This window comes from Hemitrygon akajei, unplaced genomic scaffold, assembly GCF_048418815.1.
Source record: "Hemitrygon akajei unplaced genomic scaffold, sHemAka1.3 Scf000036, whole genome shotgun sequence".
NCBI classification, from domain to species: Eukaryota; Metazoa; Chordata; class Chondrichthyes; order Myliobatiformes; family Dasyatidae; genus Hemitrygon; species Hemitrygon akajei.
Window position 1 is genome coordinate 7764663 of NW_027331922.1, and position 72089 is coordinate 7836751.

A 72089-nucleotide genomic window follows, 5' to 3' on the forward strand; every position below is an offset into this window, starting at 1 on the left:
CTATTTAAAGTTAATAGTTATTTGTTGCTGCTTATGTGCGATTCCCTGATTTGTTAGCATATGTTTAGTGTTTCTGTTTTTGTTTGTGTAAAATAAAAAAAAAAATTAAAAAGTTAATAAAAAACATGTGTCTGACCCCGGGAGTGTGTGATGGCACGGTGTGGAGGGAGCTTCCCTCTGTGTCTGACCCCGGGAGTGTGTGATGGGACGGTGCGGAGGGAGATTCACTCAGTGTCTGACACCGGGAGTGTGTGATGGCACGGTGTGGAGGGAGCTTCCCTCTGTGTCTGACCCCGGGAGTGTGTGATGGGACGGTGCGGAGGGAGATTCACTCAGTGTCTGACACCGGGAGTGTGTGATGGGACGGTGTGGAGGGAGATTCACTCTGTGTCTGACCCCGGGAGTGTGTGATGGCACGGTGTGGAGGGAGATTAACTCTGTGTCTGACCCCGGGAGTGTGTGATGGGGCGGCGTGGAGGGAAATTAACTCTGTGTCTGACCCCGGGAGGTGTGATGGCACGGTGTGGAGGGAGCTTCACTCTGTGTCTGACCCCTGGAGTGTGTGATGGGGCGGCGTGGAGGGAGATTAACTCTGTGTCTGACGCCGGGAGGTGTGATGGCACGGTGTGGAGGGAGCTTCACTCTGTGTCTGACCCCGGGAGTGTGTGATGGGGCGGCGTGGAGGGAAATTAACTCTGTGTCTGACCCCGGGAGGTGTGATGGGACGGTGTGGAGGGAGATTCACTCTGTGTCTGACCCCGGTTGTGTGTGCTGGACAGTGTGGCGGGAGCTTCTGTGTGTGTCTGACCCCCGAACTTTGTGATGCGATGGAGTGGAGGGAGCTTCACGCTGGTATGGATATATCACTCATACCTCTTCCTGTTTTGAATTTAATACAAGACCCTCCGAAACAGAGTTAGAACAATGTTGCTTCGCCGCATGGACTGCTTTGGAGAATTGGACCAATGAACACTGAATCACTCTCCACACCGTCCATTACATCCGCCCGTAGTCAAACACGGAAAGGGGATCCTTTCATAACGGCCCATCACACATTGACGGCGTCACTTGATCACACAGACCTGCCGGGTTAGAGACAGAGTTAAGCTCCCCCTGCACTATCCCATCAGATAATCCCGTTGTCAGACATACAGAGAAGTTCCAACAAAGCACATTCTCAGTCTCAGAAAACGCATTCCTGGGATCAGACTCAGAGTCAAGAACTGAACACACAGCCCCAACTCATACAAACTGCGTTAGAAACCGAGTAAGGTTGCTTCCACACCGTCGCATCTCACACTCCCGGGGTCAGACTCGAGCGAGTAATGTAAAGGAAAACCCCAAGGCACTCTTCAATTATGTGAAGAACAAAAGGATGACAGGAGTGAAGGTAGGACAGATTAGAGATAAAGTGGGAAGATGTGCCTGGAGGATTTGGAAGTGAGCGAGGTCCTCAATGGTTACTTCTCTTCGGTATTCGCCAATGAAAGGGAACTTGATGACGGTGAGGACAATATTACTGAGATTGATGTTCTGCAGGATGTTGATATTAAGAGAGAGGTGGTGCTGGAGTTGTTAAATTACATCAGGACGGATAGGTCCACGGGGCCTGACGGAATATTCCCCAGGCAACTCTTGGAGGCGAGGGAAGAGATAGCAGAGCCTCTGCATAGGATCTTTTTGTCCTCGTTGTCAACGGTAATGGTACCGGATGACTGGAGAAGACGACTGTTGTCTACTTGTTCAAAAAAGGTAGCAGGGATAGTCAAAGGAAAGTGACATTTAGGCATTGAATTTCACAGGGAACCAACGCATGCTGTGCGGTGACTGGGTTTTCACTCTCTTTTCCCATGACCGAAAACCCTCTGAAACGTGATCCGTCCCCGACAAATGAGACGCTCAATGGACAGTAGGGATAAGTTACATTCTCCACAGTACGTAAGGGTGGAGGTGAAAGGAGATGGGGGCTTTGGAATTATGGGGGAGGGTAGTGGCTATGTTGGTGATTGTGCGGAAGGAAATGTGCCTTAGCGGTGTGTGTGTGTGTGTGTGTGTGTGTGTGTGTGTGTGTGTGTGTGTGTGTGTGTGTGTGTGTGTGTGTGTGTGTGTGTGTGTGTGTGTGTGTGTGTGTGTGTGTGTGTGTGTGTGTGTGTGTGTGTGTGTGTGTGTGTGGACAAACACTCCCGGGGTCAGACACTTTGAGTGCAGCACCCACCACACCGTCCCATCACACACTCCCGTGGTCAGACACAGAGTGAATCTCCCTCCACACCGTCCCATCACAAACTCCCGGGGTCAGACACAGAGTGAAACTCCCTGCACACCGTCCCATCACACACTTCCGGGGTCAGACACAGAGTGGATCTCCCTCCACACCGTTCCATCACACACTCCCGGGGTCAGATACAGAGTGAATCTCCGTCTACACCGTCCCATCACACACTCCCGGGGTCAGACACTGAGTGAAACTCCCTCCACCCCCTCCCATCACACACTACCGGGGTCAGACACATTGTGAATCTCAATCCACACCGTCCCATCACACACTCCCGGGTTCAGACACAGAGTGAATCTCCCTCCACACCGTCCCATCACACACTCCCGGGGTCAGACACAGAGTGAATCTCCCTCCACACCGTCCCATCACACACTCCCGGGGTCAGACACATAGTGAAGCTCTCTCCACACCGCCCCATTACACAATCCCGGGGTCAGACACAGAGTGAAGCTCTCTCCACACCGTCCCATCACACACTCCCGGGGTCAGACACAGAGTGAAGCTCTCTCCACACAGCCCCATCACACACTCCCTGGGTCAGACACTGAGTGGATCTCCCTCCACACCGTCCCATCACACATTCCCGGGGTCAGACACAGGGAGAAGCTCCCTCCACGCCGCCCCATCACACACTCCCGGGGTCAGACACGGAATGAAACTACATCCACACCGTACCATCACACACTCCCGGGGTCAGACACTTTGAGTGCAGCACCCTCCACACCGTCCCATCACACACTCCCGTGGTCAGCCACAGAGTGAATCTCCCTCCACACCGTCCCATCACACACTCCCGGGGTCAGACACAGAGTGAATCTCCCTCCACACCGTCCCATCACACACTCCCGTGGTCAGCCACAGAGTGAATCTCCCTCCACACCGTCCCATCACAAACTCCCGGGGTCAGACACAGAGTGAAACTCCCTGCACACCGTCCCATCACACACTTCCGGGGTCAGACACAGAGTGGATCTCCCTCCACACCGTCCCATCACACACTCCCGGGGTCAGATACAGAGTGAATCTCCGTCTACACCGTCCCATCACACACTCCCGGGGTCAGACACTGAGTGAAACTCCCTCCACCCCCTCCCATCACACACTACCGGGGTCAGACACATTGTGAATCTCAATCGACACCGTCCCATCACACACTCCCGGGTTCAGACACAGAGTGAATCTCCCTCCACACCATCCCATCACACACTCCCGGGGTCAGACACAGAGTGAATCTCCCTCCACACCGTCCCATCACACACTCCCGGGGTCAGACACATAGTGAAGCTCTCTCCACACCGCCCCATTACACAATCCCGGGGTCAGACACAGAGTGAAGCTCTCTCCACACCGTCCCATCACACACTCCCGGGGTCAGACACAGAGTGAAGCTCTCTCCACACAGCCCCATCACACACTCCCTGGGTCAGACACTGAGTGGATCTCCCTCCACACCGTCCCATCACACATTCCCGGGGTCAGACACAGGGAGAAGCTCCCTCCACGCCGCCCCATCACACACTCCCGGGGTCAGACACGGAATGAAACTACATCCACACCGTACCATCACACACTCCCGGGGTCAGACACAGAGTGAATCTCCCTCTACACCGTCCCATCACCCACTCCCGGGGTCAGACACAGAGTGAATCACCCTCCACTTCGTCCCATCACACACTCCAGGGGTCAGACACAGAGAGTAGCTCCCTCCACGCCGCCCCATCACACACTCCCGGGGTCAGACACAGAGTGAAGCTCTCTCCTCACAGCCCCATCACACACTCCCTGGGTCAGACACTGAGTGGATCTCCCTCCACACCGTCCCATCACACACTCCCGGCGTCAGACACAGGGAGAAGCTCCCTCCACGCCGCCCCATCACACACTCCCGGGGTCAGACACGGAATGAAACTACCTCCACACCGTACCATCACACACTCCCGGGGTCAGACACAGAGTGAATCTCCCTCTACACCGTCCCATCACCCACTCCCGGGGTCAGACACAGAGTGAATCACCCTCCACATCTTCCCATCACACACTCCAGGGGTCAGACACAGAGAGTAGCTCCCTCCACGCCGCCCCATCTCACACTCCCGGGGTCAAACACAGAGTGAAGCTCTCTCCACACAGCCCCATCACACACTCCCGGGGTCAGACACAGAGTGAATCTCCCTCCACACCGTCCCATCACATACTCCCGGGGTCAGACACAGAGAGAAGCTCCCTCCACGCCGCTCCATCACACACTCCCGGGTTCAGACACGGAATGAAACTACCTCCGCACCGTCCCATCACACACTCCCGGGGTCAGACACAGAGTGAATCTCCCTCCCCACCGCCCCATTACATACTCCAGGGGTCAGAAGCAGTGTGAAGCTCCATCCACACCGCCCCACCACACACTCGCAGGCCCAGATGCAGAGTGTTCCACTCACCTCTGGAAACAGACAGTGATTCCGTTTTTGCGAAATTCAGATTCATGTAAGTCTCGCTCTCTTCCATCCTAACTCTGCGTTTCTGAACTGAGCAATTGAAAGCAACCGTTGTCAGAGGAAGCCGATGTTGACAAGGGTGTTAAACCGACATCGGCGCAAACCAGTGAAGAGCTGGTAAAGAAAGCGGCCGAGAGCAGGGGGCGGAAGTGCGTGATGGAAAAAAAAAATATTATGAATATGTGAAATGGTGGTAACGGGTGATGATAGATTCGTGAGCGTGGAGTAGAAAGGGGGAGGGGAGTGTGGTAATTTGGTGTTTGGATCAGAGAGAGAGGTGGATGAAATTGTGGCGTGGGGGTAGAGTGGTTGGAGATGAAGGTGTAAATAGAGAGTTAGCGAAATAAAGGCAGAGATATTTGGACAGAAATTTGGGGAGAGTGTGAGAAAAGAGAGGGCGAGCTGACGGGGTAAAGAAAACCGAGAGAGAGCAGGACGGAAGGGACGGTCATAAGGTGTGTGGAGAGAGAGAGTGCTGCAGGGAGAGAAGAGGAATCCAAAGAAGGGAGGAATGTACGTCTCTCTCTCTCTCGCTATACCTGCCGCTCCTCATTATTAGAGGTGGACATCAGGGGATGTGAGAGGAGCCGAGTTGTATAACGATTGGGGGCAGACTGCCTTAGCAGACGCTGCCTCCACTCCTGCCCTCTCTGACTGCAGGTCTCGGAGAACAGGGACCAGAATAGGCCGGCGGGATCGGCAAAGGTTATCGCCTCCTTCTGCAATTTTACTATCCGCCCACCTCCATGAACATTCCCTGCCTACCTTTCCTGTCGCTTCCCTCTGTCGCTCCGACCCCACTCCATCCTCAGATTCCCTTCCTTCCTGTCCCTCTCTCTCAGTTCCTCTTTCACCACTCGGCTCGCCCTCTAGCTATCTCCCATCGTCTGTCCCCATCTCACCAACTCCCTCGACACTGTTTCATCACACGATCCTGGTGTCAGGCCTGGAGTGCATCTCCCTCCACACAGTCCCATCACACTATCCCGGGGTCAGACACAGAGTGAATCTCCCTCCACACCGTCCCATCACATACTCCCGGAGTCAGACACAGAGTGAATCTCCCTCCACACCGTCCCATCACACACACCCCGGGGTCAGACACAGAGTGAATCTCCCTCCACACCTTCCCATCACACACTCCCAGGGTCAGACACAGAGTGAATCTCCCTCCACACCGTCCCATCACACACTCCCGGGGTCAGACACAGAGTGAATCTCCCTCCACACCGTCCCATCACACACTCCCGGGGTCAGACACAGAGTGAATCTCCCTCCACACCTTCCCATCACACACTCCGCGGTCAGACACAGAGTGAATCTCCCTCCACACCGTCCAATCACACACTCCCGGGGTCAGACACGGAGTGTATCTCCCTCCACACCGTCCCATCACACACTCCCGTGGTCAGACACAGAGTGAAGATCCCCCCACACAGTCCCATCACTCACTTTCGGGGTCAGCCACACAGTGAAGTTCCCTTCAGTCTGTTCTAGAACACCCTAACAGATTCACAAACTGAGCAAAACTTTAGCTCTGCATATACTCCCCTCCCGCCAGTCCTCAGCACTTCAGCATTCCTGTAATGTCTAATTGTGTGTCTGTCTCAGAGGTAGTATGCGTGGGTGACCGAGTGTAGTTTAGAGGTAAGAAGAGGATAGGGGTGGACAGAGAGGGCTGGTGAGTTTGCAACCACTGCGAGGATGTGGTGAGCAGCCAAATGATCGGCTGCCTGCACAGAGATGTAGAGAGGCTGAGAACTGAGAGCTCGATATCCGTTGGAAAGGAGGAGATGTAACACCATACGTCAGCGCTCCCCAATTCTCCGGACTTCTGCGTGTGCACACAGTTGGGGAGGGGTTTGGGGGAGGTGTCGAAGACGGAATAGACTTCTTACGGGAAACGAGCAATGGAAACGGACGGCATGAAGGAGAAGAGGAGGAGTGCAGGTGATGAGGTGGCTGACGGGGACGGGGAGGTGTGCCGATGATGCATAAGGTGAATTAGGTGGGAAGGACTGTAGCGGTGTGGAGGGAGATTCACTCTGTGACTGACCCCGGGATGGTGTGATGGGACGGTGTGGAGGGAGATACACTCTGTGTCTGACCCCGGGATTGTGTGATCGGACTGTGTGGAGAGAGATTCACTCTGTGTCTGACCCCGGGATTGTGTGATGGGACGGTTTGGAGGGAGATTCACTCTGTGCCTGACTCCGGGGGTGTGTGATGGGATGGTGTGGAGGGAGATTCACTCTGAGTCTGACCCTGGGATATTGTGATGGGACGGTGTGGAGGGAGATTCACTCTGTGCCTGACCACGGGATTGTGTGATGGGACGGGCTGGAAGGAGATTCACGCTCTGTCAGTCCCCGGTAGTCTGTGATGGGACGGTGTGCAGGGAGATTCACTCTTTGTCTGACCCAGAAAGTGTGTGATGGGCCGAAGATTCACTCTGTGTCTGACAATGGGTGTGTGTGATGGGAAGGTGTGGAGGGAGATGCATTCTGTGCCTGACCACGGTACCGTGTGATTGGACGGTGTGGAAGGAGATTCACTCTGTGTCTGATCCCGGGATTATGTGATGGGACGGTATGGAGGGAGATTCACTCTGTGTCTGACCCCGGGAGTGTGAGATTGGACGGTGTGGAGGGAGATTCACTCTGTTTGACCCCGGGAGTGTGTGATGGGATGGTGTGGAGGGAGATTCACTCTGTGTCTGACCCAGAAAGTTTGTGATGGGACGGAGATTCACTGTGTCTGAATATGGGTGTGTGTGATGGGACGGTGTGTAGGGAGGTTCACTTTGTGCCTGACCACGGGATCGTGTGATGGGACGGTGTGGAGTGAGATTCACTCTGTGTCTGACCCCGCGAATGTGTGAGGGGACCGTGTTTAGGGAGATTCACTCTGTGTCTGACCCAGAAAGTTTGTGATGGGACGGAGATTCACTCTGTGTTTGAACTTGGGTGTGTGTGATGGGATGGTGCGTAGGGAGATTCACTTTGTGCCTGACCACGGGATCGTGTGATGGGACGGTGTGGAGGGAGATTCACTCTGTGCCTGACCCCGGGATCTTGTGATGGGGCGGTGTGGAGGGAGATTCACTCTGTGCCTGACCACGGGATCGTGTGAAGGGACGGTATGGAGGGAGATTCACTCTGCCTGACCACGGGATTGTGTGATGGGACAGTGTACACGGAGATTCACTCTGTGCCTGACCACGGGATAGTTTGATGGGACGTGCTGGAATGAGATTCACGCTCTGTCAGTCCCCGGGAGTCTGTGATGGGACGTTGTGTAGGGAGATTCACTCTTTGTCTGACCCAGAAAGTGTGTGATGGGCCGGAGATTCACTCTGTGTCTGACCATGGGTGTGTGTGATGGGACGGTGTGGAGGGAGATTCATTCTGTGCCTGACCACGGGATCGTGTGATGGGACAGTATGGAGGGAGATTCACTCTGTGCCTGACCCCGGGAGTATGAGATTGGACGGTGTGGAGGGATATTCACTCTGTTTGACCCCGGGAGTGTGTGATGGGACGGTGTGGAGGGAGATTCACTGTGCCTGACCACGGGATTCTGTGATGGGACAGTGTGCACCGAGATTCACTCTGTGCCTGACCGCGGGATCGTTTGATGGGACGGTGTGGAAGGAGATTCACGCTCTGTCTGTCCCCGGGAGTCTGTGATGGGACGGTGTGTCGGGAGATTCACTCTTTGTCTGACCCAGAAAGTGTGTGATGGGCCGGAGATTCACTGAGTCTGACCCCGGAATTGTGTGATCGGACGGTGTGGAGGGAGAATCAGTCTGTGACTGACACCGGGATTGTGTGATCGGACGGTGTGGCGGGAGATTCACTCTGCGGCTGACCCCGGGATTGTGTGATCTCGACTTTGTGGAGGGAGATTCATTCTGTGCCTGACCACGTGGTCGTGTGAAGGGACGATGTGGAAGGAGATTCACGCTCTGTCTGTCCCCGGGAGTCTGTGATGGGACGGTGTGTAGGGAGAATCACTCTTTGTCTGACCCAAAAATGTGTGATGGGCCGGAGATTCACTCTGTGCCTGACCACGGGATCGTGTGATGGGACGGTGTGGAGGGAGATTCATTCTGTGCCTGACCACGGGATCGTGTGAAGGGACGGTGTGGAGGGAGATTCACTCTGTGCCTGACCACGGGATCGTGAGATGGGACGGTGTGTAGGGAGATTCACTCTGTGTCTGACCCCGGGATTGTGTGATCGGACGGTGTGGAGAGAGGTTCACTCTGTGTCTGACCCCGGGAGTGTGTGATGGGATGGTGTGGAGGGAGATTCACTCTGTGTCTGACCCCGGGATCTTGTGATGGGACGGTGTGGACGGAGATTCATTCTGTGCCTGACCACGGGATCTTGTGAAGGGACGGTATGGAGGGAGATTCACTCTGTGCCTGATCACGGGATTGTGTGATGGGACAGTGTGCACGGAGATTCACTCTGTGCCTGACCACGGGATTGTGTAATGGGACAGTGTGCACCGAGATTCACTCTGTGCCTGACCGCGGGATCGTTTGATGGGACGGTGTGGAAGGAGATTCACGCTCTGTCTGTCCCCGGGACACAGAGAGTGGTAGCTGTGTGGAACGAGCTCCAGTAGAAGTGGTTGAGGCAGGCTCGTTATTGACATTTAATGTAAAATTGGATAGGTACATGGACAGGAGTGGAATGGAGGGTTATGGGCAGAGTGCGGCACAGTGGGAATAAATGAGAGTAAGCGTTCGGCACGGACTGGAAGGGCCGCCGTGGCCTATTTCTCGTGCTGTAAATATTATATTATATGGTTATATGATAGACAGGATGTGATGGAGTGTTTTTTGAGAGAGCTCCTGAACGCCGTTTGCTGGGCTGAAGTCACTGCTATTTTTATTTTTGGTTGTCTGCATGCTGGCCCGGTCAGTGTAGCCACACGCTTTCAACCCTTCTCTCAAATACTGACAACCCCTAGCTTATGTTGCAATGGGTGAAGGGAGTCAAACCTCAAACCCCGCGCAGCGTGTGTTGGTTTCCTGTCGACTTCAATATCTAAATGTCACGTTTCTTTGACAAATGCTCCACAGTCTAAAATGGCAATCTGTTACTCTGCCGGCCTCTCGGTGGGAGGGGGCTCGGCTATTTCCGTGGATGTTGTGGGTTTGTCCCGGGGACGTGGTTTCCAGAGCACAGAGTTTCTGAATCAACTGCAGGTTGCGATAGGGGATGGGGTGTTGGTTCCAAATCTCTCGGACTGTAAAAGCAACATGTCCGCCCGTTTCCCCCTTCCTGTTCACTTTTCACCCCTCACTCCTCCCATTCTTCCATTCCTTTCTCTCTCCTTTCTTCTCTTCCTATGTCCCCTTCAACTTCCATATCTTTTCTCCCTCAATCGTCCCTTCCCTGCATCTCTCCTCCCTCTCTGTAGCTCTTTCTCTCCGCCCTCTATTCCTTCGCCCCTCCCTGTCCGGTTCTCTCTCTCTCTCCTCTCTCTTACTTTTGCTTTCCCCCGTTAGCTCGTTCTCTCTTTCCTCACTCTGTCCCGATGTTTCTGTCCAGTAATCCACCCACTCTCTGTTACCCATCTCTTTCTCTATTCTGTCCCACTTCTCGCCCTCCCCTTCTTTCATTCCGCTTCCCCTTTCTGTCACCCAGTATCCCATGCCTCTCTTTCCGCCAATCCCGAACCTTCCCCTCACTTTCCCTGTAACTCTCCAGTCACATTGCTCTCCACAGCCACCTTCCCCCGCTCCTCTGATCGCTTCAGAACACCCCCACTCACACCCTCAAAATCCCTCCTGCCCGGCGCTTACGCACCCTGCTCCTCGGCTCCTTCCTTTGTCAGCTTCACATCCGGTGTTTGTTTGTGTCGGTCTGATCCGCTTGTCAACTCGGGCTTCCTCTGACAACGGTTACTTCCTCCCCACACTGAGCTCAGAGATGCAGAGGATCCTCGACAGGATGGACGGCAGCGAGACTTACATGAATGTGCAGCTCGTAAAAACGGACTCCCGTTTTCCATCTGGAGGTGAGTGGGGCACAGAGAGAGGGAGGGAGCTTCAATCTCTGTCTCATTCGGGGAGTGTGTGATGGGACGATGTGGAGAGAGATTCACTCTGTGTCTGACCCCGGGAGTCTGGGATGGGACGGTGTGGAGGGAGATTCACTCTCTGTCTGACCCCGGGAGTGTGTGATGGGACGGTGTGGGAGGGAGATTCACTCTGTGTCTGACCCCGGGAGTGTGTGATGGGACGGTGTGGAGGGAGATTCACCTCTGTGTCTGACCCCGGGAGTCTGGGATGAGACGGTGTGGAGGGAGATTCACTCTGTGTCTGACCCCGGGAGTGTGTGATGGGACGGTGTGGAGGGAGATATACTCTGTGTCTGACCCCGGGAGTGTGTGATGGGACGGTGTGGAGGTAGATTTAATCTGTGTCTGACCCGCTCAAAAACCCTCCATCACCTGTCTATCATTTTCTCTCTCTAAGTCACTCATCTCCCCTCACTATCTCCCCTTTTCTCTCCCATGAACGCCTCTTATCCGCTTCAATTTCGCTTCTCTTTAGCTCTCTCCTTTCTTCTCCGCTCCGTCTCTCTCTCCTCTGCCTTTCTACCTCACTGCCCTCCTCACTAAGCCTTCTCTTTTTGTCTCCCCACACTCTCTACCTCACTTTCTCTCTCCCCAATCTCACCCGCTCAGTGAACCAGGCCTTCTGTACCGTTCCCGGGAAAGCCTCTGCCCACTGGACAGTGGGGATAAGTTACATCCTCCACAGTCAGTAACGGGGGGGTGACAGGAAATGGGGGGCTTTGCAAATGTGGACAAAGGTACTGGTTAACGGGGTAGTTGTGCTGGAGTGTGTGTGTGTGTGTGTGTGTGTGTGTGTGTGTGTGTGTGTGTGTGTGTGTGTGTGTGTGTGTGTGTGTGTGTGTGTGTGTGTGTGTGTGTGTGTGTGTGTGTGTGTGTGTGTGTGGAGAGAGAGAGAGAGCCTCATCACACACTCCTGGGGTCAGAGACATGGTCAAGCTCCCTCCACATCGTTCGTGTTATTTCTGCTCACTTATACCGGATATCGATCCATCGGTTCTCAGCTTCTCTACGTCTCTGTGTGTACAGGCCGGTCGTGTGATTTCACAACACTTCCTCCCAGTGACTGGAAAACTCACCACCCCTTCTCAGACCTCCATCTCCTCCCCCTCCCTCCTCAGTTCTATCTCGGGTCTCACAAACACTTACTGTCTCTGAGACAGACACACTTTTTGAGACTACAGGAACACTGAAGTGCTAGTGATTGGCGAGAGTGTAGAGAGGGAGTGAAGAGGAAGATTCGGTCTCTTTCTGAATCCGTTACCTGTGTTACCGGACTGTGTGTCGGCAGATTCACTCCGTGCCTGACGCCGGGAGTACGTGATCGGAGGATGCGAGGGAGCTTCTCTCTGTCCCTGGTCGAGTGTGTGATGGTATGGTGTGGAGGGTGCTGCACCTAAGATTGACCGGACAGTGCCGATGCGCTCTCCTCCCTCTCTCCTCTCTCTCTCTCCTCTCTCTCTCTCTCTCTCTCCTCTCTCTCTCTCTCTCTCTCTCTCTCTCTCTCTCCCTCTCTCTCTCTCTCTCTCTCTCATCTCTCCTCTCTCATCTCTCTCTCTCTCTCTCTCTCTCTCTCTCTCTCTCTCTCCACACACACACACACATACACTCTGCGAGAGGAGACAACTAGGACGCAGAAGGACCTCCCGCACCTCTACACATTTAGCCACTATACCCCTCCACCATTCCCAAAGCCCACATATCCTTTCACCTACCCCCTTACTTATAGTGGAGAATGCATCTAGCACCCACTGTCCAGTGGGCGGCACCTTTCGCATTTCAGTCGGAAGTGGGTAGAGAGACTGGGGAAACAAAAAGAGAAGGCTTAGTGAGGAGGAAACTGAGATAGAAAGGCAGAGGAGGGAGAGGGTGTGGAGGAAAAAAGGAGGAGAGCTGGAGAGAGTAGCGAAATTAATGCGGGCTAGAGGCATTCATGGGAGAGAAATAGGGAGATACTGAGGGGATATGGGGGACAAAGAGAGAAAATGAGAATCATGTGATGGAGGGTTTTTGAGAGGAACGCAGACAGAGAAATTGTAAATTTTAGAGCAAAAGTTTAAGGGTAACACGAGGGGAAATTTCTTTATTCAGACACTCGTAGCTGTGTGGAACGAGCTTCCAGTAGAAGTGGTAGAGGCAGGCTCTGTATTTTCATTTAAAGTAAAATTGGATAGATGTATGGACAGGAAAGGAAAGGAGGGTTATGGGCTGAGTGCGGGTCAGTGGGTCTAGGTGAGAGTAAGCGTTGGGCACGGACTAGAAGGGACAAGATGGCCCCTTTCCCTGCTGTAATTGTTACATTATATGGTTATATGACAGACAGGAGGTTATGGACGGTTTTTGCGAGAGCTCCTGAACTGCATGTACTGGGCTGACGTCACTGCTATTTTTATTTTTGGTGTCTGTATGACGGCCCAGTCAGTGTAGCCGCACGCTTTCAGTACTTCTCTCAAATACTAACAACCCTAGCTTATGTTCCAACGGGTGAAGGAAGTCAAACTTCAAACACCGCCCAGCGTGTGTTGGTTTCCTGTAAACTTCAATATCTAAATATCAGGTTTCTTTGATAAGTGCTACACGGTCTGAAAGGTCACTTGCTGCTCTGACGTCTGCTCGATGGGAGGGGGCTCGGTTACATCGGTGGGTGTTGGGGGTTTGTCCGAGGGCCATGGTTTCTAGAGAGAGGGTCTGAATCTACTAGAGGTTGGGGTCGGGAATGGGGGATTGGTTGCAAATCTCACGGAAAGTAAAGGCTCTGCATGAATAACAACATATCCGGCCGTCTTCCCTGTTCACTTGTCATCCGTCACTCTTCCCCTTTTTCCATTCCTTTCTCTCACTCTTCTTCACATCCTGGGTCCTTCCAACTTCCTTATACCTTTTCCCTCAATCGTCCCTTCCCTGCTGCTTTCCTCCCTCTCTGTGGCGCTTTCTCTCCTCCTCTCTTCCTTCGCCCCTCCCTGTCTCTCTCTCTCTCTCTCTCTCTCTCTCTCTTCTCTCTCTCTCTCTCTCTCTCTCTCTCTCTCTCTCTCTCTCTCGTACGTTTCCCAGTTACCTCGACCTCTCTTTCCTCACTCTGACCCCTAGTTTCTCTCCAAGTATCCACCCTCTCTGTGCTTACCCCTCTCTTTTCCATTATCTCCCACTTCTCGCCTCCCCTTCTTTCATTCCGCTTCCCCTTTCTGACCCCAGTATCCAACGCCTCTCTTTCCGCCAAGCCCGAACATTCCCCTCACTTTCCCTGTAACTCTCCACTCGCACTGCTCTCCACAGCCACCACCCACCCACCCCCCGCCGCTCACATCGCTCCAGACCACCCCTTCTCACACCCTCTATCTCCCTTCTGCCCGGCGCTTACGCACCCTGCTCTCGGCTCCTCCCTTTATCAGCTTTTCCATCCGGTGTTTGTTTGTGCGGTCTGAACCCCTTGTCAACACGGGCTTCCTCTGATAACGGTTACTTCCCCTCGCTGAGCTCAGAGACGCACAGGATCATCGACAGGATGGACGAGAGACAGGCTTACATGAATGTGCAGCTGGTAAAACCGGATTCACCGCCTCATCGGATGTGAGTGGGGCAGAGTGGGAGCGAGGGAGTTTCAATCTCTTTCTAACCCGGAGAGTCGTTAATGGGACTGTGTGGAGGGAGCTTCACTGTATGTCTGTGTGCCTACCCAGATAATTATATATGCCATCTCTAAGAATACTTTCCATTAATTTACCCACCACTGACTTCAAACTAACAGGCTTTTTTGACCAAACTCCTGATTCGGTCCTCGAAGCCCCCACCTTCCTGTGGGTGCACTACACTCGGTCCAGTGTCCACTGGTGTGTCTGAGACTGTCTGACGGGGTATCAGCCACCCATCAACTCAAAATGACCATGTCCATCAAATCAGGCAACTCATGCTGTCTCCTTAGGAATGTTAAGGAAAAAAGTGACGTCCTCGTAGCGAAAGGTAAACAGTCCAGGAGAAACCATAATACATAAATCAAATGTGCGTCTCTCTCTCTTAACTGTAGCAGATGTCCCTGACTGTGCTTCATCTCTCTCTCTCTCTCTCTCTCTCTCTCTCTCTCTCTCTCTCTCTCTCTCTCTCTCTCTCTCTCTCTCTCTCTCTCTCTCTCTCTCTCTCCTCTCTCTCTCTCTCTCTCTCTCTCTCTCATTAGCAGCATAGCGATAGCAATAGTTCATAGTTCTCAAAGGGCGGGGGGGGGGGGGGAGGGTGGTTAACTCTACACCCCATTTTCATCAGGTCTGTTCAGCACTCACAATAAGTCAAACCTCAAACACCGCGCAGCGTGTGTTGATTTCCTGGAAACTTCAACATCTAAATGTCAGGTTTCTTTGAAATGTACTACACAGTCTAATAATGGCAATATGTTGTTTTGACGTCTTCCCGGAGGGTGGGGGCTCGCTTACTTCGGTGGGTGTTGCGTGTTATCCCGGGGCCGTGGTTTCCAGAGCACAGAGGTCTGAATCCCCGGCGATAAGCAGAGCAACGGGAGCGCTGACGCTCAAACCAGGAATCAGCTGGAGGTTTGGGTGGGGGAGGGGTATTCGGTGCAAATCTGTCTGACAATAAAGGCTCTGAATCAGTGACAATATATCCCTCCGTCTTTCTCTCTCTGTTCACTCATCATCCCTCACTCTTTCCCCACTTCCATTCCTTTCTCATTCCCTTCTTCTCTTCCAATGTCCCTCCAACTTCATGTTCCATCTCTCTCAGTCTCCCCTTCTCTGCATCTCCCCTCCCTCTCTTCCTTCGCCCCTCCCTGTCCGGTTTTCGCTCTCTCTTTCTCCTGTTTCTTCTGTTAGCTTGCCCTATCTTTTCTCACTCTCTCTCCTAATTTCTCAGCAGGCATCCACCCCCCCCCCATATTTCGAACTCTCTCTCTCTCCCCACATCCCCCCTTTCTGACCTAAGTACACCACGTTTCTCTTTCGCCAAGCCCTCTCCTTCCCCTCAATCTCACATCCCCCTTTCTCTCCACTCTCACTACCCTTCCTCCAGCCTCTGTCATCGGTCCAGACCAATCCTCTCACACCCTCAATCTCCCTCTTCCCCTGCACTTCCTCCCCCGGCTCTCGGCTCCTCTCTTTATCAGCTGCTCATCTGGTGTTTGTTGTCTCACTGAGCTCAGAGACGCAGAGGATCCTCGACAGGATGGACGACAGCGAGACTAACATGAATGTGCAGATCGTAAAACCCGGACTCACAGTTTCCATCGGATGGTGAGTGGGGCACAGACAGAGGGAGGGAGTTTCAATCTCTTTCTAACTCTGGGAGTGGGTAATGGGATTGTGTAGAGGGAGCTTCACCCTGTGTCTGATCTCGGGAGTGGGTAATGGGACGTTGGTGTGGAGCTCCACTCTGTGTCTGACCCCGGGAATGTGTGATGGAACAGTGTGGAGGGCGATTCATTCTGTGTCTGACCCCCGGGAGTGTGTGATGGGACAGTGTTAAGGGCGATTCCACTCTGTGTCTGACCCCCGGGAGTGTGTGATGGGACGGTGTGGAGGGAAAGCTGTTGGAAAACATTGTTAGAGATAGGACTTATGGGTATTTAGAGAATCATGGTCTGATCCGGGACAGTCAGCATGGCTTTGTGAAGGGCACATCGTGTCTTACAAGCCCGATCGCGTTCTTTGAGAGGTTAGTGCAGTGGATGAGATCTACATGGATTTTAGTAAGGTTTTTGATAAGGTTCCACACGGTCGGCTTATTCAGAAAGTCAGAAAGCATGAGATCCAGGGAAGATTGGGCTGGTTTGCAGAAAGTATTGTGTTCTGGTGGAGGGATCAGACTAGTGGTGCTCGTACCGCTGATTTTCGTTATTTTATTAACGACATGGATGTGGGGGGTAGAGGGTAGTTTGGCAAGTTTGCAGACGACACAACGGTTGGTGCTGTTGTGCCTAGTGTGGAGGATTTCGAAGATTGCAGAGAGACATTGATAAGATGCAGAAGTGGCAGATGGAGTTCAACCCCGAGCAGTGTGAGGTGGACTCTACTTTGAAAGGACAAATTCTAAGGTGGAGTACAAAGTAAATAGCAGGATATTTGGAAGTGTGGAGGAGCAGACGGAACTGGGGTACATGTCCACAGATCACTGAAATTTTCCTCACAGGTAGGCAGGGTAGTTAAGAAAGGTTATGAAGTGCTAGTTTTCATAAGTCTCAGGACAGAATTTAAGAATTGCGGATAAATGATGCAGCTCTGTAAAACTCTGATTAGGCCACACTTGGAGTATTGTGTCCATTTCCGGTCGCCTCACTATAGGAAGTATGTGAAAGCATTGGAAAGAGTAGAGTGGAGATTTACCAGGATGCTGCCTGGTTAGAGAGTATGAATTATGAGCAGAGATTAAGGAAACTAGGGCTTAACTCTTCGGGGCGAAGAGGATCAAGGAGACATGATAGAGGTGTACAAGATATTAAGAGGAGTAGACAGAGTGGACAGCCAGCGCCTCTTCCCCAGGGCACCACTGCCCAGTACAAGATTAAATGACTTTAGGCAAAGGGGTGGGAAGTCCAAGGGGGATATTAGAGGATTTTTTTTTTAATCAGCGTATGGTTGGTGCTTGGAATTACTCTGCCTGAGTCAGTGGTGGAATTTACAGGATGCAAGATTTATTACAGCCATTGTACACCACAGTTCCCGTACGTTACCCTACCATACAGGAGCAGCAGCTTGACGCACGTGGCGCGGGTGTGGCCGTCCCGGAGGCTGCGAATCTCCGGACTTCCCACATCTGACACGCAGTACAGAATACCGGCCTCACAGACATACTTCCTGTTCTATTAATCACAGGTCGCTTATTTCGCCTGGATTCGTTATCGCCGATGCCCGAATGAACCAAAGCCCTACCACTCTGTCTCAGATCGCTCCTTTGACAACCGCCCCCATTGGCGAACGCTCCGCTGGTCAGCAAGTCCCTTATCCCCCTTTACGCCTGAACTTGACCTGCTATGCAACTCACAATTACTCCGGTTATATCCACTGACAGTTCACTTACAATGGACTAACGCTCTCGAAGACCCCCTTTTAAATAACCGCCGCACACCTATGTGAAATCGCACTTCGTAAAGTTTGCTGATGCCGCCGGTGGGGCAATGTACTTTCTCTACCTGTCTCTCCTCCTTTTACTTCTCTCTCTTTCTCAGTCTCGAGCCCTAATCGCTGGAGCCCGAATGTACCAAAGCCCAACCACTCTGTCTCTGATCACTCCTTTGATAACTGCTCCTGTGAGGAACGCTCCTCTAGGCAGAGTCTCCCTTTTGTGCCGGAACCTTCCCTACCACCCAACTCACGTACAACGGATTTTCGCTCTCGAAGCCCCCTTTTTTAAATACCCGCAGCAGACCTGCGAGAACTCTAACTTCATAAAGCTCTGTCGACACCACCGATAAGCAACGCACATTCTCTACTGGACTCTCCATCTTTTGTTTCTTTTCTTTCTCATTCTCTCTCAGACGGTCTGAACTCCACCTACTCAGTGCTGAACCTTCCGAAAGACAAACATCTCATGGAAGAGTCTGAAGATCCTCCCATTGCCTCGGGACCCGCGGAAATGCGAGTGGCTGCACAGGCAGGTCAGAGTTCACAATAATGACATCACTCTAAAGGGGTCACGTCTTCCACGCACAATTGTTGAAGTTCTAATTCATCTGCTTCGACCACCTTCCTCTGGCAGCTCGTCCACAGACAGACAACTCCCTGGGTAAAAAAAAAAAAGTTGTCTCTCCTTGTTCCCAGTTACAGTAGCTACTACTATCACATTATGCCTGAGAGCTTTGGTCCTGCATTCTACAAGCCTAGAGAATAATGACTATGTGCAGTCACCTTGTCTGGTCCCCGTGTGGTTTTTTTTGCAACCCGGTAGGGTCACCTTTTGCACTCCGAAGTATAATGTCCCAAAGTTTCTAACTTATCTCCATAACCCAGTACCAACAATATCCTCGTAAATCTCTCCACTTTCAGGGAACCGTGTACTTGTACCCCTGGTACACTCTGTTCCACAGCACCCACAACGGTGCCCTGTCTATTGTGACTCCACTTTCAGGAACCGTGTCCCTGTACCGCTGGGGTCCATCTGTTATACAACACTCCCCAGGGTCCCCGTCTACCTGTGACTCCACTTTCAGGGAACAGTGTCCCTGTACCGCTGGGTCCATCTGTTATACAACACTCCCCAGGGTCCCTGTCAACGTGTGACTCCAGTTTCGAATAACCGTGTCCATGGCCCCTGGGTCCCTCTAGTCTACAACACTGCCCAGGGTCCCTGTCTACCTTTGACTCCACTTTCAGGGTACAGTGTCCCTGTACCTCTGTGTTCATTTGTTATTCAGCACTCCCCAGGGTCCTTGTCTACCTCTGACTCCGATTCAGAGAACCGTTTCCATGTACCCCTGGGTTCCTCTCGTCTACAAAACTCCCCAGGGTCCCTGTCCACCTATGACTCCACTTTTAGGGAACAATTTACCTCTAGCCCTGAGTCACTATGTTCTAAAACGTTCCCAAGTTTAGTCCCGCTCACCGTGTAAGTTCTACCCTGTTGCTTGCATTCCTGAAATGCAATAGCTCAAACTTAATTGCAATGTGCTCCTGTTCGGCGCACTTCTCCGGCTAATCGATCTCCATCTCTAAGAGAAACTGCCTTCACTGTTTACCAGCCCACCGAAGTTAGCATTTTTTTTCATGCTTAACCGCATCTTAAATATTCTGCTATAAATGGTCGGTATAGTTGACAAAACCTCTGGTCCTACCACCGACCCCAATGGTGATCACCGGTCCTGACGGGCTACCGGTCTGAGAAACAAATGCAGCACTAAACCTTGACTCTTATCGCCGAGAGAACAGTATATCTTTACTTGGTGTTTTTTAGAGGCCGCTCAATCGTAAACAGGATTATCGAGGAGCAGATACGGTAACAGATCGTGGAAAGTTGTAATAATTACAGAGTTTAAGTGACAGGAGATTTTAATTTCCCAATACAGATTGGCATATCCCTAGAGCAAAGGGTTTAGATGGGGTATAGGTTGTTAGGTGTGTTCAGGAAGGTTTCTTGTCACAACATGGATATAAGTCTAGAAGAGCAGAGGCTGTACTTGATCTGGTATTGGGAATTGAACCAGTTCAGGTTTCGGATCTCTACGTGGGAGAACATTTTGGAGGTAATGATCATAATTCTATCTCCTTTAAAATAGCACGGAGAGGGATAGAAACAGGCAAATTACAAAACATTTTAATTGGTGTAAGGGGTATTATGAGGCTCTCAGGGAGGAAATTGGAAGCTTAAATTGGAAACAGATGTTCTCAGATAAAGGTACGCAAGATATGTGGAGATTGTTCAGGAGATACCTGTGTGGAGTTCTGCATAGGTCCGTTCCAGGTAGACGAGGATGTTATGGTAGGGTCCAGGAAAGGTGGAGTACAACGGCTGTAATAAATCTAGTCAAGAAGAAAATAAAAGTTTACAAAAGTTTCAGAGAGCTATGTAATGTTAGAGATCTAGAGGATTATAAGGCTAATAGGAAGGAGCTGAAATATTACCTCTCAGCTCCTAAATTCAATTCCACTGTTGATGAAGGCCAATACACCGTATGCCTTCTTAACCACAAAGTCAAATAGCGCAGATGCTTTGAGCGTCGTTAGGACTCGGGACCCAAAGATACCTCTGTTCCTCCACAAAGCCAACAGTCTTACCATTAATACTCTCTTCTGTCATCATATCTGACTTACCAAAATGAACCACTTCAAATTTATCTGGGTTGAACTCCAATTGCCACTTCTCTACCCAGTTTGCATCCTATTAATGTCCTGCGTTAACCACTGACAGCCTTCTACAGTATCCACAACCCCTCCAACCTTCGTGTTACCAGCAAACTTACCTCCACTTCCTCATCCATTTCAGTGCGTCATCTTTCTTTTAACAACATGTTCAAGCTTTTCAGTCCGCTGCAAGCCATCCCGTAAATCGCCAAGTTCCTTTCCCATAGTGAATATTGAATTAAATTTTCATTAAGTACCTCTGCTATTTAGTTCCGGATCCAGGCACTCTTTCCCACGATCACACTTGATAGGCCTAGTCTTTCACAACGTGTCCTCGTGTCTTCAGATACCTGCAGAATCCTTATGATTTTCCCTAATCCTGCCCACCAAGGTATTCTCAGGACCACTTCTGGTTCCCCTAATTTTCATCACAATCTCCTTCTCATTAGCCTTTTAAGTTTCTAATTTCTAACATTTACCTACCTCACTGAGCCAGTTGGAAGGAACTCTTTTTTTGTTGATTAGAATTATTGCAGCCTCTGTACACACGGTTCGTGTACCGTCCCCTACCCGACAGCAGCTGCAGCTCCACGGCACCTGGTTCGGATGTGGCCGACCGAGTGGCAGGGAGTCTCCCGGACTTCCCACATCTGACACCCAGTAGAGAACGCCGGCCTCGCAGACATACTTCCTGTTCTATTCCTCACAGGTAGCTCACCTCGCCTCGACTCGTTATCCGCCGAAGCCCGAATGTACCAAAGCCCTGCCGCTCTGTCTCAGATCTCTCCTTTGATAACCGCTCCTGTGAGGAACGCTCCTCTAGGCTGTGTCTCCCTTTTGTGCCGGAACCTTTCCTACTACCCAACTCAAGTACAAAGGATTTACCCTCTCGAAGCCCCCTTTTTTAAATACCCGCAGCATACCTGCGAGAACTCCAACTTCGTAAAGCTCTGTCGACACCGCCGATAGGCAACGCACATTCTCTACTGAACTCTCCATCTTTTGTTTCTATCTTTCTCATTCCCTCTCAGACGGTCTGAACTCCACCTACTCAGTGCTGAACCTTCGAAAGACGAACGTCTCATGGAAGAGTCTGAAGATCCTTCCATTGCCTCGGGACCCACAGAAACGTCAGTGATTGCACAGGCAGGCCAGAGTTCACAATAATGACATCACTCTGAAGGGGTCACGTGTTTTACGCACAAGTGTTCAAGTTCTAATGCATCTGCATCGGCCACTTCCTCTGGCGGCTCGTTTCACAGACGGTCTACCGTCAGGGGTAAAAACAAAAGTTGTCACTCTTGTCCCAGTTACATCACCTACTGCTATCACCTCATCCCTGAGCGCTTTGGTCCTTGAATCTTCAAGCCTAGAGAAAAATGACTCTGTGCATTCAACTTGTCTGTGCCCCGTGCGGTTTTATGCAACCCTGTAATGTCACCTCTGCTCTCCGAGGTCTAATGTCCCAAAGTTCCTGACTTTGGCACAAGGCAATATCCTCGTAAATCTCCTCCACTTTCAGGGAACCGTGGACCTGTAACTCTGGTACACTCTGCTCTACAGCACTCTCAACGGTCCCTGTCTAACTTTGACTCCACTTTCAGGGCACCGTGTCCCTGTATCGCTGTGTCCATTTGTTATACAACACTCCACAGGGTCATTGTCCTACCTGTGACTCCACTTTCAGAGAACCGTATCCATGTACCCCTGGGTCCCTCTAGTCTACAACAATGCCCAGGTCCTTGTCTACCTGCAACTCCACTTCCAGGGATAGTTTACCTTTAGCCCTGAGTCCCTACGTTCTATAACGGTCCCAAGTTTCGTCCCGTTCACCGTGTAAGTTCTACCCTCTCGTTTGTCTTCCTGAAATGCAATAGCTCAAACTAATTTGCAATGTGCTCCTGGTCGGCGCACTTCTCCGGCTAATCGAGCTCCCACTCTAGAGAAAACTGCCTTCACTGTTTACCACATCACCGAAGTTGGCGTTGTCTTCATGCTTAACCGCATCTTAAATATTCTGCTATAAATGGTCGGTATAGTTGACAAAATCTCTGGTCTCACCACCGACCCCAACGGTGATCACCGGTCCTGACGGGCTTCCGGTCTAAGAACAAATGCAACATTAAACCTTGACTCCTATCGCCGAGAGAACAATATATCGTTACTTGGTGTTTTTTATTGGCCGCTCAATAGTATTAGGATTATCGCGGAGCAGACAGGGAAACAGATCCTGAAAAGATGTAATAATAACAGAGTTTAAGTGATGAGAGATTTTAATTTCCCAAACATCGATTGGCATCTCGTTAGAGCAAAGGGTTTAGATGGGGTGCAGCTTGTTAGGTGTGTTCAGGAAGGTTTCTTGACACAACATGGAGATAAGTCTAGGGAGGAGAGGCTGTAGTTGATCTTGGTATTGGGAATTGAACCAGTCCAGGTGTCAGATCTCTCAGACGGAGAGCATTATGGTGGTGATGACTATAATTCTATCTCCTTTACAATAGCATTGGAGAGGGATAGCAACAGGCGAGTTAGAAAACATTTTAATTGGAGTAAGTGTTATGATGAGCCTCTCAGTGCTGAAATTGGAAACAGATGTTCTCAGAGAAATGCAAGATATGTGGAAATTTTTCAGGTGATATCTGTGTGGATTTCTGCTTAGGTCCGTTCCAATTAGACGAGGATGTTATGGTAGGGTCCAGGAAACGTGGATTACAAACGCTGTAATAAATCTAGTCAAGAAGAAATAAAAGTTTACAAAAGTTTCAGAGAGCTATGTAATGTTAGAGATCTAGAGGGATTATAAGGCTAATAGGAGGAGCTGAAATATTACCTCGCAGCTCCTGAATTCAATTTCACGGTAGATGAAGGCCAATACACCGTACCGCCTTCGTAACCATAGAGTCAAAACAGCGCATCTGCTTTGAGCGTCGTTAGGAATCGGACCCCAAGATACCTCTGATCCTCCATAATTCCAACAGTCTTACCATTAATACTCTTTACGGCTATCATATCAGACTTACCAAAATGAACCACTAACACCATCAGGGTGAAATCCATCTGCCACTTCTCAGCACAGTTTTGCATCCTATCAATATCCCGCGGTAACCACTGGCAGCCTCCCACACTGTCCATAACTCCTCCAACCTTCGTGTCATCAGCAAACTTGTCTTTCCTGTTCACCATGTCTACTAACCTGCCCTCATGAAACGTCCTGGTTCCTCACTAAAATATAAACTGTGCGTTCTAGAGAGAGCTGAGCCCAGTTCCGAAACCAGCTTCCGCTCCATGAACTCGTTCTACATACACTGCTGATTCTGTAAAGCAGCCAGTATCATCAAAAAACCACCTCCACCCACCCCGAACATTCGCTCTTCTCCTCCCACCCATCAGAGTTGCCGGAACATGTACCTACTTTAGAAATTACATCGGATTACACATAGCCCTCTATTTTTCTGAGCACCATGTACATTTCCAGAAGTCTCATAAAAATACCCTACCGATTCCGCCTTCACCATCGTCGTCGGCATCCCATTCCACACACTCACCACTCTCTGTGTAAAACACTTACCGCGGAAAACTCCTCTGTACCTACTTCCAAGCACCTTAGAAATATGCCCTCTCCTGCTAGCATTTCAGCCCTGAGGGAAAAAAAAGCCTCTGCCTTTCACAAGATCAATGCCTCTAATTATCTTACACACATCTATCAGGCCACCTCTCGTCCTCCGTCGCTCTAAGGAAAAGACCAAATTCACTCATTTTTTTTCTCGTAAGGCACGCTCCCTAAACTAGGCAGCATCCTTGTAATCTTCTCTGCACTTTTTCTATAGTTACCACATACTTCATGGAGTGATGGGACCTGAACCGAGCACAGTACACGTTACAGGGCATGTTCCAGGATCCAGCCTTTGTTAGTATTGTTAACCATATAAAAATTACAACACGGAAGCAAGCCATCTCGGCCATTCTAGTCGGTTCCGAACACTTACTCTCACCTAGTCCCACTGGCCCGCACTCAGACCATAACCGTCCATTCCTTTCCTGTCCATATACCTATCCAATTTTATTTCAAATGACAATACTGAACCTGCTTCTTCCACTTCTACTGGAAGCTCATTCCACACAGCTACCACTCTCTGAGTAATTAAATTCCTCCTCATGCTTCCCTTAAACTTTTGCCCCCTAAGTCACAATTCATGTCCTCTTGTTTGTATCTCCCCTACTCTCAATGGAAAAAAGCCTATGCACGTCAACTCTATCTATCCCTCTCATAATGTTAAATACATATCAACTCCCCCCTTAACCTTCTACGCTCCAAAGAATAAAGACCTAACTTGATCAGCCTTTCCCTGTTACTTAGGTGCTGAAACCCTCTCGCCTTCCATTGTAGCCTGGGGTACATCTTATCCGGTCCCGGCGACTTATCCAACTTGCTGATTTCCAATAGCCCAAACACATCCGCTTTCTTAATATCTACATGCTCAAGCTTCTCAGTCTGCAGCAAGTCCTCACCAGTGTGACCAGTATCCTGTTCCGTGGTGAATACTGAAGCAAAGTATTCATTAACTACCTCTGTTATTTCCTGCGTTTCCATACACATTTCTCCACTGTCTAAGTTGATACATCCTATTCTTTCTGGTCTTATCCATTTGCTCTTCGTATGAATGCTTTGGAATGCCTTGGGGTTTTGCCCCCAAAGGCATTCGCATGGCCCTTCTGGCTATTCTAATTTCCCTCTAAATCTCTATCCTGTTAATCTACTAGATCTCTGAAATTAACCAGCTCTCTGAAAAGTTTGTAAACTTCACTTCTTCATAGAGTTTCGCCACTCTGATTATTTCAGAACGAGACTACTAGAAACTTTGGAAACAATATGAAGAGATGAAGAGGACCCGGTGCCAGTATCGACTAAAAGTTTTCTGTTGCATTCTGCCAGATAAACAGTCTAAAGAATACTTACACACGCAACACAATTAGAGGCAACGAGACAAACCGAGAGAGAGAGAGAGAGAGAGAGAGAGAGAGAGAGAGAGAGAGAGAGAGAGAGAGAGAGAGAGAGAGAGAGAGAGAGAGAGAGAGAACGGACAGAGTATATCTCCCTCCAAACCGACCCATCACACACTCTCTCAGAATGAATTTCCCTCCACACCGTCCCATCGCAGACTCGCAGGATCAGACACAGAGTGAAGCTTCCCACCACACCATCCCATCACACACTCCCGGCGTCAGACACAGAGTGAATCTCCCTCCACACAGACCCATCACACACACACGGGGTCAGACACAGAGAGAATAACCTTCCCACAACGTCCCATCACACACTCCCGGGGTCAGACATAGAGTGAATCTCCGTCCACACCGTCCCATCACACAAACACGGGGTCACGCACAGAGAGAATGACCCTCCACAACGTCCCATCACACACTCCCGGGGTCAGACAAAGAGGTGAATCTCCATCCGCACCGTCCCATCACACAGTCACGGGTCAGACACAGTGTGAATCTCCCTACAAACTGTCCCATCTCCCAATCCCGGTGTAAGAAACAATTTGAAACTCCATCCACACCGTCCCGTCACACACTAACGGGATCAGACACAGAGTGAATCTCACTCCACACCGTCCCATCACACACACCCGGGGTCAGACACAGAATGAATTTCCGTACACCCCGTCACATCACACACTCCCGGGGCAGATACAGAGTGAATTTCCCTCCACACCGTCCGATCGCAGACTCCCAGGATCAGACACAGAGTGAAGCTTCCACCACACCATCCCATCACACACACCCAGCGTCAGACACAGAGAGAATCACCCTCCACAACGACCCATCACACACTCCCGGGGTCAGACAAAGCGTGAATCTCCATCCGCACCGTCCCATCACACAGTCACGGGTCAGACACAGTGTGAATCTCTCTCCACACAGTCCCTTCACACTCTCCCGGGGTCAGCCACAGTGTGAATCTCCCTACAAACCGTCCCATCACACAATCCCGGTGTAAGAAACAATTTGAAACTCCATCCACACAGTCCCGTCACACACTTCCGGGGTCAGACAAAGTGTAAATCTCACTCCACACCGTCCCATCACGCACACCCGGGGTCAGACACAGAGATAATCACACTCCACAACGTCCCATCACACACTCCCGGGGTCAGACATAGAGTGAATCTCCGTCCACACCGTCCCATCACACACACACGGGGTCAGGCACAGAGAGAATCACCCTCCACAACGTCCCATCACACACTCCCGGGGTCAGACAAAGCGGTGAATCTCCATCCGCACCGTCCCATCACACAGTCACGGGTCAGACACAGTGTGAATCTCTCTCCACACAGTCCCTTCACACTCTCCCGGGGTCAGCCACAGTGTGAATCTCCCTACAAAACCGTCCCCATCACACAATCCCGGTGTAAGAAACAATTTGAAACTCCATCCACACCGTCCCGTCACACACTCCCGGGGTCAGACACAGAGATAATCACACTCCACAACTTCCCATCACACACTCCCGGGCTAGACAAAGAGTGAATCTCCATCCGCACCGTCCCGTCACATACTCCCGTGGTCAGACACAGAGTGAATCTCCGTCCACACCGTCCCATCACACACTCACGGGATCAGACACAGAGTGAAACTCCCTCCACACCGACCGATCACACACTCACGGGTCAGACACAGAGTGATTCTCTCTCAACACAGTCGCATCACACACTCTCGGGGTCAGACAAAGAATGAATTTCCGTATACACCGTCCCATCGCACACTCCAGGGGTCAGATACAGAGTGAATGTCCCTCCATTTCGTCCCAACACACAATCCCGGGGTCAGAAACAGTGTTAAACTCCATCCATACTGTCCCATCACACACTCCCGTGGTCAGAAACAGAGTGAAGCTCCCTTCACAGCTTCCCTTCACACACTCCCTTCACAAAGTGAATCTCCGTCCACACCGTCCCATCACACACTCCCGGGGTCAGACACAAAGTGAATCTCCGTCCACACCGTCCCATAACACACTCCCGGTGTCAGACACAGAGTGTAGCTCCCTCCACACCGTCCCATCACACACTCCCGGGGTCAAACACAGAGTGAATCTCCCTATACATCGTCTCATCACACACCTCCCGGGGTCAGCCACAGAGTGAATCTCCCTCCACACCGTCCCATCACACACTCCCGGAGTTACACTGTCCAATCACAGAATCCCATCTGCTGTGATGTATCAATTTTGGGGAGTATACGGGAGAGATTATGTCTAGTATTACACCTCGCACCTTCCATTGGTTGCAGAGGAGATCTACAAGGATATTGCCTGTATTACAGGGAGTATGAGGGAGAGATCATGTCTGGTATTGCACCTCCACCCTTCCACTGGATATCTATCACCAGGATCTGAGCCTCTGTACAGCTCTGTATGCACAGGCCGGTCGTGTGGTTCCACACCACTTGCTTCAGTATCTGCAATCTTAACACCCTTTCCCTCCACTCTTCTCTCCTCCTCTTCCTTGCTCTATTCGCACACAGCATCCGGTCACACACACACATACCATCTCTGAGAGGCACATTCACTTCGAGACTACGGGAACGCCGCGAGACTAGGCATTGGTGAGTGGGGGGAACGGAGCACGGAGAGTGTTGCGCACTTTTTCTGACTCGAGCAGAGAGTGCTGCGATGGTGCGCGAGCGACGTTACATCTCAGACCCCGTGAGTGCGTTGTTATAATATGCAGGGAGCTTCGCTGGCTATCTGACTCTGGAACTGTGTGGTGGGACGGTTTGGAGGAAGCTTCACTCTCTGGCTTACACCGGGATTGTGTGACAGGACAGTGTGCAGGGAACCTCGCTCTGTTTCTGACCAAGGGAGTGTGTGATCGGACGATGTGGCGAGAGCTGCCATCTGTGTTGGACCCTGAGAGTGTGTGATGGGACGGTGTGCAAGAAGTTTCACATTGTGTCTGACCCCGGGAGTGATTGTTCGGACGAACCAGGGGTTATTGTTCTGTCTATCTGCCTCTGTCTCTGTCTCTTTTTCCCGTTCACTCTACACATTCACCCACACTCTCTGTCAGCCCTCAACTCTCTATCTCTCTCGCAGACTCTCCCTCGCTCACCGGTCTAAAATTTATTGTGCTATCATTACTCACTTTCTTGAATAAAGGAACAACATCCGTAACCCTCTACTCCCGTCCTCACAGATGATTAAAAGATCATTGCCAGAGGCAAACCGCTCCATCGCGGTTGGAAAGAGAGAGAGAGTGAGAGAAGGAGAGAGAGAGAGAGAGTCAAGTGCTCCGACCCCGGGATAGTGTGATGGGACGGCGTGGAGGGAGATTCACTCTGTGTCTGACCCCGGGAGTGTGTGATGTGACGGTGTGGAGGGAGATTCACTCTGTGTCTGACCCCGGGACTGTGTGATGGGACGGGGGTGGAGGGAGATTCACTCTGTGTCTGACCCCGGGAGTGTGTGATGGGACGGCGTGGAGGGAGATTCACTCTGTCTCACCCCGGGAGTGTGTGATGGGACGGTGTGGAGGGAGACTCACGCTGTGTCTGACCCCGGGAGTGAGTGCTGGGACGGTGTGGAGGGAGATTCACTCTGTGTCTGACCGCGGGAGTGTGTGCTGGGACGGTGTGGAGGGAGATTCACTCTGTGTCTGACCCCGGGAGTGTGTGATGGGACGGTGTGGAGGGAGATTCACTCTGTGTCTGTCCCCGGGAGTGTGTGATGGGACGGCGTGGAGGGAGATTCACTCTGTGTCTGACCCCGGGACTGTGTGATGGGACGGGTGTGGAGGGAGATTCACTCTGTGTCTAACCCCGGGTGTGTGTGATGGGACGATGTGGAGGGAGATTCACGCTGTGTCTGACCCCGGGAGTGTGTGATGGGACGGTGTGGAGGGAGATTCCCTCTGTGTCTGACCCCGGTCATGTTTGGTTCGGACGTTTCAGGGGTTATTGTTCTGACTATCTCGCTTTCTTTCTCGTTCACTCTACGCCCACACACACTTTCTGTCTAACCCCCTCTATGTCTCTTGATCCCTCTCCCTCTCTCTCTTTCTACGCGAACTATCTGCTCTTTTGCTCTGCCGCCTCTATTTCACACAATCTCTCTACCCCCTCTCACATTCTGTACATTCCCTACGCCCCTCTCCGTCTGCGAGATACACTCAATCCGCTAAAAGTTCCCCATCTACGTCGGGCCCCCACTTGATCCTTCCCCCCACTCTGTGTCACAGGCAATTATGGGGAGTATGAGGGAGAGATGACGTCTAGTATTACACCTCGCCCTTCCACTGGATATCTATCACCAGGATCTGAGCCTCTGCAGAGCTCTGTATGCACAGGCCGGTCGTGTGGTTCCACACCACTTGCTTCAGTATCTGCAATCTTAACACCCTTTCTCTCGCCTCTTCTCTCCTCCCCTTCCTTGCTCTTCTCGCACACAGCATCCGGTCACACACACACACACATTCACTTCTAGACTACATGAACGCTGAAAGGCTGAGCATTGGTGAGTGCAGAGAATGGAGGAGGGCGAGGGTGGCGCACTTTTTCTGACTCCATTAGAGTGTGCTGCGATGTAGTGGGAGTTACTTCACATGTCTGACCCCGGGAGTGTAATGGGATAATATTTAGGGAGCTTCACTGGTTATCTGACCCGGGAACTGTTTGGTAGGACGGTTTGGAGGAAGCTTCACTCCCTGTCTGACAGCGGGATTTTGTGATGGGACGGTGCGGAGGGAGATTCACTCTGTGTCTCACCCCGGGAGTGTGTGATAGGACGGTGTGGAGGGAGATTCACTCTGTGCCTGACCCCGGGAGTGTGTGATGGGACGGTGTGGAGGGTGATTCACTCTGTGTCTGACCCGGGTAGTGTGTGATGGGACGGTGTGGAGGGAACTTCACTCTTTGTCTGACATCTGCAGTGTTTGTTCGGGTGGTCCAGGGGTTATTGTTCTGTTTCTCTGTCTCACTCTACGTCCACACACACACACTCTCTGTCTACCCGCAACTTTCTGTGTCTCTAGCTCCCGCTCCCTCTTTCCCTTTCTACGCGGAGTTTCCTCTCTTTTTCTCTGCTGCCTCTATTTCACACACTCTCTCTAACCCCTCTCTAAGTTTCCGCCGCCCCTCTCCATTTCAGTGATAGACTCCATCCTCTAAACGCATCCCATCTACATCGCCCCCCGCCTCTCCCTACTCTCCCTCGAATCTGTGTCATAGGCAATTCTGGGGAATATGAGGGAGAGATGACGTCCAACATTACACTTCGCTCCTTTCACTGGATATCTATCAGCAGGATCGGAGTCTGTTTACAGCTCAGTATGCACAGGCCGGTCGTGTGGCTTCACACCACTTGCATCAGTATCTGCAATCTTAACACCCTTCCGCTCGCCTCTTCTCTCCACAGCATCCGGTCACACGCACACATACCATCTCTGAGAGGCACATTCACTTCGAGATGTACAAACAAGCTGGATGAACTTAGCAGGTCGGGCAGCATCTGTTGATGCGAGCAGTCAAGATTTTGGGGCGAGACCCTTGTTCACTCCCAAGTATACACTCGCAAGTGTCCTGTCATTTACTTTGTTCTCTGCATTGGAGTTTGTCCTTTCAAAGTGTACAACATCACACTTCTCTGGGTTGAACTGCATCTGCCACATCTCAGCCGACTTCTGCATCCTAACAATGTCTCTCTGCAATCTTCGACAATACTCCACACTATCCATAACACCACCAACCTTTGTGTCGTCTGCAAACTTGCCAACCAACCCTTCTACCCCCAAATCCAGGACGTTAATTAACATCACGAAAAGTAGAGGTCACAGAACCGGTCTTTGAGGGACACCTCTAGTCACAACCGTCCAGTCCTAATGTACTCCCTCCACCACGACCCTCTGCTTTCTGCAGGCAAGCCATTACTGAATGCGACTGGCCAAACTTCCCTAGATTCCATACCTTCTGAATTTTGAATAAGCCTACCGTGTGGTACCGTGTCAAATGCCTTACTAAAATCCTTGTAGATAACATCCGCTGAAATACCCTCAAAAGTCCGGCTTGCTTGCTGACTGTTCCTGATCAGACCATGATTCTCTAAATGCCCATGGATTAATTCTCTAAGAATCTTTTCCAACAGCTTTCCCACCACAGACGTAAGGCTCACTGGTCTTTAATTACCCGGTCTATCCCTAATACCTTTCTTGAACAAAGGGACAACATTCGCCTCCCTCCAGTCCTCCGGTTGCATTCCGGTAGAGAACGAGGACATAAAGATCCTAGCCAGAGGCTCAGCAATCTCTTCCCTCGCCTCGTGGTGAAGCCTGGGAAATATTCCGTCAGGCCCCGGAGACTTATCCGTCCTAACGTATTTTAACAACTCCAACACATCTTCTCCCTTAATATCAACATGCTCCAGAACATCATCTTCACTCATATTGTCCTCACCGTCATCAAGTCCCCTCCCTTTGGTGAATACCGTAGAGAAGGACCTCGCTCACTTCCACAGCCTCCAGGCACTACATCCCACGTTTATCTCTAATCGGCCCTACTTTAACTTCTGTCATCCTTTTCTTCTTCACATAATTGAAGAATGTCTTGGGGATTTTCTTTACTCTGCTCGCCAAGGCCTTCTCATTCCACCTTCTTGCTCTCCTCTGCCCCTTCGTAAGCTTCTTTCTTGCTACCTTGTATTCCTCAATAGACTCATCTGATTCTGACTTCATAAACCTCACGTATGTTGTCTTCTTCGATCTGACTAGATATCTCTCCTGACCTGTAACCCATGGTTAATTCACCCGACCATTCTTTATCTTCCTCACCGGGAGAAATATATCTCTAACTTCCTGCAAGAGATCCTTAAACATCGACCACATGTCCATAGTACACTTCACTGTAAAAACATCATCCCAATTCACACCCACAAGTTCTAGCCTTATAGCCTCATAATTTTCCCTACCCCAATTAAAATTATTCCTGTCCTCTCTGATTCTGTGCTTCTCCGTTTTAATGTTAAAGGCTACGAGCAATGATCGCTTCCCCCAGATGCTCACCCTCTGAGAGATCTATGACCTGACCGGATTCGTTACGTGATACTAGATCTAGTACGGCATTCCCCCCTTGTCGGCCTGTCAAAGTACTGTTACAGGAATCCGTCCTGGACACAGATAACAAACTCTGGCCCGCCTAATCCATTGCAACTACTCAGGTGCCAATCAATATCAGGGAAGTTAAAGTCACCCATGATAACAAAGCTGTTATTTTTACACCTTTCCAAAATCTGCCTCCACTCTGCTCCTCGGTATCTCTACTGCTACCAGGAGACCTATAGAATCCCCCCAGTACAGTAACTGCTCCCTTCCTGTTCCTGACTTTCACCAATACTGACTCAAAAGAGGATCCTGCGACATTACCCACTCTTTCTGTAGCTATAATAGTATCCCTGACCAGTAATCCCTCCCTCCTCCCCTTTTCCCCCCTCTCTATCCCTTTTAATCACTGAAAACCAGGAATATTGAAAATCCTTTCATGCCCTGGTGCCAGCCAAGTCTCGGTCATGGCCACTACATCATAATTCCATGTATGTATCCAAGCTCTCAGTTCATCACATTTGTTCCTGATGCTTCTTGCATTGAAGTACACACACTTTAGCCCTTCTACCTTACTGTCTTTATACCCTTTATTCTGCTGCTCTTTTCTCAAAACCTCCAGATATGTTAGATCTGGCTTTACTCCATGTTTTTTTCCACTGCTCCATCGCTCCGTGTCCCATTCACCTTGCAATATAGTTTAAACCCTCCCGAACCATGCCAGAAAACCTATCTGCAAGGATATAGCTCCAATTCGAGTTCAGGTGCAACCCATCCAATCTGTACAGGTCCCACCCTCCCCAGAAGAGATGCCAAGGAACCAAAAATCTAAAACCCTGCCCCTTGCCCCAACTCCTAATCCACACACTCATCTGCCATCTCCTCCTATTCTTACCACCACTATCACGAAGCACTGGCAGCAATCCTGAGAACGCCACCCTTGAGGTCCTGTTCTTCAGCCTTTTGCCTAGTTCCCGAAACTAACACGTCTAGATCTCATCCCTCTTCCTGCCTAGGTCGTTGGTCCCAACATGTATCATGTCTTCGATTTGTTTTACCTTTCGTATCAGGATGTCGTGCACCTGGTCAGAGACATCCCGGACCCTGGCACACGAGAATCAGCAAAGCATGCCGGTGTCCTTCTCACCTCCACAAAATCTCCTGTCTGCTCCCCTGACTATAGAGTCTCCAATGACGACAGCTCTCCTCTTCTTCCTTCCACTCTTCTGCACCACAGGGTCAGACTTAGTGCCGGAGGCCCTGCCACTGTGTCTCACCCCTGGTCGGGCGCCCTCGCCAGCAGTATCCACGAGGGTATATTTTTCCTCAGGGGAATGGCTACAGGGGTGCTCTGCACTATTTGTCTACTCACCGTCGCTTTCTGTCCTCTGACTGCCACTCAACGACCTGCTTCCCGCAACCTAGGTGTGACTACCTCCCTGTAGCTCTCCTCAATGACTGCCTTATTCTCCCTCATGCGTCGAAGGTCATCCAGCTGTTGCTCCAGATTCCTGACGCGGTCTTCCATATCGGCCAGCCGCAAGCACTTCTGGCAGATGTGACTCTGAGGGAGAGGGGAGATCCTCCAATACTGACACATCTCATATGAGAGGCACATCGCCGTCTCAGGAGACATTGTAAAGCCTAACTGGCAGCAAGCTCGTCTTCATCTTTTCTCGGTAAAACTTCTCGGGTCAGAGACTCAAATCTCCACTCCTTCACTGCCCTACTGACTCACTGGCCGCTCCGCTTAAGCAACCCCTCTATTTATTTCCAAACCATAGAACATTACAACACAGAAAAAGACCTTTCGGCATTCTTGGCCGTGCCGAACCATTTTACTGTCTAGTCCCACTGAGCTGCACCTATACCCTATCCCTCCATACCCCTCTCATCCATGGACCTGTCCAAGTTTTTTCTTAAATGTTAAAAGTCTGTCCGCATTTACCACTTCATCTGGCAGCTCATTCCACACTCCCACCACTCTCTGTGTGAAACCCCCCCCCCACCTAATATTCCCTTTAAACATTTCCCCCTTCAACCTTAACCCATGTCTTCTGTTTGTTTTTGTTCTCCCCTAGCCTCAGTGGAAACAACCTGCTTGCATTCTCTTTAACTACACCTATCATAATTGCACAGAGCTCTATCAAATTTCCCCTCATTCTTCTACGCTCCAGCGAATAAAGTCCTAAACTATTCAACTTTTCACTGTAACCCAGTTTCTCAAGGCTTGGCAACATCGTATTAAAACTTCTCCGCACTTTCTCCACTTTATTAATATTCTTCCTGTAATTCGGTGACCAAAACCGCACACAGTACTCCAAATCGGGCCTCACCAGTGCCCTATGCAACCTCCCCATAACATTCAAACTCTTACACTCAGTATTTTGATTTATAAAGGCCAATGTACCAAAAGCTCTCTTTACGACCCTGCGCACCTGTGAAGCCACTTTTATGGAATTTAGTTTCTGTATTCCCAGGTCCCTCTGTTCTACTACACTCCTCAGTGCCCTATCATTTACCTTGTATGTTCTACCTTGTTTTTTTTTTTCCTTCCAAAGTGCCATACCTCACACGTGTCTATAATAAACTCAATCTGCCATCTTTCAGCCCATTTTTTCAGCTGGTCCAAATCCCTCTGCAAGCTTAGAAAACCCTTCCTCTCTGTCCACTACACCTCCAATCTTTCTATCATCAGCAAATTTGCTGATCCAATTTGCCGCATCATCATCCAGATCATTGATATAGATGGCAAATTACAATGGACCCAGCACTGATCCCTGTGGCACACCACTTGTCACAGGCCTCCACTCAGAGAATCAATCCTCCACTACCACTCTCTGACTTCTCCTATTGAGCCAATGTCTAATCGAATTTACTGCCTCACCATGTATACCTCGCGAGTGAATCGTCCTAACTAACCTCCCCTGCGGGACCCTGTCGAAGGCCTTACTGAAGTCCATGTTGACAACATCAACTGCCTTTCGTTCATCCACTTTCTTATAACCTCCTGGAAAAACTCCAATAGATTTGTTAAACATGATGTACCACGCACTAAGACGTTTGACTGTCCCTAATAAGTACCTGTCTATCTAGATAATTGTAGATCCTACCAATTAGTACTCCTTCCAATACTTTACCGACAACCGACGTCAAACTTACCAGCCTATTATTTCCCTGGTTACTTTTAGGGCCTTCTTTAAACAATGGAACAAGAAGAGCTATCCTCCAATCATCCGGCACCTCACCCGCAGACACAGACATTTTAATTATATTTGCAGGGCCCCTGCAATTTCAACACTAGTCTCCTTCAACGTCCGGGGAAATACCCTGTCAGGTTCTGGGGCTTTATCTGCTCTGATTTGCCTCGATAACAAGCAGCTCCACCTCTTCAATCTGTAAAGGTTCAATGACCACATTACTTGTTTGCCTTATTGCCATTGACTCCATTCCAGTTTCCTTAGTAAATACAGATGCAAAAAAAAACATTTAATATCTCTCCTATTTCTTTTGTTTCCATACATAGCCGACTACTCTGATCTTCAAAAGGACAAATTTTATCCCTTGCTATCCTTTTGCTCTTAATATACTTGTAGAAACTCTTTGGATTATCCTTCAACTTGACTGCCAAAGCTACCTCATGTCTTCTTTTAGCTCTGCTAAATTCGTACTTATTTTTTTTCTCACTTTTATAGTCTCGGGTAACTTCCTCCCTGTTTCCTATACTTGTCAAACATCTTTCTCTTCTTCTTTATGAGTTCCAATATCCCTAATGGACCAAGTGTCCATATTCTTATTCATGTTTCCTTTAATCCTGGCTCGAACATACAAGCTCTGTATTCTCAATAATTCTCCTTGGAAGGCCTCCCACCTACAAACGACATTCTTTCCAGAGAGCAACCTGTCCCAATCCACGCTTTTTACATTATTTTCTCCTGTCTTCAAATTAGGCTTTATTCAATTTTAGAAACTCAACCCGAGCGCCTGATCTATCTTTATCCATGATCAAGTTGAAACTAATATTGTTATGATCATTAGAACCAAAATGTACACGTACACCCACTTCCGTCACCTGTCATAACTCGTTTCCTTATTGGAGATCTAATATTGCAACCTCTCTAGTCGATACCTCTATATATTGATTCAGAAAACTTTCCTGAACATCTTTTACAAATTCCAACCTGTCTAGACTTTTAACAGTATGGGAGTCACAAACAATATGTGGAAAATTAAAATCTCCTGCTATCACAACTTTATGTTTACTGACGTTGTCTGCTGTCTCTCTACAGATTTGTCCTCGAATTCTCGCTGACTCTTGGTTGGTCTATAATACAACCCTATTGAGAGAGGGAGTGAGTGTAGCAGACGAAAGTAGGAGGGAGAGGGCAAAAGGAAAAGAGGAACGATGTGGCGCAAGAGAAGGGGGAGGGTTGGGAGGAGGAGGAAGGAAAAGAGGGATGGATAGAGGGCGACGGAGGGGGAAGGCGGCTAATGGGAATGAGAGAGATTCTGACAGACGGTTGGAAGTCCCGGGCTGAATGTTACAAATTTCCCAAACTCCACCTTCCACCCCCACGGCAAACCACGAAAAAGCGAAATGTAGGGGGATAATGCAGGGAACTGTGGTCTGTGGGCAAACGGTATATGGGCGGGTGGGGGGTATCTCCAGTCTGGGGTAATACGGGTGTCGGTGGTGGAGAGGAGAAAGAGAGAGCGGCAGACAAATGGGGGGAGTGAGTAGAGATAGTGGGGAAGAGTTGAGAGTGGGGGAAGGTGGGAGAGAAGGGAAGAGAAGAGTGGTGGAGGCAATGGGGTGAGAGAGAAGAGACAGAGAGGCAGACTGAGTGAGGGAGTTAGACAGAGAGATAGAAAGAGCGAGAGACAGAGAGAGGGAAACTGTGTGTGTGTGTGTGTGTGAGAGAGAGAGAGAGAGAGAGAGAGAGAGAGAGAGAGAGAGAGAGAGAGAGAGAGAGAGAGAGAGAGAGAGAGAGAGAGAGAGAGAGAGAGAGAGAGAGAGAGAGAGAGAGAGAGAGAGAGCCATGGAATAAAGAAGCGAGTAATGAGTGCGCAACTGGAAGGGAGGGACGAGGAAACAATGTGAAGGGCACGAGTGGAGGGATGCAGTTCACGTTAGTCGGTGGGAGGCGGAGCTCATTAACCTCGGTGGGGTTTGGTTGTTTGTCCTGGGGCCGTGGTTTCCTGCAGTCTGAAGCCCCGGCGATAAGCAGGTGTAGTGGGAACGTCCTTCGCGCAAACCAGGAACAAGCCGGGGGATGTAAATCTCCAGAACAACAGGGACTCTGTAAGAGGGAAACAAATCACTCCGACATTCTTTCCACAACCCTCCTTCTCTACCTCCCTCCTTCCATTCCTTTCGTCTCTCTTCCCATTCGACTACTCTCTCTCTCATCGTCTACCTAACTTTTCCCTCATCCTTCCCATTCTTGAACACTTTCTTCTCTGTAAAACGTTCTCTCTATTCCTAACCTCCTCTCCGCTCCTCTCATCCATCTCTCTCCTTCTCTTCCTCCCGTTTACAGGCCCCCACATTTCTCCCCCTCTCTCTCAAACGCCTCTCCCTCTATTTCGCTACCCATCTACTTGCGTTTTCTCATCACCATCGCTCTTATTTTCCCTTCCCTCTTACCTCTCTCCCATGATTTCCCTCTACCGTTCCACCCACTCAGTCCACTGTTACCCAATTCTCTCTCCGTCGACACGCTATCTCCCCCTCTCTCCCTCCCCCTCTTTCTCCCCACTCTTACTACTGCCACTCTTATCTCTGTGGGCCACCATCTCGCACACTCTCAATCCCTCTCCACGGCACCTCCCCACCACGTGCTCTCGATTACTCTCTATCAGCCGCTCAGCTCGTTTTTCTTGGTGTCTGTCGGACTCCCGTGTCAAAACAGGCTTCCTTTGACAACGGTTACTTCACCTTCCTGAGCTCAGAGTCACAGAGAATCCTCGACAGAATGGACGACAGCGAGACTTACGTGAATGTGAAATTCACAAAAACGGACACAGAGACTCCTTTCCGAGGTAAGTGGGGCAGAGAGATGGAGGGAGGGAGTTTCACTCTGTGTCTGACCCCGGGAGTGTGTGATGGGACGGTGTGGAGGGAGTTTCACTCTGTGTCTGACCCCGGGAGTGTGTGATGGGACGGTGTGGAGGGAGCCCTCAGAAATATATATTTTAATCCCCTCTTCTCCCTTCGCTCTGCTCTCCATCCTTTCACTCTGCACAAGCCTTATCACTTTCTCCCTTCTCTCTCCCTTTCCCTCTCACGTCATTCTTCTTTTTTTCCTCTCTTCTCCCTTCTATCCCTCTTTTCCCATCTCATCCAAACCCCACTCTCTTGTCCTCACTCTGCCCCTTCTCCCTCATCACCCACTCTCTTTCCCACTCTCCCGTCTTCCCATGCTGTTCTCTTTCTCTTGTTCCCCTCTAACGGCCCCTTCCCACTCTCTCCTTCCTTCAACCACACACATCTTCATTACTCCTCTCCCCTGCCCTCTCTCACGCTTTCCGTCCCTCTATTCCCTCTCTCCCACGCGCTCTCCCTTTCCTTCCCTCTTTCCCTGCTCCTTTGCATCCCTCGCGCCAATAAGCCATACGCCTTCTTAACCACAGAGTCAACCTGCGCAGCTGCTTTGAGCTCGGACCCCAAGATCCCTCTGATTCTCCACATCGCCAAGGGTCTTACCATTAATACGATATTCTGTCATCGTATTTGACCTATCAAAATGAACCACCTCACACTTAACTGGGTTGAACTCCACCTGCCGCTTCTCAGCCCGGTTTTGAATCATATCAATTCCCCGCTGTTATGTCTGACAGCCCTCCAACTATCCACAACACCCAAACATTGTGTCATCAGCAAACCTGCTAACCCATCCCTCCACATCTTCATCCAATTCACTTATTAAAGTCACGAAGAATAAGGGTCCCAGAACAGATCGCTGATGGACTCCACTGGTGACCGACTCCTATGCAGAATATGACCCATCTACAACCAGTCTTTGCCTTCTGTGGGCAAGCCAGTTATGGATCCACAAAGCAATATCCCCTTGGATCCCATTCCTCCTTACTTTCGCAGTAAGCGTTGCATGGGGTACCTTATAAAATGCTTTGCTGAAATCCATATACACCACATCAACTCCTCTTCCTTCGTCAATGTGTTTAGTCGCATCCCCACAAAAATTCAATCAGTCTCGTAAGGCACGATCTGCCCTTTACAAAGCCATGCTGGCAACTCCTAACCATATCATACCTCTCCAAATGTGCATAAATCCTGACTCTCAGGATCCTCTCCATCAACTTACTAACCGCTGAGGTGAGACTCACTGGACTATAATTTCCTGGGCTATCTCTTCTCCATTTCTTAAATAAAGGAACAACATCCACAACCCTCCAATCGTCCGGAACCTCTCACGTCTTCATTGATAATGCAAAGATCAGCACCAGAGCCACTGCAATCTCTTCCCTCGCCTCCTACAGTATCCTGGGGTATATTTCGTCTGGTACCGGCGACCTATCCGATTTGATGCTTTCCAAAAGCTCCATTACATCATCTTTTGTATCATCTACATGCTCAGGCTTTTAAACCTGCTGCAAGTAATCACTACAATCACTAAGATACTGAAGTACAGTATTCATTAAGTAACTCCTATTGTTTTATTAAATATTTATTGTGATCTTATGGTCGTATGGTCTCTCCACAGCTGCGCAAGAACGGGAGTCGAAAGTGAAGATCGAAAATAGACCGTACCGTCTGATCTGCTTACTCTGCCTAGTTACGTCCGCCCTCATCGTGATTGTGGCCGGTCTCTCGATCCATAGTGAGTGGAACGGTCTCCGGGTGGAGTCAGACCGTAAATAAAGAGAGTGGAATATGTTGAGATTGTAAAACGCAACTGTGAAACCAACACTTCTCATACCGTAACACCGATGGAAGAAGGCAGCATACATGAGGTATAGGAAACAAGGATCAGATGGGTCTATTGAGAAACATAGGGTAGCAAGAAAAGAGACGAAGATGGAGCTGTGGACAGAAAGAATGGAGCAAGAGAAGGCCTTGGTGAGGAGGGTAAAGGAAATACCCAAGGCATTCCTCAATTCCCGGACGTCCACATCTGCGCCAGGTGTGTCGAACTGCAGCTCCTGAGGGACCGAGTTAGGGAACTGGAGCTGCAGCTCGATGACCTTCGCCTGGTCAGGGAGAGTGAGGAGGTGATAGAGAGGAGTTACAGGCAGGTGGTCACTCCGAGGCCACGGGAGGCAGATAGGTGGGTCACGGTCAGGAAGGGGAAGGGGCAGGTACTAGAGAGTACCCCAGTGGCTGTACCCCTTGACAATAAGTACTCATGTTTGAGTACTGTTGGGGGGGACAGCCTACCTGGAGGAAGTGACAGTGGCCGGGCTTCCGGCACAGAGGACGGCCCTGTAGCTCAGAAGGGTAGGGATAGAAGAAAGAGGACCATAGTAATAGGGGACTCGATAGTCAGGGGTTCAGACAGGCGGTTCTGTAGAGGTGATCGGGAGTCCCGGATGGTAGTTTGCCTCCCTGGTGCCAGGGTCCGGGACGTTTCTGATCGCGTCCAAGATATTCTGAAGTGGGAGGGTGAGGAGCCAGAGGTCGTGGTACATGTAGGTACCAATGACATAGGTAGGAAAGGGGAAGAGGTCCTGAAACTAGAGTATAGGGAGTTAGGAAGGCAGTTAAGAAGAAGGACGGGTTACACTTGAATCCTGGGGGGACCAATATCCTAGCTGGGAGGTTTGCTAGGGCTACAGGGCAGACTTTAAGCTAGTAAGATGGGGGGGGGGGGCGGAAATCAATTTGAGGAAACTATGGGAGAGGAGGTTAGTTCACCAGTAGAGCAAGTAAGTAGACAGTGTGTGAGGGAGGAAGGGCAGGTGATGGAGAAGGGATGCGCTCAGCCCGAAGTTGTAGGGGAGAAGAAAGAAAAGGATAATAAATTTGAATGCATTGCTAGGGACGAAAAGAGAGGAGGAGGTGGAGAGTATCTTAAATGTATCTATTTTAATGCTAGGAGCATTGTAAGAAAGGTGGATGAGCTTAAAGCGTGGATTGATACCTGGAATTATGACGTTGTAGCTATTAGTGAAACATGGTTGCAGGAAGGGTGTGATTGGCAACTAAATATTCCTGGATTTAGTTGTTTCAGGTGTGATAGAGTAGGAGGGGCCAGAGGAGGAGGTGTAGCATTGCTTGTCCGAGAAAATCTTATGGCGGTGCTTTGGAAGGATAGATTACAGAGCTCCTCTAGGGAGGTTATTTGGGTGGAATTGAGGAATGGGAAAGGTGTAGTAACACTGATAGGAGTGTATTATAGGCCACCTAATGGGGAGCGTGAGTTGGAAGAGCAAATGTGTAAGGAGATAGCAGATATTTGTAGTAAACACAAGGTGGTGATTGTAGGAGATTTTAATTTTCCACACATAGATTGGGAAGCTCATTCTGTAAAAGGGCTGGATGGTTTAGAGTTTGTGAAATGTGTGCAGGATAGTTTTTTGCAACTATACATAGAAGTACCGACTAGAGATGGGACAGTGTTGGATCTTCTGTTAGGGAATGCGATAGGTCAGCTGACAGATGTATGTGTTGGGGAGCACTTCGGGTTCAGTGATCACAATAGCATTAGCTTCAATATAAATATGGAGAAGGACAGGACTGGACCTAGAGTTGAGATTTTTGATTGGAGAAAGGTTAACTTTGAGGAGATGCGCAGGGATTTAGAGAGAGTGGATTGGGTCAAGTTGTTTTATGGGAAGGATGTAATAGAGAAATGGAGGTCATTTAAGGGTGAAATTATGAGGGTACAGAATCTTTATGTTCCTGTTCGGTTAAAAGGAAAGGTTAAAGGTTTGAAAGCGCCATGGTTTTCAAGGGATATTAGAAACTTGGTTCGAAAAAAGAGGGATGTCTACAATAGATATAGGCAGCATGGAGTAAAGGAATTGCTCGAGGAATATAAAGAATGTAAAAGGAAACTTAAGAAAGAGATTAGAAAAGCTAAAAGAAGTTACGAGTTTGTTTTGGCAAATAAGGTGGAAGTAAATCCGAAAGGCTTCTACAGTTATATTAAAAGCAAGAGGATAGTGAGGGATAAAATTGGTCCCTTAGAGAATCAGGGTGGTGAGCTATGTGTGGAGCCGAGGGAGATGGGAGAGATTTTGAACGATTTATTCTCTTCGGTATTCACTAAGGAGAAGGATATTGAATGGTGTAAGGTGTGGGAAACAAGTAAGGAAGTTATGGAACCTATGACAATTAAAGAGGTGGAAGTACTGGCGCTTTTAAGAAATGTAAAAGTGGATAAATCTCCGGGTCCTGACCGGATATTCCCCAGGACCTTGAGGGAAGTTTGTGTAGAGATAGCAGGAGCTCTGACGGAGATCTTTCAGATGTCATTAGAAACGGGGATTGTGCCGGAGGATTGGCGTATTGCTCATGTGGTTCCATTGTTTAAAGAGTGTTCTAGAAGTAAGGCTGGCAATTATAGACCTGTCAGTTTGACATCAGTGGTGGGTAAATTAATGGAAAGTATTCTTAGAGATAGTATTTATAATTATCTGGATAGACAGGATCTGATTAGGAGTAGCCAGCATGGATTTGTGCGTGGAAGGTCATGTTTGACAAACCTTATTGAATTTTTTGAAGTAGTTACGAGGAATGTTGACGAGGGTAAGGCAGTGGATGTAGTCTTTATGGACTTCAGCAAGGCCTTTGACAAAGTTCCACATGGAAGGTTAGTTAAGAAGGTTCAGTCGTTAGGTATTAATGCTGGAGTAATAAAATGGATTCAACAGTGGCTAGATGGGAGATGCCAGAGAGTAGTGGTGGATAATTGTTTATCGGGATGGAGGCCGGTGACTAGCGGGGTGCCTCAGGGATCTGTATTGGGCCCAATGTTGTTTGTAATATACATAAATGATCTGGATGATGGGGTGTTAAATTGGATTAGTAAGTATGCTGATGATACTAAGGTAGGAGGTGTTGTGGATAATGAGGTGGGTTTTCAAAGCTTGCAGGGAGATTTATGCCGGTTAGAAGAATGGGCTGAACATTGCCAGATGGAGTTTAATGCTGCGAAGTGTGAGGTTCTACTTTTTGGCAGGAATAATCCAAATAGAACATACGGGGTAAATGGTAGGGCATTGATGAATGCAGTGGAACAGAGAGATCCAGGAATAACAGTGCATAGTTCCCTGAAGGTGGAGTCTCATGTAGATAGGGTGGTAAAGAAGGCTTTTGGAACGCTGGCCTTTATAAATCAGAGCATTGAGTGCAGAAGTTGGGATGTAATGTTAAAATTGTACACGGCATTGGTAAGGCCAAATTTGGAATATTCTGTACAGTTCTGGTCACCGAATTATAGGAAAGATATCAATAAATTAGAAAGAGTGCAGAGACGATTTACTAGGATGTTACCTGGGTTTCAGCACTTAAGTTACAGAGAAAGGTTGAACAAGTTAGGTCTCTATTCATTGGAGCGTAGAAGGTTGAGGGGGGATTTGATCGAGGTATTTAAAATGTTGAGAGGGGTAGATAGTTGACGTGAATAGGCTGTTTCCATTGAGAGTAGGGGAGATTCAAACGAGAGGACATGATTTGAGAGTTAGGGGGCAAAAGTTTAAGGGAAACACGAGGGGGTATTTCTTTACTCAGAGAGTGATAGCTGTGTGGAATGAGTTTCCTGTAGAAGTAGTAGAGGCCAGTTCAGTTGTGTCATTTAAGGTAAAATTGGGTAGGTATATGGACAGGAAAGGAGTGGAGGGTTATGGGCTGAGTGCGGGTAGGTGGGACTAGGTGAGATTAAGAGTTCGGCACGGACTAGGAGGGCCGGAATGGCCTGTTTCCGTGCTGTGATTGTTATATGGTTAATTTTGTGAAGAACTAAGCGATGACAGGAGTAAAGTCAGGACCGATTAGAGATAAAAGTGGGAAAATGTGCCTGGAGATTGTGGAAGTTAGCTAGATCCTCAAAATATACATCTCTTCGGTATTCACCAATGAGAAGGAACTTGATGACGGTGAGGACAATATGAGGGAGTTTGACATTCTGGAGCATGTTGATATTAGGGGAGAGAAGCTGTTGTAGTTGTTAAAATACATTACGACGGACCAATCCCCGGGGCCTGACGGAATAATCCCCAGGCTGCTTCACGAAGGGAGGGAAGAGATTGCTGAGCCTCTGGCTAGGATCGTTATGTCCTCGTTGTCTACGGGAATGTTAAGGGAGGATTGGAGAGAGGCGATTATTTTCCTCTTGTTAAAATAATTTAGTCGGGATAGTCCGAGTAATTTTAGCCCATTGAGCCTTACGTCTGTTTTGGGAAAGATTCTTAGAGATAGAATCTATGGGCATTTAGAGAATCATGGTCTGCACAGGAACAGTCAGCATGGCTTTGTGAATGGCAGATCGTGTCTAACAAGCCTGATTGGATTATTTGAGGAGGTGACCAGGCATATAGATGAGGATTGTGCAGTGGATGTGATATACATGGAATTTAGTAAGGCATTTGGCAAGGTTCCACGCGGTAGGCTTATTTAGAAAGTCAGAAGGCATGGAATCCAGGGAGGTTTGGCCAGGTGGATTCAGGAATTGGCTTGCCTACAGAAGACATATGGTTGTGGTGTAGGGAGTACATTCAGATTGGAGGGTTGTGACTAGTGGTGTCCCACAAGGATCTGTTCTGGGTCTTCTACGTTTCGTGATTTTTATAAATGACTTGGATGTGGGGGGAGAAGTGTGCATTGGCAAGTTTGAAGGCGCCACAGAGATTGGTGGTATTGTAGATAGTGTAGAGGATTATCGAAGATTGCAGAGAAACATTGATAAGATGCAGAAGTGGGCTGAAAAGTGGTAGATGGAGTTCAACCCGGAGAAGTGTGAGTTTGGAAGGACAAACTCCACGGCAGAGTACAAAGTAAATGGCAGGATACTTGGCAGTGCGGAGGAGCATAGGGATCTGGGGGTACATGTCCCCAGATCCCTGAAAGTTACCTCACAGGTAGATAGAGTAGTTAGGAAAGTTTTTGGGGTGTTAGCTTTCAAAAGTCGATGGATAAAGTTTAAGAGACGCGATGTAATGATGCAGCTCTATAAAACTCTAGTTAAGCCACACTTGGAGTGCTGTGTCCAGTTCTGATCTTCTCACTATAGGACAAGGTTCGACACGGTAGAGCTTATTTAGAAAGTCAGAAGGCATGAGATCCAGGGACGCTTGGCCAGATGGATTCAGAAGTGGCTTGCCTGGAGAAAGCAGAGTGCCGTGGCGGAGGGAGTACATTCGGATTGGAGTTCCGTGACTAGTGATGTATCACAAGGATCGGTTCTAGTACCTCTGCTTTTCGTGATTTTATTAACGACATGGATGTGGGGGTAGAAGGGTGGGTTGGAAAGTGTGGAGACGGCACAAAGGTTGGTGGTCTTTTGAATAGTGTTAAGGATTGTTGAAGATTGCAGAGAGACAATGATAAGATGCAATATTGCGCTGAGAAGTAGCAGATGGAATTCAACCCGGAGAAGTGTGAGTTGGTACACTTTGGAAGGACAAACTCCAAGGCAGAGTACAAAGTAAATGGCAGGATACTTGGATACTTGGTAGTGTGGAGGAGCAGAGGGATCTGGGGGTACATGTCCACAGATCCCTGAAAGTTGCCTCACAGGTAGATAGTGCAGTTAAGAACGCTTATTGTTGTTTGCTTTCATAAGTCGAGGAATAGAGTTTAAGAGTCGCGAGGTAATGATGCAGCTCCATAAAACTCTGGTGAGGCCACACCTGGAGTGCTGTGTCCAGTTCTGATCGCCTCACTATAGGAAGGTTGTGGAAGCATTAGAAAGGGTACAGAGGAGATTTACCAGGCTGTTGCCTGGTTTAGAGAGTATGGATTATGATCAGAGATGAAGGGAGCTAGGGCTTTACTCTTTGTTGGAGAGAAGGACGATGAGAAGAGACAAGATAGATGTATACAAGACATAAAGAGAAATAGAGTGGACAGCCAGCACCTCTTCCCCAGGGCACCACTGCTCAATACAAGAGGACATGGGGTTAAGGTAAGGGATGGTAAGGTTCAAGGGGGATATTAGAGGAAGTTATTTTACTCAGAAGGTGGTTGGTGCTCTTCCTGAGTCAGTGGTGGAGGCAGATACACGAGTGATATTTAATATTTAATAGCATACTAGACAGGTATATGGAGGGGTTTAAGGTGGTGGGTTACATGGGAGGCAGCTTTGAAGGGGTCGGCACAAAATTTTGGGCCGAAGGGCCATAAGTGTGCTGTACTATGCTATGTTCTATAACACGGATGCACCCCAAACCGTGATTAAAAAATACATTCTTTATCGTAACAGAATCAAGACTCTTGCTGACACAGACACGCCATTCACCATAACATCGACAATGCTGTTACAGTAGCACGGTCACGACCTTCACCGAGACACAGATACACTCCAGACCACGACACTGACCTGACCGTCGCTGTGACACAAACGATACTGACGCAGACCTCTATTGTAACGTCAACAAAACCTCAGCTTGACACATTCGACGCCTCTCACTGTGCCACTATCACCACCTTCACTGTGACACCCTTCACCGTGACACTGACACAACGTTCCCTGTGACCCGCTCGGTAGCGTGACGCTGACTCACGTGTCACTGCAAACGCTAAACATCCTTCACCATCTCTCTCAGTATCACAGATTCGTCAGTCTAAGGTCACCTGCGACCGAAGCTGTCATGAGATAAACTCAACCGTTGAATCCAAGGCTTCTCTGTTCAACTCTAATCTATCCGATCTTAACCGACTGCACAACGATCTCCGTCACCAGTTCACTGAGGTGGAAACGAAGTACAGATCTGTCAACGAAACCAAGGCTCAAATCTGTGAATTGTTGACCAGCAGAAGAGGTGAGGCATTATCCCCCTCTTTCACCCGCTCCTCATCACAGGGCAGGCATGGAGAGAGGAAGCGTCACTCTGTGCTTGGCATCGGAAGTGTGTGAAGAGATGGTGTGGAGGGTGATTAACTGTCTGTTTGACACAGTGAGTGTGTGATGGGGCTGCATGGAGGGAGTTTCCCTCTGTCACTGAATCCAGGAGAGTGTGATGGGACGTTGTGGATGTGAATTCACTCTGTGTCTGAACACGGGATTGTGAGACGTAACATTACAGCTTCACGGTATGTCTCACTCCGGGAATGTCTGGTGGGACAGTATGGATTCAGCTTCACTCTGTGTCTGATAGCGGGATTGTGTGATGGGACAGTGCCCAGAGAGATTCACCCAATGTCTGACGCTTGATATGTGTTATGGCACCGTGGCGAGATGGTTTCACTCTGAATCCGGGAGTGTGCGACTTTGATCCAGGGAGGGTATGATGCGATGGTGTGGAGGGGGATTCGCTCTGTGTCTCACACGGGGAGGGTGTGGAGGGAGCCTCACTCTGTGTCTGACCCCGGGAGAGTGTGATGGGACGGTATGGTAGGAGATTCACTCTGTGTCTGACCCCGGGAGTGTGTGATGGGACGGTGTAGAGGGAGTTTCACTCTGTGTCTGACCCCGGGAGTGTGTGATGGGACGGTGTGGAGGGAGATTCACTCTGTGTCTGACCCCAGGAGTGTGTGATGGGACGGTGTGGAGGGAGATTCACTCTGTGTCTGACCCCGGGAGTGTGTGATGGGACGGTGTGGAGGGAGATTCACTCTGTGTCTGACCCCTGGAGTGTGTGATGGGACGGTGTAGAGGGAGATTCACTCTGTGTCTGACCCCGGGAGTGTGTGATGGGACGGTGTGGAGGGAGATTCTCTCTGTGTCTGACCCCTGGAGTGTGTGATGGGACGGTGTGGAGGGAGATTCTCTCTGTGTCTGACCCCGGGAGTGTGTGATGGGACGGTGTGGAGGGAGATTCACTCTGTGTCTGACCCCTGGAGTGTGTGATGGGACAGTGTAGAGGGAGATTCACTCTGTGTCTGACCCCGGGAGTATGTGATGGGACGGTGTGGAGGGAGATTCCCTCCGTGTCTGACCCCTGGAGTGTGTGATGGGACGGTGTGGAGGGAGATTCACTCTGTGTCTGACCCCTGGAGTGTGTGATGTGAAGGTGTGTTGAAGCTCCGCTCTGGGTCTGACCCCGGGAGGGTGTGATGGGACCGTGTGGAGGGAGATTCACTCTGTGTCTGACCCCGGGAGTGTGTGATGGGACGGTGTGGAGGGAGATTCTCTCTGTGTCTGACCCCGGGAGTGTGTGATGGGACGGTGTGGAGGGAGATTCACTCTGTGTCTGACCCCTGGAGTGTGTGATGGGACAGTGTAGAGGGAGATTCACTCTGTGTCTGACCCCGGGAGTATGTGATGGGACGGTGTGGAGGGAGATTCCCTCCGTGTCTGACCCCTGGAGTGTGTGATGGGACGGTGTGGAGGGAGATTCACTCTGTGTCTGACCCCTGGAGTGTGTGATGTGACGGTGTGTTGAAGCTCCGCTCTGGGTCTGACCCCGGGAGGGTGTGATGGGACCGTGTGGAGGGAGATTCACTCTGTGTCTGACCCCGGGAGTGTGTGATGGGGCGATGTGGAGGGAGATTCACTCTGTGTCTGACCCCGGGATTGTGTGCTGGCACGTTGTGGAGGGAGATTCACTCTGTGTCTGACCCCGGGAGTGTGTGCTGGGACGTGCCGGTGCCGAAGCGCTTTATCTCTCTATCCCCCAACATCTCTCTCTAGGGATCCCTTTTCTATGTCTGTCTTCCGTTGGATGTAATGGACGGTACGCAGTGAGACTTACTGTTCCTTGTTCCTCATTTCCAGAACAAGGGTGTTACCAGGATTGGATCAGAAATGAAAACCGGTCTTATTTTATATCCACGGTTAACACTTCCTTCGATGAAGCGAAGCAGTATTGTTCGAACTCTTATTCTAAACTTCTTGAAATAAATTCAGCAGAAGAAGAGGTACGTCTCAGATCGATGGAAGATATATCTACACCAGAGGGAAGCTCCCTCCACACCGTTTGATCGCTCACTTCCGGGGTCAGACACAGAGTGAAGCTCCCTCCTTCTAATCCCAGCACACACTCCCGGTGCAGAAACTGAGTGAATCTCCTACACATGGTCCCTTCGCATATTTCCGGAGTCAGACACAGAGTGAATCTCCCTCCATACGGTCTCATCACACTCTCCCGGGGTCAGACGCAGAGTGAGGCTCCCTCCATACGGTCTCATCACACACGCCTGGGGTCAGACGCAGAGTGAGGCTCCCCTCACACCGTCCCATCACACACTCCCGGGGTCAGAATCAGAGTGAATCTCCCTCCACTCCGTGCCATCTTATTCTACTGTGGTGAGGCATGGAATTAAGCTCCCACAACACCATCCCTTCAAATCTCCTGGGGTCAGTCATTAAGGAACGCTCCTTAAATTTAGCTCGAATTCAATCGTTAATGATAGCGATTTAATTTCACAGAAATTTGTGGTGAAAGCTGTACGCGACCAAGGCATTTCATACTGGATTGGAAAATGCAAAGACGGGTGAGATTTAGGATCTTGCAAGTTTCTGAGATGAAAGTGGGTCGTCGGATTGATACAGGCTGCGAGAAGCGAGTGGGCAGTGGATTTATTTTGGGGACTGGCACAGGCTGCGGGAAGGTTGTGTGCAGTGATATTAGTTTGTGGTCACACACGAGTTGCTAAAGGGAGTGGACATTGGTATGAGCTTGCTGACTGACCAGGGCTGTGGGGAGAGAGTGGGCAGTCGTGGCATTTTGGAGACAGAGAAAGTTCTGCGGTGAGAGAATGGGCAATTGGATTAAAATTACCATAACCATATAACTATACAACAATTACAGCACGGAAACAGGCCATTCCGGCCCTTCTAGACCATGCCGAAAGCTTACTCACACCTAGTCCCACCTACCTGCACTCAGCCGATAAACCTCCATTCAAATCCTGTCCAAAAACCTAACTTTTTTTTTAAATGACAAAATCGAACGAGTCTACTACTTCTACTGTAAGCTCGTTCCACACTGCTACCACTCTCTGAGTAAAGAAATACCCCCTCGTGTTGCCCCAAAACTTTTGCCTACTCATGTCCCCTTGTTTGAATCTCCCGACTCTCAATGGAAAAAGGCTACATCAACTCTATCTAACGCACTCATAATTTTGAATACCTCTATCAATACCCCTCTCACCCTTCTAAGCTCCAAGGAATAAAGACCTAACTTGTTCAACCTTTCTCTGTAACTTAGGTGCTGAAACCCAGCAAACGTTCCAGTAAATCTCGTCTGCACTCTATCTATTTTATTGACATCTTTCCTACAATTCGGTGACAGAACTGTACACAAAACTCCAAACTTGGTCTCACCAATGCCTAGTACAATTTTGACATTACATCACAACTCCAATACACATTGCTGTGATTTATAAAGGCCAGCATACTAAAAGCTTTCTTCACCACCCTATCCATATGAAATTCCACCTTCAGGGAACTATGCACCATAATTTCAAGATCACTCTGTTCTACAGATTTCCACAATGCCCTACCAATTTCCATCTATGTCCTACTTTGATGAGTGCTACCAAAATGTAACACCTCACACATAAGTATTGAACTCCATCTGCCATCACTCAGCCCACTCTTCTAACTGGCCTAAATCTCTCTGCAAGCTTTGAAAACTTACTTCATTCTCCACAACAGCACCTATGTTAGTATCATCTGCATATTTACTAATCCAATTTACCACCCAATCATCCAGATCATTAATGGATATGACACACAACATTAGACCCAGTACAAATCCCTGAGGCACACCACTAGTCACCGGCCTCCAACCTGATAAACGGTTATCCACCAGTACTCTCTGGCATCTCCCATCCAGCCACTGTTGAATCCATTTTACTACTTCAATATTTATACCGAACGATTGATCCTTTCTAACTAACCTTCTGTGCGGAACCTAGTCAAAGGCCTTAATGAAGTCTATATAGACAATATCTACTGTTTTACCTTCGTCAACTTTCCTAGTAACCTCTTCAAAAAACTCATTAAGAATTGTCAAACATGACCTTCAACGCACAAATCTATTTTAACTGCGCCTGATCAGACCTTGAATACACAGATAATTATATATCATCTCTAAGAATACTTCCCATTAATTTACCCACCACTGACGTCAAACTGACATGCCTATAATTGTTAGGTTTACTCTTAGATTCCTTTTTAAACAATGGAACCACATGAGCAATTCGCCAATCCTCCGGCACCATCCCCGTTTCTAATGACATTTGAAATATTGCTGTCAGAACCCCTGTTATGACTGTTCCCTGTTAGGGAACACTAACTTCCCTCAGAGTCCTAGGGATATCTTTTCAGGACCCGAAGTCTTATCCACATTTTTATTCTTTAAAAGCTCCAGTACTTCCTCTACTTTAATCATCATAGTTTCTATAACTACCCTACTTGTTTGCATTATACAGTACAATATCCTTCTCCTTAGTGAATACCGATGAAAATAAATTGTTTAAAATCTCCCGCATCTCTTTTGGATCCACACATGGCTGTCCATTCTGATTCTCTAACGGAACAATTTTATCCCTCACTATCCTTTTGCTATTAATATAATTGTAGAAACCCACTGGATGTATTTTCACCTTACTTGCCAAAGCAACCGCATATCTTTTTTTAGCTTACTAATTTCTTTCTTAAGATTCTTTTTACATTCTTTATATTCCTCGAGCACCTCATTTACTCCATGCTGCCTATATTTGTTGTAGATCGCGCACTTTTTCCGAACCAAGTTTCCAATATCGCTTAAAAAACATGGCTCTCTCAAACTTTTAACCTTTCCTTTCAATCTAACAGGAACATAAAGATTCTGTACCCTCAAATTTTCACCTTTAAATGACCTCCATTTCTCTATTATGTCCTTCCTATAAAGCAAATTTTCCCAATCCGCTCTTTCTAAATCCATTCGCATCTCCTCAAAGAGAGCTTTTCTCCAATCAAAAATCTCAACCCTGGGTCCAGTCCTATCTTTCTTCATAATTATATTGAAAGTAATGGTTTTTTGATCACTGGACCCGAAGTGATCCCCAAATCATGCCTCCGTCACCTGACCCATCTCACTCCCTAACAGCAGATCCAACACTGCCCGTTCTCTAGTTGATACCTCCATGTATTGCTGCAAAAAGCAATCATGTATACATTTTAACAGAATCGGCTTCCCAGTCTATGTGTAGATCATTAAAATCTCCCAAAATCACAACCTTGTGCTTACTACAAATATCTGCTATCTCCTTACAAATTTGTTTCTCCAATTCTCGCTCCTTATTAGGTGGTCTATAATTGTTACTACACCTTTTCCATTCTTCAATTCCACCCAGATAGCCTCCGTAGACGAACCCTCCAATATTTCCTGCCTAACCACAGCTGTAAAATTTTCTCTGACAAGCAATGCCACACCTCCTAATCTTGCCCCTCCAATTCATTCACACCAGAAGCAACGACATCTCCGAATATTTAGTTGCCAATCACACCCCTCCTGCAACAATGTTTCAGTAATTGCTACAACATCATATTTCCAGGAACTAATCCATGCTCTAAGCTCATCTACCTTTCTTACAATGCTTCTAACATTAAAATAGATGCACTTAAGAAACTCTCCAGCTCTTCCGGTCTGTTTATCCCTAAAGATGCAAACAACTTTATTATCTTTTTTTCCTACTCCCCTACATCTTCGGTCTGAGTGCATCCCTTCTCTATTACCTGCCTATCCTTCCTCACACACTGTCTACAAGCTTTCTCTATTTGTGAACTACCCTCCTCTCTCCTAGTCTCTTCAAATTGAATCCCACCCCCAGCCATCCCAGTTTAAAGTCTCCCCAGGAGCCATAGCAAATCTCCCGGCCAGGATATTAGCCGGCCTAGGATTCAAATGTACCCTGTCCTTTTTGTACAGGGCACGCCTGCCGCAAAAGAGGTCTCAGTGATCCAGAACTTGAATCACTGTCCCCTGTTCCAATCCTTCAACCACGCTTTTATCCGCCACCTCATTCCATTTCTAATCTCACTGTCACGTGGCACAGGCAGGAATCCCGAAATTACTACATTTGAGGTCCTTCATCTCAATCCCCTTCCTAAATCCCTATTATCTCCTTTCAGGAGCACTTCCCTTTTCCTACCTATGTCATTGATACCCATATATACCACGGTCTCTGGCTCCTCACACTCCCACTTCAGGATATCCTGGTCACGATCAGAAACATCCCGGACCCTGGCACCAGGGAGTCAAACTACCATCCGGGTTTCTCCTAACTGCGTCAACCAGAATCGCCTATCTAACCCCGTAACTACAGTCCCCTATTACTGCTGCCTTCCTCTTCCTTTCCCTACCCTTCTGAGCTACAGGGCCAGACTTTGTGCCGGTGGCGCGGCCACTGTCGTTTCCCCTAGGTAGGTTGACCCCCCCCCCCATCCCAACAGTACTCAAACAGGAGTACATATTGTCAAGGGGTACAGCTACTGGGGTATTCTCTATTACCAGACTCTTTCCGTTCCCTCCTCTAACTGTGACCCACCTGGCTGCCTCCGTGGCCCTGATGTGACCTCCTGCCTGTAACTCATCTCTATCATCTTCTCCCTCTCCCTGACCAGACGGAGGTCATCGAGCTGCAGCTCCAGTTCCCTAACACGGTCCCTTAGGAGCTGCAGCTCTGCGCACATGGCGCAGTGAACACATCCGGGAGGCTAGGAGACTCCAGGACCTCCCATATCCGACACCGAGAACAACAAACCGCATTCACGTTCGTAATTTCCCCCTTTCCTCAAATAACAGGAAAAATTAAAAGCTAAACCTACCTTGCCTCGCCCGTTTCCATCTAAGGCCTTTGAGGCAAAGCCCTTAAGCCGTCACTCTGCTCCTGGCTCACTCCGCTGTCTGCAAATCGACGCTGCCCGCTGTATACGGCTGTGATCCTTTTAAATCTTCCCCCCTTCACTGCCCAACGACACACACCTGCTTCTCTTGACTCCGACCAGAAGAAAATAAAATCAAAATGGCTCCCGCTGCACTCACGTTCTGATCCTCAGACTTCCTTCTGCAAATGTGGGAACTGACATGGGCTCTGGGAAGAGAGTGCGAAGTCGAAGCTCTTTTGGGAACTGACCCAGTTTGTGGGAGAGAGTGAGGCAGTGGGAGCACTTTGGGGCCTAGCACATGTCTGTGAGCGGAGAATGAGGGAGGGGTGTACTTTGGTGACAGACACAGATCTGTGGGGAGAGAATGGTTCAGTGGGAGTACTCTGGGGACTGAGACACGTCCGTGGGAAGAGCATGGGAAGCGGGAGATGTTTTGGTGATTGACACAGGTCTCTAAGAAGAGGGTTGGGCAGTGGGATGATTTCGGCGACCGGCACGGGGCTGTGGGGAGAGAGTCAGGCAGTGGGTGTAGTTTGGACTGACACTGATCTGTGGGTTGGGAGTGGTGAGTGTGAGTACTTAGGCAGAAAACACAGGCCTGTGGGGAGACAGAAAAGAAGTGGGAGCATTTTGAGGACTGACATGGGGCTTTGGGAGACACTGGCGCTGTGGGAATATTTTGGGGACTGACACGGGCCTGTGAGGAGAAGGTTGGATACTGTTATTATTCTGGTCTCTGACACCGATCTGCAGGTAGAGGGTGGGGCAAGGGATTACTTTGGTGACTGACACAGGGTTGCATGGAGAGAGTGGGTCAGTGGGAGTATTCCGGAGACAGACACAGGGATGTGCTGGGAAAGTGGGGTTGTGGGAGATGTTGGGGTGCCACAGGTAAATGGCGAGGGAGGGTATCAGTGGCTTTGGAGACTGACTGCCAGAGGTGTGTTGAAATTGTTTGCCCCTCTTTGATAGGAAAGTGGCTTCTAATGTCCTGTACCGGATGAGCGGTGGGGACCCCGAATGCGCTGTATGTACATATTACAGTGAGCTTAAACATTGCCATGATGTTCGTACGCTCTTCATCTGTGAGAAGTCTGCACCTTTGTGCCCAGATATTTCTGAAAAGATTCAGGATCTCTGTCAGCAACCAGTGGGACCGAGTTGAATATAATGATAAAACCCTCTTTCTCCCCCATTTCCCTTAACCACTCACACTACCCCTTCCGCGCCGCTGCCCCTCACCCTTACCCTATTCTCCTATTTCCTTCTATCACAATCTTACTCACCATCTTGTCCTCTCTTTACCCTCGTCCCTGTAAAGTCTCTCTCTCATCCCTCTCCACTCCCACCTCCTCTGTTTCATGCCTATTTTTCTCACCGCGCTTTCTTGCCTCCCTCTCCCCCAATTCCCCCTTCTGTGCCCGGTCTCTCCCTCGATTCTCTACTCTGTTTCTACCCACTCTCTCCATTCCACTGTCTCCATTTTATCTAACCCAACTCGCTTCCCGCTTCTGTCTTTAGCTACTCTCACCTCAATCATGTGCGTTAATGTTCTCGATACCCCAGTCCTGGGGAAATAGAGTGCACGCATTCGCCTGATCTGTGTCTCTCGTGGTTTTGTACACCTCTGTAAGGTCACCGAATAATGTCTCAGAATTCCCAACCTCGCTCCATAACTCAGTCCCTCCTGTCCCGGCAGCATCCTCGGAAATCTCCCTCTGCAATCCTTCCAGTTCGTTGAGATTTTTCTTAGAGCAAGGCAAGCAGAACTGAACTCCATACTCCAAGTGCGGCCTGACCGACGTCATCTACAACTGCAACGTGACCTCCGACCCCCGTACTCAGTATCCTGACTGATGAAGGCCAGCGTGTCCAATGTCCTGTCCCCCTGTATCGCATCTTTTCTACCGGATTCACGGTCTGTGTTATTATCTGTGACGTGAACAGCCTAAGATTTGTTCTTTTGAAGAATCAGTACGGTGCAAATAAGTAAAATTACTGTTAAATGAAAAAAGCTAATAAATGCCGCAAAAATGTGGAGGTGCTGCTGGTGCGTTCAAGAATATGCTGGCGGAGGGGAAGAAAGTGTTCCTGGTTCATTGAGTTTTCAGTCTCCTGTTCGTCGTCAACCCCCCTTCCCAGCTGACCATCCTCGTAACCGTCAGCCACGACTTCCCCTACAGCCCTTCCCGTTTCCGCCACCGATATCTTCTTCTACAAACCCTGTCTCCATCACCCCTCCGTCCCCTACACTCCGTACCGTCTCCGTTATCTCCTCATTCCCCAACTCCTCTCCCCGTTACCCTGACCCGCTTCATTCCCTGCAGGTCCTCCACGGTTCCATTAACCCTCTCCCTCCTCTACACGACTCCCGCTCTCTCTATTTATATGGAATTATGAGGAGAAATTGGGAGAGGTGACGTCTGTTGTTAAACCACCCAGCCCCCTTCCACCGGATATTGATCTCTCGGTTCTGAGCGTCTGCACTGTTCTGTGTGAACAGGCTGATCGTTTGGTTCAATAACTCATCAACCCAGTCACTGCTATCTCACCACCATGTCCGTGCTCCCACCAATACCTCTTCCAATTCTCTCCTGTTCCCTGCACACCCTCTGAACACAAACACACGCACATTCTCCGAGCCGGCACACAATTCAAGACTACTGGAATGGCGGAGTTTTGGGGATTGGAGAGAGGGAAGGAGCTTCGGAACATGAGAGTTGCTAAAGGGAACTAGGGGGAGTAATCTTCAGTTTGTGTCTGAACCCGGGTGTGTGCGATAGGACGGTCCGGTGAAAGCGTCACCCAGTGTCTGACGTCAGGTGTGTGTGACGGGACGGTGTGGACGGAGCTTCAGTCTCTGTCTGAACACAGGTGTGTTGGATGCGACTGTATGGAGAGATTTTCGCTCGGTGTTTGAACCGGTGTGTGTGTGTGTGTGTGTGTGTGTGTGTGTGTGTGTGTGTGTGTGTGCGTGCGTGCGTGTAGAGAGAGAGAGAAAGAGTGGCGGTTAATTGGATTTGAGTGGAAGTTAGAGGGTAGCAGAAATACACAGGATATCAGTAAAAGCATGTACACGCGCACTCACACACGCACACACATACACATAAACACACACACGGGCGCGCACGCATATATATAAGCAGCTTGACGTCCTTGGCACTTTAAAAGCTACCGAAATCTACAAACTACTACAAATGAACTTGTCTTCTGCTGAGCGAACACTGGGGGGCAGCACAGACCCTCGCCTGGAGGCCGCACCACACCGGCCCTCCTTGTGCAGCTCCTTCATTTTCCCCGCCATCGAGCAACTCTCTCAGTTTACACCAGAACCGGAGTGGAACTAATACCCCGACGGGAAGGTTTGCCATTAAAAAAGGGGTCGTTGTGGTGTTTAAGCAAGATTTGCAGGAGGATGATAACAAGAATGTTTCACCAAATAGTTGAGTCATTGATGGGACAAAATTTGTCAGCACTTCAGACAAAGTCAGGAAGCAAAAGTTTGAGCCCGTTGGGACTCATGTTCTGAGCTGCGTACGTTTCAATGCAGGAAGTATTGTACGAAAGGCAGATGAGCTCAGGGTAGGGGCCAACGACTGTAAAGATGATAGTTTAGCCATTAGTAAGTCTTGGTTGCAGGAGAGGAGATCTGTCAGCTCAGCCTTCCTGTTTACCGCTGTTTTATCCGTGCTACTGTATATATAATTTAGGCTGAGGCGAGGCTTTAAAGGTGGAAGTGAGGAATAAGAAAGGTATGAACTCGTTCAGGGGGCTACATTATCGAGCACCGAACATTCGGGGATTTAGAGGAACAAACCTGTGGTGAGCTCGGAGTCTGTTGTAAGAGACATCAGGTTGTGACATCGGGTGAGTTTAACATTCTTGGTATTGACTGTGAGCCTCACACTGTGAAAGGACCACTGGGATAGTGTTCTTATTCATTTAAGCAAATTTGCTTAATCAGCAGATTAATGTCCCAGTGAGAGAGTGCAATACCTGATCTCATCCTATCGAACAGGACACGCCAGGGGACAGAAGTTTGTGTCGGGGATCACTTTGCATCTAGTGATGGTAATGCCATTAGAGACAGGGTAAATATGGAAAAGGATAGGTGGAACCACGAGTTAAGTTTCTCTTTGAGGTGTATAACAATACGAGACGCAAATAGAATAGATAGCTTGTATCTTTTACCCCTAGGATGGAAATGTCTAATACCAGAGTACCTGCATTAAGGTGAGAGGGGGGACGTTCAAAGGAGATGCGTTTGGAAAGTTTTTGTTGTCACAGGGAGGGAAGGTGTGGAGCGAGCTTCACTCTTGTGTCTGACCTTGGTAATGTGTGATGTGACGGTGTGGAGGGAGCTTCTCTCTGTGACTGACCACGGTAGTGTGTTACGGGACAGTATGGAGGGATCTTCAGACCTTGTCTGACAACGGAAGTGCGTAATGGGATAGTGTGGAGGGAGCATGACTCAGTGTCTGACCTTGGGAATGTGTGATTTGACGTTGTGGAGGGAGCTTCTCTCTGTGACTGACCACGGTAGTGTGTGATGGGACGGTGTGGAGGGAGCTTCAGTACTTGTCTGACAACGGAGGTGTGTAATCGGATTGTGTGGAGGGAGCATCACGCAGTGTGGTACCCAGTGAATATGTGATAGTACGGTGTGGAGAGATATTCAAGCAGTGTTTGAAAGTGTGTGTGTGTGTGTGTGTGTGTGTGTGTGTGTGTGTGTGTGTGTGTGTGTGTGTGTGTGTGTGTGTGTGTGTGTGTGTGTGAGAGAGAGAGAGAGAGAGAGAGAGAGAGAGAGAGAGAGAGAGAGAGAGAGAGAGAGAGAGAGAGAGAGAGAGAGAGAGAGAGAGAGAGAGCTGAGGCGGACTAGAGGGAAAGAGTGGCGGGAAATTGGATATGAGTTGAAGTCAGAGAGTTCATCTCTTTGAATCTTCAAGGAGGGGAGTCTTCGATGAGAGAGGCACAAAACTGTTGTTTGATTTGTTTTCAGATTAATTATCATTTCTCGCAGTCAGAGCAGCAGCAATACCTGGCAGGAGTGTTGAATGATTTATATATAGGTAAGAAGACTTAAACCTATGTATGCGCAGGTGAGAAAAAATTAGAAATAACATTCAGTTTAAGAAGCGGCTAAAGAGTTAGGGTTGGAGCGAGGTCTTCAGATATGTGTATCACCAGTCTCTCTTCCACGGACGGTGCGACATCTGCAGACGAGACTGTGTCATATCATTTCAATTCAATTCCATTTAAGATTAATTGCAATTCCGTCACACAGGAATGACCTTGAATACAGCCAGGGCCAAGCTGCAAAACACAACACCAACAGTCCCACACGCACAACTCATACATAATATGTATAAAACAGAAAGATATCAAGCATATGTAGGATATCAGTTAAATACATTCAAGTAGTATGTACACACACACACACACACACACACACACACACCACACACACACACACACACACACACACACACACATTTATGCAGCTTGAAGCCCCTGGTCACTTTGAATGCCACGGTAATCTACAATTGTTCACAACAGAGTTGGTCTTCTGGCGAGCGAACACTGGGCGGCAGCACAGACTCCTGCCTGGAGGCCGCGCCTCACCGCCCCCACTTTGCTCAGCTCTTTCCTTTCCTCTCCCATGAGCAACTCTCTCAATTTACACCTGAACTCGGTTGAAACTAATATCCCAGCGGTAAGGTTTGCCGTCAAAAGATGGGAAGCGGTGGTTAAAGACCAGAGTTGCAGGGGATGAAAACAAGAACGCCATTACAGATATTTGAGTGGTTGTTGGGACTGACGTTGTTCAGAACACAGACAAAGTCATGAGTCAAAAAGTGGAGCCTGCGGGTACTCATGTTCTGAGCTGCGTACGTTTCAATCCAAGAAGTATTGTTCGAAGGGCAGATGCGCTCAGGTCAGGGGTCAACGTCTCTAAGCCGGACACTGTGGATATTAGTGAAACTTGACTGCAACAGGGACAGAACCGTTTTCTCAAAGTTCCAGTTTCCGCTGTTTCAGTCGAGCTGATCTGGGAATATTTCAAGAGCGAGGAGGCGGTTTTACAAGTCAGTGATAACATCACGGCAGTGCCCAGTCTCGTCTCAGTGCGGTTTTATAGTCGGAACTGAAACATAAGGAAGGTATGGACTCGTTCATGGGGCTACATTATTGACCACCGAACAGTTCTGTGGGTTCAGAGGAACAGATCTGTGGAGAGTTCGCAGCCTCTTGCAAGAAGCATAAGGTTGTGATAAAGTGTGATTTCAATTTTTTAGGTATTGGGTGTGAGCGCCAGACAGTCAAAGGACGAGTTGGGTAGTTTGTAAAATGTTTTCAAGAAAGATTCTTTTATCAATACGTATAAAGTCCTAACGAGTGTGTGGAACAATTGATTTTTTAGTGCGGAATGGGAAAAGCCAGGGAATATAAGTTTGTGTCGGGGACCAATTTTCATCTGGTGATGGTAATGCCATTAGAAATTAAATCATTATGGAAATGGATAGGTATGACCTTCGGGACCGATTCTAAATTGGAGGAAGGCCAACTTTATTGGGGTCAGGAATGATCTGGCAAGTGTAGATTCGGACAGGATGTTTCCTGGCAAAGGTGTAGTTGGTACGTTGGAGCTCAAGCGCTATTGAACCTCAGTGTCCAAGGGAAGGGCCCAAACGGTCAATAGTGGGAAGCTTTGAAGGAGAGAGAGACAACAGTGTACAAGATTGTGGTGCCGAGGAACCGACGGACAAAGTAGATTGGGATTGTGACTGGGGCTGACGTTTCCGAGTTCACTAATTCATTTCCGGGGCATAACCAGAGGGCACAGAATAAAGACGAGAGTGGGTGTGCAGAGAGTAGGCAACGATAGGCTGGAAAGAGAAGGGAGAGCGGAAGGGGCGGGAGTATGATAGGGACGGAGTAGGGAAAGGGGAAACAGAGTGGGAGATGGCGATAAGCAGCAGGATAGTTGGGGATAGAGAGCTGCAAAGGAGAGCGGGGGAGAGAATGGGGACGAGGGTGGGCGAGGAGAGTGAGGAGAGTGAGGCAGAGATGTTGGGAGATTGGGAGAGGATAGGGGAGTGAGAGTTAGGGAGAGATGCGGGGGGTTGTGGAAAGACTGGTCGTCACTTGATTCAAAGTGCACTCACGGGCTCTTGACAGAGTTCAAGCATCTTTTCAAGAACATCCAGGGACAAATGAGCAGACTTCTCACAGATGAAATAGTGTCCATCACTGCAGTTGTAGGTCCATCTGTACGCTTTACACCTAGTGCAGGTGGATTTTCTATCGTTCACCGTATACAGGAGATTAGGTTTCACGTTCCTGTCAAAGAGGGTTAAACAATTGCATAAGAGAGAAAAAAAAAACACACACATACTGCTCTGTGTCAGATCCCCAAATATTAAATTTGCCCACATTCCCCCTCCCCCTGAGTCCACAAAGGATCCCACCGTCGCATACTCTCCTGCAAACGGGTGTCCGGTCCACAAATTAATCGCACTGCCCAAGTACTTCCCGACAGAAACAAATCCTACTGACACACTCACTCTCCTCAGCCCCGTGTCAGTACAGTGTACCTACAACACTGTCTTCTACCCTCCCCAGAGCCATGTATGAATCCACAAACTACTCCTATTGCCCCATTCCCACACCACAGTCTCGTGTTATTCCCCAGATAGATCCCACTGACCCTCTCCAATAACACAGGCCTGCGCCAGTCCAAAACTCACCGGTCTTCACATTTTCCGATCCAATATGTCCGGTCACGGTTGTGAATAGAGTTGTAAATAAAACTCTGTGAAATGAAGCATCGTCAATTAATGCTTGGAAGGAGACTCTCCCAGTGCATGTACCCGGGTGCGTGAGATGGGACGGAGTGCGAAGACATTGAGACTGTGTCTAACCCCAGGAGTGTGTAATGGGACAGTGAGGAGGGAGCTTCACTCCGGGTGCGTGAGATGGGACGGAATGCGAAGAGATTCACTCTGTATCTGACCCCGGGAGTGTGAGATTGGACGGTGCGGAGGGAGATTCACTCTGTGTCTGACCCCTGGTGTGTGTGATGGGGCGATGCAGATGAATTTTCACTCTGTAACTGAAGCCAGGTGCCTGTGACAGAAGAGAGCAGAGAACTTCAATCAGTGTCTCTAACCCCCAGTGTGGAAGACGGTCGTGTGTTTGTGTGGAATCATACAATGGGGTCGGACATACCGCTTCATCATTTGAATTGATTTCAAGGAGTCTTGAATCAAAGCTTGAACAAAGTTGCTTTGCTCCATCATAAGATGTGTTGACGGTGGATATGAAATAACAGCGGTCTTTATTTCTGATCCAGTTCTCGGAACACGTTTGCTCTGGAAATCAGGAACAAAGAAAAGTCTATCTGCCATCCGGAACGTCAAAAAACCCGAGCAGAATGAAGCACAGTCCACACCGTCCCATCACACATCCTGGGATCAGGCGCACAGTTAACCTTCCTCCTCACCCTCCCATACACAATTCCGGGGTCAGACACAGAGTGAATATCTCTTCACACCGTCCCATCACACACTCCCGGGGTCAGACACAGAGAGAAGCTCCCTCAACACCGTCCCTTCACACACTCCCGGGGTCAGACACAGAGTGAATATCCCTCCACACCGACCTATCACACACTCCCGGGGTCAGACACAGAGTGAATCTCCACCCACACCGTCCCTTCACACACTCCCGGGGTCAGACACAGAGTGAATATCCCTCCACACCGACCTATCACACACTCCCGGTGTCAGACACAGAGTGAATCCCCCTCAACACCGTCCCATCACACACTCCCGGGGTCAGACACAGAGTGAAGCTCCGTCCTCACCCCCTACAACCCACAGTGCCAGGGTCAGAAACAGAGTAAATCTCCCTCCACACTGTCCCATCACTCAATCCCGGGGTCAGAAAGGAGTGAAGCTCTCTCCGCAGCGTCCCATCACACATTCCCGGGGTCAGGCACAGAGTGAAGTTTCCTCCACCACGTCCCATAACACACTCCCGGGGTCAGACAGAGTGAATCTCCCTCCACACTGTCCCATCACATACCCCTGGCGTCAGACACAGAGTACAGGTCATTGTCCAGCATCCGAACACACAATCCTGGTGTCAGAGAGGGAGTGAATCTCCCAGGGCACCGTCAGACCTCACAGTGCCGTGGTCAGACAGAGAAGAAGGCTACCTCCCCACCGTGCCTGCACACTCTCCCGAGGTCAGGTATAGGGTGATGCTTCCTCCAAACCGTCCCATCGCACATCTCTGGGTCAGACACCGAGTGAACTTCCTCCCACACTGGCCCATAGCTCCGGGTCATCCTCAGACTGAAGCTTTCTCTCCACGCCACGATCACACTCTCCTTTGGTCAATCATGGAGTGTAGCTCCTTGCATTCTCTCACATCACAATGTTCTGCGGACAACCACAGAGTGAACCTCCCTCCACGCTACCCCAATGCATCCACCCGTGATCAGATAGAAAATGAAACACTCTCTGCACCATCCCCCCGCATACTCCCATGGTCAGTCAGAGTATAATGCTCCTTCTAGCCAGTGACGTCACACAATACAGGGGTCAGAAATCTAGAGAAGCTCCCTCCGCACCGTCCAATCACAGACAGCACTGGTTTCAGACACGGAGCGGCACACCGTCCAGGCACGCGCTACCGTTGCCGGTGTCAGACATACACATGACCACGCCCCATCTCAAACGCACTCAACCCCCACCACCCAACCTGAGCTTCCCATCAGACTCTCGCAGGGTCAAACACAGATCCCCATCACACACACACGGAGTGAGGGGGTGAGACGCAGATTTAACCTCCCTGCACACCGTGCCATCACACTCTCCCGGGATCAGACACAGAGTGAATCCCCCTCCACACCGTCCCATCACACACTCCCGGGATCAGACACAGAGTGAATCTCCCTCCACACCTTCCCATCACACACTCCCGGGGTCAGACACACAGTGAATCCCCCTCCTCACCGTCCCATCACACACTCCCGGGGTCAGACAGAAAGAGAAGCTGCCTCCCCACGGTCCCATCGCACACACCCTAGACTAACACAGCGTGAATCTCCCTCCTCCCATCCCATCACACAATTCGTGGCGAGTCAGAGTGTGAAGCTCACTCTCAGCCGTTCAATCACACCACACATTCCTCACATACAATGCGAAGTTCCGCTCACACCCTCCCATGGCAAACTCACGGGGGTAGACTCCCTCCGCAACATCCAATCACAGAATGCGTTGTCACACAGAATAAACGTTCCTCGACACCGTCCCATCACACATTCCCGATATCAGACACAGAGTACAGCTGTCTCTCCACGGTTCCATCACACACCCCTGGATTCAGAGTGAAACTCTCTTTCCACGGTGCCATAACACACTTCAGGAGTGAGACATAGGATGAATCTCTCTGGACACTGTCCCATCACACAGTCCGATGGTCAGACACAGAGTGAATCCACCTCCACACAGTCCCATCGCACACTTCTGGGGTGAGACAGAGACTCTGGCTCTCTCTCCAAGATAACATCACACATCCTGATTCACACACAGAGTGAAGCCCCCGCTGCCCGGTCCAATCACATACTTCCGGATTCAGAGTGAAACTTTCTCTCCACGGTGACATAACACATTTTGGAGTCACCTCTCTGGCCAGTGCCCCATCACACAATCCCGTGGTCAGACACAGAGTGAATCCACCTCCACAGCGTCTTTTCACACTGTCCTGGGTTCTGTGATAGAGTGAAACTTCCTCCACGCAGCCCCATCACACACTCACCGGGTGAAACACAGAGTGAATCACCCTCTATACCATCTCTTCACACACTCCCGATGTCAAGCACAGAGTGACGCTTCCTCTCTCCATGCCTGCCCTGTGATGAGGAGCGGGTGAAAGAGTGGGATGATGTCTCACCTCTTCTGCTGGTCAACAATTCACAGATTTGAGCCTTGGTTTCGTTGACAGATCTGTACTTCGTTTCAACTCAGTGAACATGGTGACGGAGATCGCTGTGCATTCGATTAAGATCGGACAGATTGGAGTTTCGGTGGCATGTTTCGTTCGACTGACGAATCTGTGACACTGAGAGAGATGGTGAAGGATGTTTAGCGTTTACAGTGACACGTGACTCAGCGTCACGCTACCGAACGGGTCACGGAGAGTGTTGTGTCAGTGTCACGGTGAAGGGTGTCACAGTGAAGGATGTGCCGGTGTCACAGTGAGAGGCGTCATTGGAAACATGAGGGGCGTGTCTGTGTCACTCTGAGGGGTTATCAATGCCCTGGTGAAGGTTTTGTTGTTGTTACAATGGGGTCTGTGTCAGTATCGTTGTGATGACAGATTCACTGCCTCAGCGCTGGTCATGTCCGAGTTGCTGTGAGGGACGTGTCGGTGTCACTGTTGATAGGAGTTTCTGTGCCCCAGCGAGAGGTGTTGCCATATCGCAATGAAGTGTATCTCGATGTCAAGGCGAGGGTAATGTCAGAGAGGCGGGTCTGGTAGTGTGCCGGTGTGTGGAGTATCTGCATAATGTGTGGGTGCTGGTCTCATTGTGATGAGTGTGTCCGTGTCACCGTGAGAGACATGTCATGACCAACGCTGTGTGGGATATTGTCACGCTGAGGTGTGCGTCCGTGTGATGGAGAGGACTATGTCGGTGTCATTGTGAATTTATGTGTCGGCTAAAACTGTAAGGGTGTTTGCCTATGTCAGGGTGAGGGTGAGTAATTGTATCAAAATTGATTGAAAGTTGAGTTTAACTCATGGACTGGTAGTCGACATGGTCCTGCTCATCTCCTGATCTTCTTCCCAAAGGAGTTGGTAGTTTCGGTCAGAGGTGATATGAGATGGTGAAGGATGTTTGGCGTTTATAGTGTGTCAGCGTCACGCTACTGAGCGGGTCACGGAGAGTGGTGTGTCAGTGTCACGGTGGAGGGTGCTGGTGGCACAGTGAGGGGCGTCGGCGCCACCGTGAGCTACGTGTCAGGGACACGCTGCGGGTTATATCAGGGTACCAGGGAGGTTTTTGATGGTGTCACGATGGGGGCTGCGTCAGTATCGCATTGATTGTTGATTCCTTGTCACACCGAGTCGGTGTTTCAGTGAGAGACGTGTAGCTGTCATTGTGATAGGTGTTTCTGGGTCTATGTGAGAGGTGTACCGGGTCACATCGCGGTGTATCTCTATGTCACGGTGAGAGATATGTCGGGGTCACAGTGCGAGGTTTGACGGTGTTGCAGTAAGAGGACGCGTCTGTGTCATAGTGTTTGGTGAATTGGTATTACATTAGGAAAAATTTCAATGCCACGGTGAGGGGTGTGTCACGGGGACCTGTTGTGGTCACTGTGAATGTGTCGGTGTCACAGTAAGTTTAGTGTTGTTGTCAGGGTGAGGACTGAGTGGATGACGCTATGAGGGCTTGTCGGTGTCACGGTGATGGATGTGTCTTTGTAACGGTGAGTGTTATGTCGGTGTTTCGTTGGAGTTGTTTTTGCTGTATGATAAGAGATGAGTCAGTTTCAAAGAGATGGACGTGTCTGTGTCACAGTGAGGGATGTGTGCACGTCATAGTGAGGGACGCTTCGGCACCACGTCGAGAGGCGTGTTAGTGTTATGTTGAATTGTTATTTACGTTAGGTTCTGTGTTGGCATTAGGTTGAGGGATATGTCGGTATCATGTTGAGGGATGTGTTGGTGGGGGTTGTGTCGATGTCACGGTGACTCGTGGTCATGCTGAGAGACCCGTCAGTAACACAGTGAGCGGTGTCTTGGTATCACAGTGAAGGGTGTTTCCGGGAAATGTTGGGAATGTGCCGCTGTTAAAGTGGCCATTTTTATTCTCTGCGGTTTGGTCGTTGCGACCGGAGTGAAACTCACCATGAATCCTCCAGCAGATACCCGTCGTAATGAGGGTCGCTGTTAAAACGCATATTATCCATATGGTTGGGTCTGATCGGCCTCTCCTTGTGGGTCGTTCACTGCCCATGTCGTCTGTGGAAAAATCGTTCCTTTACTTTGTCAATCCATCGTCATGTTCCCTGATCTACCCAGCCCTGTTCTTCCAATTCTCTGTGTTCAAATCACTCTCTTTTCCTCATGCAATGTTCATCTCCCTCCAACCCCTGTACACCCACGTGCATGACAAAGAGCCGATTGAGCGCCTCTATCGATTTGCCTCCAGCACCACCCCTGACAGCACATTCCAGTCACCCACGCTCTCTGCGTAAAGAAAACCTCGCCCCTCACCTCTCCTGAAAAGATACTCCCTTTGTCCTTCCACTGCGTGGTATTAAACTTTTCTCTCTGGGGGAGAAATGCCCCAGTTGCCTGGTCTATCTCTCTCTCTCTCTCGTCATGATGCAGACCTGTATCAACTCTCCCTCAGCCTGGAATACATATGAAATAACATATGAAATCCATTTATATTGCATGAATGCATTTGTCTGATATTCTGCATTTGCTTGTTATCTTTGAGGGTTTTGTGCCGTTGTGTGGCCGTTGGTTTTGTGTTTGGCATCTGGGTCCTGGAGTAACGCAGACTAGTTTGACTGTATTGATGGGTATTCATGTATGGTTGGAATGCAATGCAACTCACATTGAATTGAAACCGTCTCTTCTGTGCCGGTTGCACCTTCTTTGGAAGAGAACCCAATGAGACAAATACCCGAAGCCCCTTTCACTGATGTTCGCTTCATCTTCCCCACCCTACACCCTGTCTGAGAGTGTGTGGAGCGGGGAATGAGTTGGAAATTGGGGGCGCAGCGAAAGGGTATGAACATTGAGAGAGAGAAAGGGTAAGAGGAAGGAAAGGGTGTGGGGACAGAATGGGCAAGAGGGCACGGGAAGAGGAAGGGGGAGGGGTGGTGATGGAAGGGAGACGGTAGCGCGTTTGAGCAATGAGTGATTGAAAGAGAATGAAGGGGAGAGTGGGGAGAAAGAGGGAGATGAGGGAAAGACAGGGGAGAAAAAGGTTTGAGGGATTGAGGGAGGCAAGAGTGAGTGAGGTGAAATTCCAGAGAGAATGGAAAAGAGGGAGAGAAGGTGTGAGAGAAAGTGGGAAGAGAGGATGAAAGACAGAGAGAGGGAGGAGAAAGGAAAGTGAGAGAGGGCTATTGAGGTAGTAGGAGAAAGGGAGAGGGGCGGGGAAGAGGGAGGTGGAGATGGAGAGAGGAAATAGAGAATGAGGTAAGAAAGAGTAGAGTTAGGGTAAAATTTCATACAGAGTCCCTCCCACTGTCCTCTATCCTCATCAGTCCTCCCTCGGTATTTCCTACCCTCGGCCCATCCTTATAGCGCCCCTTTCTCAATACTCCCTTCTCAACATCCCTCCTACGGTACAACCTCCACCCTGCCCTGCCGATGACATTCTCTCTTCACCGACATCTCCCACAACACGCTCTCATCATACTAATCCATAGCTCTCCCTCTATACCGTCCCTCCCTGGCGCGGTCCCCACTCCCCTGCCCGAGTGCAGGCTCATCACCAACCCTCCAACAGAGCTCCCCCATCATCGTCTCTCCCATCCGTTCAGCTGGGGACAGAACAGTGAACGTAATGGGTTCGTGGTTTCCCTCGGGCTAATCGTTAGGGTTAATTGTGCGTTTCTACTGAGATGTCCCGACAGGAATGAACACATCAGCTAAACACAGTCAAACTGACAGTGATGAAACTGACCTCCACCTGTCCGGACCCGGGGAATAGAGAGGGTCCTGAGTTTAAGTTCGACGTACGATACATTCGGTTCGGCTGGGGACAGGACAGTGAGAGTCAGAGCGGCTCCCTCCACCCGTCCGATCACACACACCCGGGATCAAACACAGAATGGAGCTCTCTCCCTCCATTTTTCCTGACCCACTCACCGTTGGAAGGAGACTCTGGGCCCGTTTTTGCGAACTTCACATTCACGTAAGTCCTGCCTTCGTCCATCTTGTACAGGACTCTCTGCGTCTCTGAGCTGAAAACGACCGTTGTCAGAGGAAACCCGTGATGAGAAGACGGTCAAACCGACACCAGCAGACACCAGGTGGGCAGCAGATAAAGAGAGGAACCGAGAGCAGGGGGAGGAAGTGTAGGCTGGCAGAGAGACTCAGGACGTGGGAGAGGGTGGTTCAGAGATATTCGAATAGAGGGGGGAGAGTGTTGAGAGTGGTGAGAAAGAGGGGAAGGGGACAGAGGGGAAGGTTAGGGGTCAGCGGAGAGAGAGGTGAGCGGCAGTGTACAGACGGTAGAGGGGTGAGAGAAGGGGGAGTGTGTGGAGAGAGATGGAAGGTAAGCGTGACGGAAATGTGAAAACAGGAGCAGGGCGGAGGGATGTAGAGAATAGAGGGTGAGGAGTTTCGGCGAGAGATTGGGAAAGGAAGAGTAAAGAGGAGGTGAACGGGAGAAAGAGAGGGCGATGGAGAGCCGGAATGACAGGAGGCAGAGTGGAGGAGAGGAAGGGGGAGGGGGAGCGCTACAGAGAGTGAAAAGAGATGCGTGGGGAGGGATGGGGAGAGGAATATAGACAAAGGATGTAGGGAGGAAGATAAATAGGAGGAGAAAGAGAAAAGTAATGAAAGGAAGGGTGGAGATATTGAGGGCAGGAGGGAATGTCGGAGGGATTTGTGTCACTCATACAGAGCCTGTATTTCCCGGGAGATATGCATCCACCGTTGGTTCCTGGTTTGGGCGTTGGTCTGTTCCTGCTCATCGCCGGGGCTACAAGGCCTTCAGTCCACGAGAAGCCACGACAGCAGGTCAAAGCCCGAAATGACACACCGAAGTGAGTGAGCCCGCACCCTCCTCCGAGCGAAGTAAACACCTCCCCTTGAAAGTCGTTCCATCCACAGGGTTTCCTCCCCTTCCTCGTCCAGTGGCGCACTCTCGCCCTCCTTCCTTATTCCATGGCATACTCTCCCTATCTCCCTCTCTCTCTCTCTCTCTCTCTCTCTCTCTCTCTCTCTCTCTCTCTCTCTCTCTCTCTCTCTCTCTCTCTCTCTCTCTGTCTCTCTCTCTCTCTCTCTCTCTCTCTCTCTCTCTCTCTCTCTCTCTCTCTCCTCTCCTCTCTCTCTCTCTCTCTCTCTCTCTCTCTCTCTCTCTCTCTCTCTCTCACCCTCTCAGGCGGCCGTGGAGCAGAGGATACTGGCATATTTAAGTCAGAGTTTGATTGGGACTCAGACTGAAGTGGATCAGCCAAGATCATTTGCTGGAGCAGACCCGACGGGTGAAATGGCCGCATTTTGCCGCTATCCTCTGATCCCTGGGAATCTGGGGGGGGTCCGCATCCCTGAGGATCTACACTGGGCCCAACACATTCAGGCAGACACAAACGTGTCATGTTCCCGAATAAACAGCTACAGGCTTCCAGGTTTCGGCACTCTCACTACCCGGTGAGGGGTTCGCTGTCACTTTCACCTTTAGCCTCAGCAGGCCAATTATTTTCTGACTCGGAAATGGACGGATCGAGAACAGTGTGGGGAAGTGTATGGTCATGTACTTTGGAAGAATAAATTAAAGTATAGACGATTTTCTAAATGGGGAGAAAAATCTCTCGCTGCGGCGCCAAGGGAATTGGGGATCTTCGTGTGCGGTTCCTTGGTGGATGATTTACACGGGGAGTCGTTGGTGAGGAAGGCATATCGAATGTTAGCATTCATTTCCAGAGGGCAATAATATAATTGCCAGGAATTAATTTTAAAAACATAGAAACATAGAAAATAGGTGCCGGAGTAGGCCATTCGGCCCTTCGGGCCTGCACTGCCATTCAGTGTGATAATGGCTGATCATCGAACTCAGATCCCTGCACCTTCTTTCTCTCCATACCCCCTGATCCCTTTAGCCACAAGGGCCATATAGAACTTCCTCTTAAATATAGCCAATGAACCGGCCTCAACTGTTTCCTGTGGCAGAGAATTCCACACATTCACCACTCTCTGTGTGAAGAAGTTGTTCCTCCTCTCGTTCCAAAAAGGCTTCCCGTTTATCCTTAAACTGTGACCCCTCGTTCAGGACTTCCCCAACATCGGATACGATCTTCCTGCATCTAGCCTGTCCAATCTCGTTAGAATATTACGACTTTAAAAGACACAGGTGAGGCCTAATTCGGAATATTATGAGCAGCTTTGTGACCCTCAGAGAGGAATTGCTCTGCCTTTACTGAAAACTTCCAGTCTTGGAATCTACGCATTTCTCTGACGTCAGTCGCATCACGTTCAAGTTTTTGATTCCGGCCCTTGTCTGAGGTTTTTGCAACATCTGTCCGCACATCGACTCTGCTATCTGCTCTGGGACCCTGAATCCAACCCCCATGCAACTCCAGTTTAACAACTCTCCCCGAAACCCTCCTGTACAGCCCTGGCCAATCTGCCCGCTCGCATATCGTCCGACA

General features: G+C 49.5%; 1 protein-coding gene and 1 long non-coding RNA gene across 2 annotated transcripts; both read left to right on the forward strand.

Moving 5' to 3' along the window:
* The first annotated feature begins 10285 nt into the window (after positions 1 to 10285).
* LOC140720111 (uncharacterized) lies at positions 10286 to 18539 on the forward strand. Its single transcript, XR_012097105.1, has 3 exons — positions 10286 to 10806; positions 16010 to 16100; positions 18341 to 18539. It is a non-coding gene; the product is annotated as an uncharacterized lncRNA (long non-coding RNA).
* Positions 18540 to 28320: 9781 nt separating this feature from the next.
* On the forward strand, positions 28321 to 50295 carry LOC140720097 (uncharacterized). Its single transcript, XM_073034994.1, has 6 exons — positions 28321 to 28353; positions 38647 to 38776; positions 40459 to 40575; positions 47462 to 47677; positions 49573 to 49715; positions 50227 to 50295. Exons 1-6 carry the CDS (start codon positions 28321 to 28323, stop codon positions 50293 to 50295), a joined length of 708 nt encoding a protein of 235 aa, XP_072891095.1.
* The last annotated feature ends 21794 nt before the right edge of the window (positions 50296 to 72089 follow it).

Coding starts and splice junctions, on each gene's coding strand:
- LOC140720097 (XM_073034994.1), top strand. CDS start 28,321: ATGGTGCGCGAGCGACGTTACATCTCAGACCCC. Junction 38,777..40,458: donor CACAGAGACTCCTTTCCGAG/GTAAGTGGGGCA, acceptor GTCTCTCCACAG/CTGCGCAAGAACGGGAGTCG. Junction 47,678..49,572: donor ATTGTTGACCAGCAGAAGAG/GTGAGGCATTAT, acceptor CCTCATTTCCAG/AACAAGGGTGTTACCAGGAT.